This window comes from Vipera berus (assembly GCF_964194415.1).
Source record: "Vipera berus genome assembly, chromosome: 5".
Classification (NCBI taxonomy): domain Eukaryota; kingdom Metazoa; phylum Chordata; class Lepidosauria; order Squamata; family Viperidae; genus Vipera; species Vipera berus.
Genome location: NC_138207.1, coordinates 29,066,597 through 29,118,955, shown reverse-complemented (window position 1 = coordinate 29,118,955; position 52,359 = coordinate 29,066,597). Strand labels below are relative to the sequence as shown.

The following is a 52,359-nucleotide window of genomic DNA, read 5'->3' as shown; positions in this document are numbered from 1 at the left end:
ATATAGCAATACCATTCTCTGTTTCTCCTTTCAGTAAGAAGTGCCTTTTATAAGATCTTTCCATTATAACTTGTATCTTATTCCCATGTCTCTCGGGAATTCGCATGATATGTTTTATTAATGTACAGTATATTTATTTATTTATTTTATTTTAATCCCATTTATATCCCGCCCTTCTCCGAAGACTCAGGGCGGCTTACAATCTAAGCACAAATCAAATATGATGACTAAGACATGAATTTTATACTTTGTTCTTGTACATTTTCCAATCTTTGGGATTGCAATCTTCCACCTGTTTTACCTAGAAAGATGAGATATAATTGCAGGCCAGAAAGACGCTATGTACGCACATTAGCTTGAAGATAACTCACTAAATGATCTTGAAGTACATACGTATCCTCATGACACAGCTTCACTCCATAGCTTAGATCCTGTCTAGATCCTGCAATATGTGAGCAAGTAGCTACGTCATGTGAAGTAGGATAACTGAAATTGATTAATTGTTACCAAACATTCTCTAACTATATTGAGAAAGGAGAAGTGACTAATACTGATGAATATAACCATTGTGCTAGATTCTGTGCTTCCAAACTGTACTATGGAACACCCCCATGTCTATAGATGACCTTCATTGAAGATCTTAGTTGTAAGTCTTCAATGAACCCAAAGGACTAACTGTATAAAGAGGGAAACAAGCAGCAAAAGATCTAGACAGCATTCCTCCTTACTCTTTGAATAATGCAATCAGGGTGTATGGGACTGTTGCATTTTGAGATGAAGTAGACTTACAAACTTGGGAAGAACATTTCCTTGTCTTTGAAAATGAAACAATGGAACTCTGCTTTTTATCTGCTTCACCTTGTCAGAAGATTATAAACAAGTAGTTGGAAAGCTATGAGATGAACTTGGGGAATGAAGTGGTGATACAGAAGGCAAAGTCTGGGAGAAAAAAAAACTGTACCGGAACACCTGCAACTCCCAACAACCAATCACACCCATGAAGAATCAGCTGATATAGTTTCCAGGATGACGAATTATAGCAGGTTTTATATACATTGAATTGGATGGTTTTGAGCGATCCTTTGGACACAACATCTGCCCTAAAAGACTATCTCAGCGCAGTATGATTTATTATTACTCCGAAGCGGACTTGTATGCCCTTAGGGCAGTTCCTGCCTCATGGGCGCGACCTGTCGCCTGTTTCCATACTCCCCTTAATGACGATCCCAAGCTTTGGGATTCCGAGAGGTGGCTGGGCTTAGATAGGGGCCTCGAGTCAAGACATGCTAAGAGGCCCCTGATACAATTTTTAGCCGGTTATTTTAAGAGGTTAGGGAGGGGGAGGGAGGGGGGGGTAGGGAGGGAATCTTTAACCGGCACTCAGTCTGGTCCTGTTAGAGGTCCTGACGGGACGGGGTCGGGGGAGGTGGCTGCTGGTTCTGGGAATGTGGGGGTGGGGCTTCAAATCCCCACGGCGATAGGGAATGGCAGCAGGTGTTTGCGCGGAGGGCCATATCAACATCTGGGATCGCGCCCCCGCTATCTCCGAGCGGTGGCGTGCTCCGACCCTCCGGTTAGCACCCTCCTACCCGGGGATGAGGGTGATCAGGCCCCTGAGCTCAGGTTGGTCTATTTTAACGCTAGATCCGTAGTTAACAAAGCTCCCCTCATCCGTGATCTGATCGAGGAGGAATGTGCGGATCTGGCGTGCATCACGGAAACTTGGTTGGGTTCGGAGGGAGGGGTGCCTCTCACCGAGTTATGCCCGCCAGGTTTCCGGGTGCTGCACCAGCCACGGGCTCAGGGCAGGGGTGGTGGGGTGGCAGTGGTTATTCGGGAGACTTTGTGTCCCCGGGAGGCCACCATTGTCCAGATGGCCGGGAGTGAATCCCTCCTCTTGAGATGTGGTCCTCGGGTTCAGTTGGGCTTGTTGCTCACATACCTGGCGCCCAGCTGTGTGGCAACAGCCCTGCCTGAGCTGCTCGACACCCTCTCAGGGTTGGCGGTGGAGTTCCCCAGGCTTATAGTCCTGGGTGACTTCAACCTGCCATCACTGGGGGGGTCGTCGGAGTTAGCTCGGGAGTTCATGGCTTCCATGACAGCCATGGGCCTGACCCAGGTTATTGAGGGCCCTACTCACGAGGGGGATCATACTCTCGACCTGGTGTTCCTGTCTGGACAGTGGTTGGATGATCTGGGAGGGGGTTCTCCGTCCATCACCCCTCTGTCATGGTCAGATCATTACCTCCTGAGGCTGGTTTTCCGTCATGCCATCCCCCGCCGCTGGGCGGCGGAACCGACCAGGTGGTTCCGCCCCAGGCGCCTAATGGACCCGGACCGGTTCCAGAGGGCGCTTGGGCCGATACCTATCACCCTTACCCACAGCCCAGTCGAGGCTCTGGTGGAGGCCTGGGAAACGGCTGCCACCAGGGCACTCGACTGTGTTGTACCCATGCGACCTCTGACTCGGCGCAGATCCCGTTGGGCTCCATGGTTCTCGGTGGAGCTCCGGGAGATGAAGCGTCGGAGACGAGGTCTGGAGAGCGGTTGGAGATCCAGCCGATCTGAATCCGACCGATTGCAGTTAAGAACCTTTATAAGGTCTTATCTTGCGGCGATAAGGACGGCGAAGTCTAACTACTTTGCCGCCCTTGTCGCGTCCGCAGATAATTGCCCGGCCGCCCTGTTTAGGGTGACTCGCTCCCTCCTTAACCAGGAGGTGAGGGAGGATCCCTTGCAGGGACGAGCCGAGGAGTTCAGTCATCATCTGACGGACAAAATCGCTCGGATCCGGACCGGCTTGGACTCTGACTGGGCAGAGTCTGATGTGGAGGAATCAGGCGGTCTTGAGCATGTTATCTGGACTGAGTTCGACCCTGTTTCCCCTGATGATGTGGACAGGATCATGGGGAGACTGAGCTCCACCACCTGTTTGTTGGATCCGTGCCCCTCCTGGCTAGCTTATGCGGCTCGGGAGGGAACACGAGGCTGGTTCCATGCAGTAATAACTGCTTCTTTGAAGGAGGGTGTCTTCCCTGCCGCCTTGAAGGAGGCGGTGGTGAGACCCCTCCTCAAGAAGCCTGCTTTGGACCCGGCTGTTTTAAACAACTATCGTCCAGTCTCCAACCTTCGCTTTCTGGCGAAGGTTGTTGAGAGTGTGGTGGCGCATCAGCTCCCTCTGTTCCTGGAGGAAACTGATTATCTGGACCCGTACCAATCGGGCTTCAGGCCCGGACACAGCACGGAGACGGCATTGGTCGCGCTGGTGAATGATCTCTGGAGGGCTAGGGACAGGGGTTGCTCCTCTGTCCTGGTCCTATTAGATCTCTCAGCGGCTTTCGATACCATCGACCATGGTATCCTGCTGCGGCGTCTCAGGGGGTTGGGAGTGGGAGGCACCGTGCTACGGTGGTTCTCCTCCTACCTCCAGGGCCGCTCGCAGTCGGTGTTGACAGGAGGGCAGAGATCCGCCCCGAGGCCTCTCATTTGTGGAGTCCCTCAGGGGTCGGTTCTCTCGCCTCTCCTGTTCAACATCTATATGAAGCCGCTGGGCGAGATCATTCGTGGTTTTGGGGTGGGGTATCACCAGTACGCTGATGATACCCAACTTTTTCTTTCCACCCCGAACCAACCCAGTGATGCCCTCTCCGTGATGTCCCGGTGCCTGGAGGCGGTTCAGGTCTGGATGGGGAGAAACAGGCTTCGTCTCAATCCCGCCAAGACTGAGTGGCTGTGCATATCGGCGTCTCGGGTTAACCAAGTTATTCCACCTCTAATGATGGGGGGTGAGGTGTTACCCCCCGTTGATAGGGCTCGCAACTTGGGCGTCCTCCTGGATTCACGGCTCAATTTTGAAGATCACATAGGAGCCGTGACCAGGGGGGCTTTTGCACAGGTTCGCCTGGTGTGCCAGTTGCGTCCCTATCTGGACCGAGACGCCCTACGCACAGTCACTCATGCGCTTGTGACCTCCCGTTTGGACTACTGTAACGCTCTCTACATGGGGCTGCCCTTGAAGACCACTCGGAGGCTTCAACTGGTGCAGAATGCGGCCGCGCGAGTTGTAATGGGGGTTTCCCAATACTCCCATGTAACACCTCTACTCCGCGAGCTGCATTGGCTTCCGGTTGCCCTCCGGGTGAAATTCAAGGTACCTATAAAGCCCTACATGGCCTGGGTCCGGGTTATTTGAGGGAACACCTGCTGCCGGCATCAAACGCCCTTCGCCCAGTGCGCTCCCACAGGGAGGGTCTGCTCAGGGTTCCGCCGGTGAGAGATTGCCGGCGGGTGACACCCAGGGATAGGGCCTTCTCAGTGGGAGCGCCTGCCCTCTGGAACCAGCTGCCGGTGGAGCTGAGAACTGCCCCCGACCTCCGATCATTCCGCCGGGGCCTGAAGACCTGGCTCTTTGAGCTCTCGGGCCCAGGCTGAGGAGAAATTTTTAATTGGGGTTTTAATTGTGTACAGGGTCAATTTAATATTTTTTAATATGGTTTTAACTTTTGTATGTTGGATTTTTTTTTTTTTTAATTCCCTGTAAACCGCCCTGAGTCCTCAGGGAAAGGGCGGTATATAAATGCAACTAAATAAATAAATAAATAAATAAAAAAGTAATGATCCATTTATTTTTATACAGGTACAAGTAATGATGAAAGCCAGTTTGGTATAGCACTGGGCTAGAACTGAGAGACCATGAGTTCTAGTCCTGCCTTATGCACGAAGCTAGCTTGGTGACCTTTGACCAGTAACTTTCTCTCAGTCCTAAGAAGGAGAAAGTGGCAAACCACTTCCAAAATATTGCCAAGAGAACTTGTCCAGGCAATCACCAGGAATCAGTGTTGATTCAGAAGTGCACCCATACACAGACACACACATGCACATACACATACACAAACAGAACTAATGGCATCTTACCTCTGTTTCATTGAATGAAAATGAGATAAAGGCAATTGCATAGGAATAAGAGTGAATTCCAACTGTTGGTGTATGATCAGATTACTATTTTATACTGAATGGAAATTCTCTCAGCTTAATTTTGTTGACTGTTTTTGAAAATCAGAATACTTTGCTTATCTATATTGTGTTTCAGCCACAGTTACTAATACTGGTAATACTTTGTGTGATAATTTTATTAGTGTTATTTAATATCATGTACCCAGATGTGAAATATCAACATACTAGATTCCAAATATTATATACCCAAATATCAATCACATTCAAAGCATCAGGAGAGTCTTTCAGAATGGTACTTTTCTCCAAAAGCACAATATTCTTTACCTAGCTGTTTTTCAACAAACGATGAAGATTTTACAGATAAGAAGCTAAGAGGAGCAAAACCTAAATTTAGTAGTGTTGGTCCAGACAAAGACCTAAACTTCCTCTAATAGCTCTTTTTCCTTTTCTTTTCAGAGTGCCTGCCTATGTCACTCCTGATTTGTCAAGACACTCAAAGTACACTGTCTTTTATACTGATCCTGGTTTGTGATTAGTCAGTTTTGTTAGTCCCACTATCTGGTCCATCCAGATAAAACTTTAGCTCTACCTTTACTGTTAGGTCAAATCTGATGGAGGAGTCTAAGACTTTCTTTTGATTTCCATTGTTACAGTTCATAACTTCATCCATGTTTGTTCCATTAATGCAAAACAGTGAGCAATATAAGTTGATCAATAAGCAATGAAATATAAATATAATCTTTTAATATATTACAGGGACAATTTATGAAAGAAAAAGAAAGAAAGAAAGAAAGAAAGAAAGAAAGAAAGAAAGAAAGAAAGAAAGAAAGAAAGAAAGAAAGAAAGAAAGAAAGAAAGAAAGAAAGAAAGAAAGAAAGAAAGATTAAATCCATGTAATATATAACAAGGACAATTTATGGAAGAAAGAAAGAAAGAAAGAAAGAAAGAAAGAAAGAAAGAAAGAAAGAAAGAAAGAAAGAAAGAAAGAAAGAAAGAAAGAAAGAAAGAAAGAAAGAAAGAAAGAAAGAAAGAAAGATTAAATCCATGTAATATATAACAAGGACAATTTATGGAAGAAAGAAAGAAAGAAAGAAAGAAAGAAAGAAAGAAAGAAAGAAAGAAAGAAAGAAAGAAAGAAAGAAAGAAAGAAAGAAAGAGATTAAATCCACGTAATATATAACAAGGACAATTTATGGAAGAAAGGAGGAAAGGGTCCACTTTATTCTATTCTGCTGCAGTTCTGAGCATCATATTTTTAAAGAATTCTAAAAAATTGCATGAGATTCAGCAAAGGATAGTAAATACGATCAGGAGACTAAAAATTAATAGCTGTGAAAAGAGGGTGAAGGACATGGGTATATTTAGTCCTAAGAAAACACAGCTGAAGATGATGTGATAGCATTCTTCAAATATCTGAATGCATGCCATTCAGAAGAAGATCGTGACCTCTTCTTTCTCATTACAACATGCAGGACATGAAATAATCAATTTAAATTACAGAAAAATATATACTGATTGAATGTTAGAAATAACTTCATAACACAAAAAGCACTGCAACAGTGGAATCAATTAGTCAAAACTGTGATAGACTTCACTGAATTTGTTCAAGCATGGTCCTAGCTGAGGTCTGGTATGTTTTAATTTGCATTCCTGTATTAAGCAAGGGGTTGAAGTCAGGAACCTAAGTAACCCCTTGCAGCTCTGTGAAAAATAAATTGATTCTACCTAGTTTGTTTTGTAGTAAGGATAGATTTACAAAATAGATCTATTTAAAAAAGAATACATTTATTACAATCCTTTCTTATTCAGAAGAAGCCTGATTAAATGGGAAATCGTGTTTTTACCAATTGAGCACATATTGTTTTTTTCATCTAAGTATCCTGTGGGAGAGTATTCGAAAGGAACATATAGAATTCTGGTATATTTATGTTCAAAAATCTTTTTTAACTACTTTCAAACTTATCTGAAACACTAATAGGATCACATTTATTTCAACTGCTGTTCATTTAATTACTGTTTAAAAGTCCTAGTTTCTTTTTTTCCTTTCATTTCTTTCCGTACATATTAGCTCACAGCTATCCTTGTTTCCCTACGGTTTGGTTAGTAGAAAAGATACACAGAGCACAGTAACTCCTTGTCCACCCTGAAGAGCTAGTTACTATTTCTTTCTTCACCTTGGCCAGAAGCAGAAGGGAAATAAAATGACATTTATAAAACTACGTATACTAGGGCTTTATGCTGAAAGAATTATGATATGGTCAGTTCAAAAAAAATTACCTCCAAGCAACACTGTGTGTGCCTATTAATTGAATTTATATGCCGCTTATCTCACTACCCAAAGTGTCTCTGGGTGGCTTACAATGCAATAAAAACATAAATGTAAGAACAATTATAAAAATAATTTAAAAATCACAAGAATTAAATATGGACTAAAAACTCATGACTTGAGCAGAGCAGAGATGGTGCCTTCTATGTCACCGCACCAATGTCCAGCCCAGAGTGCCCCTATCAGGATCCTAGGCCAGCTGGCAGAGCCAAGTTTTAAGGCCCTTTTGGAAAGCCAGATGGGTGAGGGGAATCTCACTTCCTGAGGCAAGATGTTACAAAAGGAAGGGAGCACGACATTTTTTCCTAGATCCCAGCAGCTGAAATTCCTTGGCTGACAGGGTCCATAAATGGCCCTTTCTTCCAGAATAAGTGGGGTGGGCCAATCCCACTGAGGCAAGACATTTTTTCTCTCTTTTTTATATTGATGTTCATTCAGGAGTTGCAAATAATTTCTTCTTTTTAATTTTCTTAAATTTTTCCTGGGAGAAATCTGCAGAAGAAAAACTGATACAACAATAATAGTACAATAAGAAGATACTTAGTAGTCAACAAAACAAAATAACACTTAAGAGGGGGGGGGGAAACAAGAAAAGAATATCCATATTGTTATTGTAAATCTAAAGCTCAGTGTTTTAACTTAGTATGGAATTTCTTCAAAAATAGTTTGTATGGACTTGCAGTCTGATATAACGCATACATTATAATATTTAATGTCTGTGAAGAAATGGGTCTCCAATAAAGCAAATTCATTCCTTAGTTCTTGTTAAATCCTCAAAGAAGTTATTTCAAGGAATTCCTAGGAATCTTTTTAGATAGAAAGCAAAGATTAGACAGCCATTTAACACTTAAATTAGAGATTCTGCAAGGATCAGGAGATTTAACCGCAGGGGATAAATTGCTGCTTCTAATTATGATTATATTAGCCATGAAGAAGTTACCAAATGATAAAAAGTTGCAGAGAAATGACATTAACACTCTTCACTTTGTAAAAACAACTAGTTTAAAATATGAAATGCTAAAATAATCTGAAAATGAGACTTTTTTGAGAAGTGGAAAAAATGAGAAATTAGAAACAGATTTTGACAAAGTATCTGGTATTTTATTTCTTTGGACATATGTATACCTTTCTAGAAGCTGTAGAATATTTTTTATTGTATTTATACAGAACTATAATTAGAATATTAAATAGCATATGTATTTCTGGAAGTGAGGAAATGGAACTCCAAGAAAAAAATCAGAAATATTCATAAAACTATAACAGCACTGCCCCCTGCGGACCACTTGATGAATAGAAAGTCTAAGCAATATTTGAATGTATCTCAGTAGTAATAGGTAAGATAACAATATTATGTGGAGTTTCTTCTGTGTAATCTATTGTATATTTACAAGAATTTACAAGAATCCAAATTGCATAACTCCCTTTGTTTACACATTAATTGGCGGCTTCTTACAGAGAAAACTTCAAAATCATGTTTATTTTGTATGAATAACTTTAATTATTCAAGTTGTAATCAGCAATGACTCAAGAAGACATACAATAACATTTAAAATTATCCTTAATAGACAATACAGGGTAAGTGCATAATAAGCTCTCAGACTCCAGGATATGGGACAGCATCTGCCAAATTATCAAAATCATGCTTTCAAATTCTCAGATAGGTTCAGAGAAATACTATGGTCAATGGTATAAAAAATTGCCAAGAAATTAAGAAGAGCTACATGCTCCTTATCTCACCAGAGGTTCTCCACTAGAAAAATCAATGCTGCCTTACTATTATATCCAGGCCTGAAATTCAGCTAATCTGAGTCACCCTGGCCCAACCAAAAATGGAAAGGTTGAAGGCCCAGCCAGAAATTGTCTAACACCATTTAATCTAGTGTTGGCTTCCTGCTGGTGCATTGCACGTCCCTGTGCTCATTTCTTCCTTCCTTTTTCAGCCCTTCAAGACGGCTTAGCTACCAAAAAAGCACCAATAGTTGCACTTCTGTATCTGGAAGGGGAAAAAAAGTTGAATTTATTGGAACTCTGGAGCCACATGGTGATGAGCAAACCGAAGCAAAATGCCCAGCACTAATGTTGAAGAAACCTAGTGGGAAAAGCCAGAGTTTGCTGCAAAGGACACAACAGGAAAGGATGAAATAGCTTGGAAAACTGGGTGGGTAGTTGAGAATTATCCTTCTTTCATTAGATTGGGAGTGAAACACACACTCTTCTATGGAAGAAGAGAGAAAGCATTCCTTCTGCCATAGCAAAACACTGAAAACTTTGGCCTTTCAAGAAAAGGTAAAGGACAAAGGAAATTAGATAAAAGGCTAAATTTGATAGGAAAAAAGGATTAAGAGATTTGAATTAGGGATCTATTGAGTTTAGTGGGGGGGAAAGACCATCAGTGGTTAGAAAAAAATTGTAGAGAAATAGAGTAGATTAATGATAGATGGAAGTGGTTTTTAAACCTATAGTGATGATACAGAGGCTAAAGAAAATAGATAAGGCAAGTTTAGTACTAAAAACATTGATAGAAGTACTGTATGTAGTGAAATGTAGCCTGTATTCCCTCCATTCCAGAAGGTGCAGAGACAGTGAAGATAAAATGTTTGGTCAGGAGGAGGGAAAAGGAGGATAAAAATCCTCTCTAGTGATTCCCAGAGTCCATCTATAGTGATGCAAATTTTTGCTCTGATTTGGCAAGATTTCTTTCTATGGATAAGGAATAATAAAGAATACTATTCAGAAGTAACTGTGTTTTTCCTAGTTTGGGAGGGGGGGCTCACATGTAGGATATTAGGAGTACTAGATAAGAATAGGAATAAGGCATAGAAGTTAAGTAATATGCTAGGGGTGATATATTTAGATAATAACTCAAGGAATTTACAAGTTTATAATCCCCTTTTATAAAATAAATTTTCCTGCAGTCCCAGATTCTAGGGCTTTTGTGTCCATCTGGGTTAATCTGATGCACTGTGATTCCAAAAAACCCCCACAACAGAGCAATCTGATAGGGCCATCTTCACCTGCTCATTCCAGATGGTGACTAAGTCAATCTGCTCATTATAGCCTCAAGAATTTTTACAATTTCAAGAAACCAGAGAGTAATCTGAGCATGGATAGATATTTCCCCAACTTCTAATCATTTTGCAAGTGTTCTGGGACAAAGGACCTCAGTAACTCAGATTAGGTTCACGGTTGTCATGGAGGCCGAGGATTTCAGATTTATTTCAAATTCCATATCAAGCAAAGGCAGACTGAAATGTCCCAGGACAAGATATTGCTGCTTTAAAGTTTTTAAATAATCAAATGATATTTTTAGTTAAAAGAACTGTTTTAAAACAGTTATGGAATCCTTGCTGCTCCCTGAACATGCCTGAAATGTTTCATTATCCAAGTAGGTAGCATTATTAGTGCTAGCGAGTCTGTTTAGAGATTAAGGAGTTTTCATCATTTCTTCTGATTGATAGTTGGTGCTAATGAATGTGCTCTGCTAGTCTTTTGTCTGTCCTACTTAGTAGCTGTTACAGTCCTTATTCTGTATGCCGTAAATGACTCCTAGTTTTTTTTCCTCCTAGAACTAGTAGGTCTTTTGGTTTTGCTTTAAAACACTTATTGGACATAAATCTGACTCAAGCAATTAAGGTAATCTAATTATTCTTGCTCTCAAAAGAACTTGCACACTTACTACTCTTTGCCGCTTAAATCATAAATATAGTTGTGAGTTCAGGAAAGTAATATTATTCTATGATATTGGATAGGATTGCCAGTTGGAGGGCAGACTAAAGTTAGAGCTTCAGGAAGCAAGTGTATTAATGATTCCTTTAATAAATGACTCAAAGCGGAAAATATCAACTTTACTGAATTTGTCTGTTAATTGTCTGAATATTGAGATACCCACTCTGGTACATTTTAATACTGCTATACACAGTGTAATTACATAAAATAAAAAAGGAAAACATTACAGAAGGCAATTCTTAATATATAAGAGCAGTAAAAAATGGCAAATGGAATATATCTGTTTGCGGAGTGAAAATTAGCCAAATTTATATACTACATATCTTTATTAATATATATATATATGGATATCAACATACTGTATATCAATATTTGACAAAAATGTGAGTTATATGGAATATTTTAACATAAATGGTATAACAGTTAAAGGTAAGATTGTAAATATTGAAATAAGCAACTTTAATAAAATTCCTCCTGCAAGCTTAATTCAGTGTGATAAGATTCTTAATGTCCTGACTTGAACTAACGCCTACGTTGACGATTGTTCCTTCTGTTTCCACGTTCAAAAAACATGAAATCCTGAAATGTAAAAGAATAGGAAAAAATATTAGTCAAAAAACCTCAGACTAAAATCCTTGTTTATTCATATTTTACATCTGCTACTCCTGAATGTAGGTTACCTGAAGTAACCAAAAACTCCTGAAAGTATGAGAAGACTTTTGGAATATCTAATAACCTCTCCAAGGAAGCAGTGCAAACAGTGTCTCCTCTTATTACCAACCTCTGAAGATGATTGGTAGTGTAGAAGGTTACTGTCAAAGTAGAAGTAGAAATGCCTCACTCCTTATCACAATGTCACCACAGGTTATTCACAAGAGCAAAAAGTGAGGGTTAGTTGGTAATTCTCTAAGAGTTGAATCAAATGATGTATTTTTGAGGACAGGTGAACTACTACCTCTTGCAGTCTCCATCTTCACCCCACTTTCATCTTCCTGGAAACTTAATCAACCTAAAAGTATATGGATCTAACCTACATACTGTATACCCACCTAATAGATGGTGGAGCTGATGTCATAAAAACATATTTCATAAGACTAACAGGCTCTTATTGCCTCACAAGAGATTAAATCACACTGTTCTCTACATTCAGTGCATATTAAGGCAACTAGCTGCACAGCAAAATCTCAAATTAAATGGATGATCTGAGCTGCTACAGCTAAGGTTGCAGAGGGAAGATTTCTGTCTAAATTATAATCCTACACATACCAAGTTTCAATCCTATATCTCCTGTGTACTGCCAGTAAAGAAAGTGGATATGTTGTTTATGGGCCATGCTAAGAGCTAATTTGTCCAAAATTCTTTTTTACTAGCTTTGTGAACCCACTGTTTTCAGAATTGTAATGTTTTAGGCCTAGGACTTACCATAAGAAAGCAAGCCCCCGTTATGACTGCTTTCATATTAATATCAAGATCCATTGGAAAGCGGATCTGAAAAATGCTTGCATCAGTAGCAACCTCTCTTGCCAAACCAGTCCATTTTTTTACTATGTTTCCAATTGTAGATTTCCCATCTACAGTTTTCACCTGATTTTAAAAAGAACAAAAGAAAAAAGAACATATTTTATCCTTCCTAAACTGTATTAAACATTTTAATATAAAGATTACATTTAACAATTACATTATTACATCATACTGATGTCCCAGATTGCATGACAATATCTCAAACTAGCTGAATTAATATTTGTATATTGTCATCAATTAAATAAGAAATTTCAATATAAATAAATCCTACATTCATTGAAAAGCATCATGTTACTTTAAGATAATCAGCACAACTCCTTTAGATTTATAAGTATACTATACATACATTTTTATGGAAGATTTTAATTACACTAATAAAAACAAATACAAACTAAACTCAGAGAAAGGACAGTAAAAGAAAAAAAGAAAAAGAACAAAAAAGGAAAAGAAAGAAAAGAAAGAAAAGGAAAAGAGTGAAATAAAGAAACAGAAAAAAACATAAAGAAGTGACTTCTAATTTTCATCACAAGAATAAACAAGTTTGGTAGCTCTTCATCTTCTATAAGATTATAAACAGATATATCTTCTTCCTACAACCCATTTCTTATCTAGAAGCAAATCCATAAAGTATCAATTTTTCAACACTGGTATCAGCAAAAAAATCCAAAATGTGTTGCCAGAATTTCATAAAAATGCTCTATTTTACCTTTGATCAAATAAACCTATTTTATATTTTTTCCTTTTATTTCTGAAAAATCTTAATCTTTAATTCACTCAATTACTGATATAGGATTTATTTCTCTTGAATTCTTCTTCATCTTATCATATAAGCTTCTTCAAGGCTTTAACAAGTCTCTTTTGTAAATCCAGTGGAAAGACATTATCCAGGTCATTGTTTTGATTTATCAATTGCATTTCCCCTTTAATTTTTAAAACTTCTTTTACAACTTATTTTGTATAACAAATAAAAAATTCTTATAAGGATCATTCTCTTGGCATGGTCATTTGTATTCCACTTTAAAAACAACTTCTTTGTCTTTTTCAATATTTCCACTTCCACTATTGGATTACTGAGTCCACTCTGAATCAAGCAAAATTTGTTTCACATCTGTCATTTCTTCATCAACATCCTTAAAATATAGTCTATCCACAGAAATAGAATCATTACTGTTATTGTAGATATTACGGTTATTAATTTCTCTTCTGTTCCCCTTTAATTTTTTAAAATGTTATAGTGTTTTTGTAGTTTTGTAAATACCAATCCTAATCAGAACTAAAGGCAGGTTTTTTTTTCTTTTGGCCTGGAATATGTTTCAATTGAAATATATTACTTTATTCTTTCCTATTTGGGACTACAATTGACAAGTGATAACAAAATTATCTTTCAAAATAACTCACCCAATTAAAGAAAGAAATGATAAAAGATTGAGAAAGCTGGAGAAATTTAAACTCATCTTACCACATAAACTATGACTGTTAACATGAATATATTACTTAAAATAGTATTTGTTTCAAGTGGTTCCAGAATAACAGTTGCACAACTGACAAAGAATAGCTCACAAATTAGCTCTAAGTGTGAGAATGTTAATATTAGAGGGTGCAGGTTTAGCCAACATATTTCATAGTCCAGTCCCCTGCTCAAGCAGGAGAACCTATACTATCTCAGACAGATGAATATCCAGTCTCCTCTTGAAAATATCAAGAGATGGAGTGCCCATGATCTCTGGGGGTAAGCTGTTCCACTGGTTGATTGTCCTCACTGTCAGGAATTTTCTCCTTCATTCCAGGTTTGCTTCTTTCTTTGATCAATTTCCAACCATTGTTTCTCAACCTTCATCTGGTGCTTTGGTGAACAACCTGACCCCCTCTGCCTTGTGGCAACCCCTCAAACACTGGAACACTGCTATCATGTCTTCTCTATTTCTTCTTTTCTTTAGATTAGCCAGACCCAAATCCCGTAGCCGTTCTTCATATGTTTTAGTCTCCAGGCCTTTGATCCTCTTAGTAGTTCTTCTCTGAATTTTTCCCAAACTCTCAACATCTTTTTTGTGATATGGTGACCAAAATTGGCTGCAGTATTCCAGGTGTGGTCTTACTGGGGTTTTATAAAGCGATAATAATACTTTGCATGATCTTGATTCTATGCCTCTGTTTATACAACCCAGGATTGTATTAGCTTTTTTGGTTGCCGCTGCACACTGCTGGTTCATTTATAAGGATTATAAAAAAAGATAAAATCTTAGAAAAAACAGCTTGATAAGACCATGGAATTCCATCAAAAACAAAACTCAGTAATCTCATCTGTAACCTTCATTATTGTTAATTGTCTCCACAATAAAAATATTCTGGAATAATTATTATAAGAAAAAGCCACAATTACAATGATAAAAAATAAAAAAATATGAATTTATACAGCTATCCAGAATTGCTTTACAAAGTAAAATGGATGGCATATAAAATTAATAAATTAGTGTATATAGTTCAAGTCCACGGCCTTATTAATAAATAGTAAATGGAGGATGTGTTTACCTCAAAATTAACATCCTGATAGAATTGGCAGGGCACACAAGGCGCAGTAATTTTAAGAACATTTTCTCTGGCCTCATTCTGTATAGTAAATCTTGGAAGGCACGGATGCCACTTTTGTTTCACATATCCAATGACGTTACCTAGAGGTGCCTGTACTTCAAGCTAAAAGAGACAGAGGGGAAAATCTCAGTTAATACAAAAAGTAGACTTATAATTTTACCTAGCACAAAAGTAAACAAACAAGATTTCATTCAGTCAGTCAAAAGCAGTACACCCTAATACTGAAGGTTAAAATAAGAAGACTTGAGGATCTTATTTGACAAAATTAATAGATGATAGAGACAAAACAGAAGTATACCTGAGATGGTAAATCCCTTTCTTAGCCTTATGTATCTCCCCATCCTTCCCTTCTAACCCCCCAAAAGGTTCTTGAGGTCTTGCCTTCTTGTAGTAGGGATATGTCTTCCAGTGCAATATAAAGAAGAGAGATGCTGAAACAAATTCTCAATATACACATACCAAATGATCTAAACTTAGTTTTCAAAGTACTTAGAAATTGGGCTTGGATGATAATATGGAGCCATATGGCTACTTTAGAACTGTCTACTCTCAAATCCTCATTCATGTATTGCAACTGCCATGGTGGAAGGCTATTTTAATATGTTTTTCCATAAGGATGAATGTATCCATTTGGATGATGTGATATACATTTGGATACTTGACAACTGTCTCATATTTATGATGGCTGCTGAGTCCTATGGTCATGCAGTCCCCTTTTGCAACCTTCTGATAAGCGAAGTCAGTGGCAAAGTCAGAATCACTTAACAACTGTGTTATTAATTTAACAACTGCAGTGATTCACTTAACAAATGTGGCAAAAAAGTTGTAAAATGGGACAAAGCTCACTTTACACATTTCTCACTTATCAAGATAAATTTTGGGCTCAATTATGGTCTTAAAGTTAAGGACAGGACAAATAGTTGTCAAATATTTTCTTGAAAACCTCCAGTGATGGAGCACCCACAACTATGGAAAGCAAGTTGTTCCACCGATTAATCATGTTCGCTATCAAGAAATCCCTCTGTTTTTCCTTCCTCCATCCATTGCATCTTGCCCTGCCCTTGGGTGCTATGGAGAATAAATCAATGCTCTTTTCCTTGTGATAGCCCTTCAAGATTTAGAAAACTCCTCTAATGTCTCCCCTAAACCTTCTCTTCATTAGCTTAAACATATATAGTTTGCTTAGCCATTTATCATATAATTTAGCTTCCTGACCCTATCATCATCTTTGTTGCTCTTCTTTGCACTCTTTCTAAAGCCTTAGCATCTTTTTTGTATCATAGTGAACAGAACTGGATGAGTATTCCAAGTGTGGTCTCATTAGTGCAATATAAAGTAGATATCATTTCTTGTGATCTTGATGCTATTTCTCTGTTGAGGTAGCTTAGGACTCTGTTGGCTCTTTGGGGAGCAGAAGCATATTGCTGGCTGACTGACTGAAGGAATTTGATTATCTCACAAGTTTTATTTTAAAAATAGTTTTATTCTTTCTATGTTATGTTAATATTTGTATGTGTCATACGTAGTCTGGTATAACAGGTACCCTTTTACCTATCAGTTGATAGGAAGGTCATGCTTTAAGGCAGAGTTTTCCAACCTTTCCGGGCTCGCAGCCCAGAGGGAAGAAGAGAAGCTCCCAAATTGGTGCACATGCATGCATGCAAATGGGTCCACACGCACTGGTGGAGCACTAGTGGCCCCATTCGTGCATGCGGCATGTGCTGGTGCCATGCACAGGCGCAAATGGCCATGCTCCACACAGCAGCTAGCAGACCCGTTTGCGCCTGTGAGCACGCACAAACAAGGCCATGGGTGCTAGCACAAGTGGGAATACACACCCATACATGTGTGCACTGGCCAGCCATTTCTGCAGCCCGCTGACCAAGAGCCCACAGCCCGGTCCTGGGCCGCAGCCTATAGGTTGCAGATCCCTGCTTTAAGGCAAAAGGGTTGCTTGGAGCAAGATAAATCTGTGTTCATGTGGAAATAAACTGAAGAGTGTTGTAACTATCACTTGAAAAGGATAATGTAGCTCCAGAACAAAGAACAGTCCTGCCCTTACACAATGGAAGGATCTTTTTATTACAGATTCAATCATTAGTAGCTGAATTTAATTTTTCCACAAATGAAGGAGGGCACTAATTATTGCCTGGTAACAGAATACCATTTGTTTTCCTGATATTCTGCAATGTCCTTGCCTCACAATTATTCTCACATTTGATGAAAAAGTATGACATTAGCTACATCCCCATTCTGCAATGTCTTTCTTCCTGAAATTTTAACTATCTTCCCTGATGATAGGTTTCTGGTAACTGAAAAGCTTACAAATGCTTTTGTAAATATTTATTTGGTCTATCTAGTTGTTAGAAAGCTTCCCAATTGAAACAAAGCTGTAAAATCAATCCTTCGAAATACTCAAAACATATAACAAAAGACACGACTTGCCAAGTTGTTGGAAGTTGCACTAGAAGGAATTCACAACAACTGTTCTCTTGATGATAAGGAAACTGATTTAACAGAAAGAATCAAAAGTTGGGCACAGGAAAGAAAAAGCTATTTACCTCTTGCAGGCAACAAATACAAGGACAACAGCAAATGGAGCAATGGCACTCCCTGGACAATTGCATGACTGGTTGGTTTGTACTGTCAAAGAGTTTTATGGTAAATGATCTCAAAGGGCCATAACAGTTCAGGTTGAAGTCATCATTTTCTTCAGCTGCAAAGTATACCCAATGCCCCATGGCATTTTTTATCTCATACTTATTACAAGTTTCCAAGCCACTTATCACTGAAAAAGAAGTAAAAGCATAAGAATTAAGTGAATCTAAATGTTTATCATTAATTTGAGCTGAGGGAAAAAAGAGAAATCAGCTTCAGCCTCTAAAATGCAATTCTATAACACATGATACAGTATTGCTTCATCCAATTACGTCAGCCGGTTCTTCTATCTGGTCAGGCAGGAAAGGTATATGGTGGATCCCATCAGTCAAATAATTTTGACTGGCAGGGTCCTGGAAGAGCACCTTCTCTGCCATTGCCCTGTCCCCTGGGACATTTCCCCGCATCAAGGTGAGGCAGGGTCCCACTCTCCTGGCCTTTCAGAAAGGTGTGGAAAGAGGAACATGCAGCCATTGGGCTGGTTTGTGCCCTGAAAGTCTTCCCCCTGTCTTTTAATTAATGTTAATATTGAATTTTAATCATCCTTGCCTTTCCTTAAATTTTATATACCATTTTTATGTTTTAATGTTTTTATTTGTACACCGTTCAGAATCCCTTGGTGAGGGAGATGGGTGGTTTCAAAATTTGATAAAGAAAAATAAATAAATTAAATTGCCATCCTTACTGTTCTCCCCTAATACCTAACAAGTTTACATTCACACATTTATTTATTTATTTAGCACATACTTGCATTACTCTGGGCTATTTATAAATAAACTCTGTCTCCAATATAATCTTAAAAAGAACAAAGCCAGGCATGACCAAATAAAAACAATTTTGCCATACACCCTTCCCGAATTTTATCTCCAAATAATTGTAAGACCTCAAATAATTTAAAGACTAAGTATTATTGTGGATCGTGTAGAGAATGCACAGTCAATAAATATCAATGAATAAATATTTCAGATTTACAAAACTATATCTTTTCCTAATCTCCAGTAATTATTGAAATAATAAAGCAACATACATACTTTCCATGAGCTCAATCTGCTGTTCAATTATTATCTGATCAAGCTGTTGAAATAATAAAAAATAAATAAAACACAAAGAAATATTTACAAACATTAAATGACCAATTATCCTATGACTATAAATATTTTCAAAAGCATTAATAACTCTGCCATTTTATTAGTGTTATTTATTCAGATTACATAATACATGCTATAGCCAGGAAGAAATATTACCTATTTTGTTGGTGTTTTTTTTCTTTCCCCCAAAGGACAGAATGGCAGCACATGTCAAAACATATTTCTGTATTATCTATTCAGTCCCTAATTGCTGTTCCACATTCATTATATTTAAATAAATTCTTGAAGATACATATCAAAAATATTCAAAACTGCATGCATTCATGGAAGAAAAGTTAGCATTTGGTGTCAGAACCTGTTATCTCTGAGAAACGATAGGATTTCAGTATCCTGACTGGACCTACTTCCAGTGCTTGCCCTGAACATAATTTAACTTATCCTCTGAATTTTCTACAATGCATCATCAAAAGAATTCTGTGCACTCTGAGTGATTTCAAGAATAATTATTGTGCCAAGAGATAATCTTTGCTAAAAGACATTGTTTTTCCAGGTCTGCTGTCAATTGGAACAGCTCTTCCACTTGGACAAAGATTTAAATTGCTACTGTATTTCCCCGAAAGTAAGACACTGTTTTATATTATTTTTGCCTCCAAAAGAGGCATTAGGTCTTAATTTTGGGGATGTCTTATATTTTTCATGACACTTGCCTCGCATCGTGGCAGCAGCACCAACACCCCCTTCCAGCAACTCGCGTGACTGCTGGCCCACTTCTGCTATGGCCACTTGTGGCAGGAGGCCTTGTGGCACATCATGGGCCACTGCCCCACAACCTCCGCACCTGCTTACTGGTACTTCAGCCCTTCCACCAGACCATTGCTTGATTGGTGACCTTTCACTTCCCTCCTGAGCTGGACTGCCTTGCTACAGCAGAAGATTTCACGAGAAGTTGGAAGGTCTGACTGAACTTTTTTTTAGTCCCACAAACTCCATTTCCCTGGAGCAGAAGAGAAATGTGCCAGAGCTGGAAAGCAGGCTAGCAAAGAAATGCTTTCAGGAAGAGGGAGAAGCTGTGCTGGGAGGAGAAGTGGCAGGAAACGGGGCTGCCATTTCCAGAAGGGAGAAGGGAGACGCAGGGCAATGCAGGCAGCAAGCAATTGCTGTTCTCTGCTCTGCATCCCTATGCAGAGCCACTGCGTTCTCCATTTTCCATTCTCTGAGAGACAGGCAACAAAGGGCTGACGGAGGCAGCCGGCAGAGTTGATGGATGACAAAGAGGTGATGGCTGCACCAGGGCAGGTGATCTGCAGAACAAAGCTTAGAGAAAGCCCCTGTTGCAGCGCATAGAAGCAGCGGAGCCATTCACTGTCACTCCCCTCTGGCTCCAAAATGATAGAGGAGGACTGGGTCTACCCGCCAATCCCAGTCACCATAGCATGGCAGTCTGGCTCAGGGGGAAAATAAAAGTTTGCCGATCAAGGAATGGCCTGGTGGGGGGGCTGAAGTACCAATAAGTGGGTGTGGGTCAAGTGGGGCACCTCTACCCGGGACAGCTCCAACCCTCCCTCACCTGCCTCGCTGTGACGGCAATGGCGTGATATGCCGCATGGCCTCCTTCTCCATTGCGGCAGTGAGGTGGGACGGAGTGGGCAGGGTCCTAACTAGGGCTTATTTTTGGGTAGGGCTTATATTATCCCCCCCAAAAAAAAAATCAGGGTAGGTCTTAGTTTAGGGGAGGGGCTTATTTTCAGGGAAACATGGTAGTTGTTTATGTTGCAACTGCCTGTACAACTGAGTAGGCAAATCCTACATTGCCCATGTGTACATACTTAGCAATGTTAATGAATGAATAAATGAATATGAATGAATAAATAAATATTATTTATTTTTATTGCTCAGGGGTGCAAAACCAACAAATGGCAATATAAAAGCAATCCATCACTGATTTCTTTTAAAGTGAAGTGCCATGAACTGCCAAGCTCAAATGTGCTGTAGTCTGGAGAGACATGTTACTCACAAAATATTTCAGCATCTATAACATATTTTTGAACCTTAGAAGATTGGGATTAACTTAATGTTTTAAAGGAAGTAGTTGGCAATTTAATAAAAAAAATTATTCTAAAAAACTGAAAATAGCACAGCAAAAATACTTGGAGAGAATTCTTTCAGAATGAATATAGATATTCTTTGACTTATGAACAAAATTGAGCTCAAATTTTCTGTTGCTAAGTGAAACATTAGTTAAATGAGTTTTGCTCCATTTTACAACTTCTCTGGCCACTGTTAAGTGAATTCTTCCACTTATTAAGTTAGTGACATGAATCTAGCTTCCCCTTTGCTTTGCTTGTCAGAATTTCTCAAAAGGTGATCACATGATCCCTGGACACTGCAACTGTCATAAATGTGAGTCAGTTCAGCATCTGAATTTTGATCACGTGATCATGGGGATGCTGCGATGGTCGTAAGTGTGAAAAATGGTCATAAGTCACTTTTTCAGTGCCGTTGTAACTTCAAACAGTCACTAAACAAACTATAGTAAATTAGGGACTGCCTATATGCTCCCTAGTTCAAAAATTAATTTAACATTTCACTGGTGACTAAGGTATTTGTGGGATCCCATGCTTCTCTGTAAAGGAACAAGAAAATAAACTGAAAATAAGAGTGATATACCTGGCCGAAATATTCCAATCCACGAGGGCACTTGGGGATTTGAGGTGGTGGTGGCATCCAGATGATGGGTGGCGGTGCATTTGCTTGAACTAAGAAAATTAAGATAAGATAAGATGATAAGATAAGATAAGATAAGATAAGATAAGATAAGATAAGATAAGATAATCTTTATTGTCATTTTTTACTGTGGGCACAACGGAACACATCAAAAATGAAATTTAGTTGGGACAGACTTCCGGTGGTGGCGCGGCGCCGAAGATAGCCGTTTCGGGCTGTCCGCTTCGCAGCTGTGTTTTTCCACCGAAAACAGCGCCGATCAGCTGTTTAGGTGGATTTGAAGCCCCCTCCTCGGGAGAAGAGGAGGGGGTGAGGCCCCAGGTAGGGGTTGAGTTCTCCGGGGCCACCTGAGCTGAAAGCTTGGGCGGCTGAAGGATTGAGCTCCCCCGCAGCCTGGGTTGCTCCGAGCTGCTTAGCGTCTCTGTTCCGAGATTTTTGGAGCAGAGCCAGGCGTTTGCGACCACCCCTGCCAGAAGGAAAGACTTTGGAGTAAAAAGGAGCAGGCAGAGCGGTACAGGAGGTCAAGGTGAAGAGGATTTTTATTCTTACTCCCTAGCTCAATGGACTTTATAAACTTAAAGTGAAAGTACGCAACAAGTGAAAGTGGGGAAAGATGGCGGCTAAATCTTCCTCTAAAGTTCTTCGGAGTGCGGGAACTTCCCCGGTGCAACAGACATCGTTGCAAGCTTTGCTTCCTCCTACACCTCCTGTGGCATTGACGCTTAAGGACCTACAAGATGCCTTTGCAAAGCAATCCCAGGTAATGTCAGAAATGATGGGTGATAAGATGGCAAAGTTGGAGGAGAAACTGGAGAAATTGGAGGAGAGGATGGAAGAGAAGTTTAGTGCAATGAGGGTAGACATCTTGTCTACAGTGGAAAGCGTGGCTGAATGTGTGCAACGTTTGGATGAAAAAGTGGAGGATCTTAGTCAAAAGAACTCTATATTAGAAGTAAAGGTACTGGAGAATGAAAATTTAAGGGATAAAATGGACGGAGAATTGAGCCTTGTTCAGTATCATCAGATGCAGTATGCTATTAGAATCAGGGGCTTAAAAGAGAATCCTAAAGAAGACTTAAAGCAGCTGATTTCTGAGGCTTTGGAAGCAGTATTGGGCCAGCCAGCATCTGAAATAGAGGGATGCATGGATAAAATTTTTCGTGTAAATTCATGGATTGCAAGGCAGAGGAAGCTACCTAGAGATGTGGTGGTCTATTTTACAAAGAGAGCAACTAGAGATGAAGTTATTCAAGCTGCTTATGATACTAAAGTTGTGGTCACTGAGCAAGAAGTCCTGGTTCTAAAAGAGATTCCTCCAAAGATTTTAAGGAGAAGGAAAGATTTTGCATTTCTCGTACAGGAACTTAAGCAATGTGATATTAAGTTCAGATGGGAGATTCCAGTCGGATTGGTGGTGATGCACGAAGGTAAAAGATATCGTCTGGTTACTGTGACTCAGGCGCGTGATTTCTACAGCAATGTTTTAAAAGCAACCCCTCTATCACTCCTGGAAGCTGCAAAGGGATCTGGAGAGGGGAAACCTCAAGAGGCTGAAGGTGGACAGACAGAGGAGAATGGTGCTGGAGGGGATCAAATTATAGCTTCATCGGCTGCTGCTGGAGAGCAGAGGTTGACGCGTGCCGCTTTAAAACGAGCAAGACAAGTACAAGAGCAAGACCAGCAGAAGTTTATGGAACTCTCAAAGCGTACTTACAGTGAAGCTGTGGGAGGAGCACGGCCCAAAGAAAATACAGGGGCTATTGAAGATGTGCTCCAAAAGCTTCGGGGCGCCACGCATGGTGACTAAATTTCTAACCTGGAATGTTAATGGATTAAACTCACCACAGAAGAGAAAGAAAGTTTTTCAATATTTAAAACAATTTAAGATTGATGTTATATGTTTGCAAGAAACGCATATTAGGGTTATGGACCAAAAGTATTTATCGAACTCAAGGTTGGGCACGCAATTTGTTGCTTCTGCGATGAATAAGAAAAATGGAGTGGTTGTCTACGTTAAAAGTACTCTAACAGCGGAACTAATTGAAGCAGATAAGCAAGGAAGATATGTTATGATAGATTTGCTGTTAGAAGGTAAAAAAACGCTTCTAGTTGGACTGTATGCTCCTAATCAACAACAAGCTGATTTTTTTAGTTTACTTCATACAAAGCTTACTCAATTGGATTACAAATCGTTTATTTTTATGGGGGACTGGAATGGTGTTTTGGACGTACAGATGGATAAGGCTGGTTCTTTTAAGCGTGTTCCGAGTCATGCCAGATTGCCTAAATCTTTTTTTGAAATGAAGGACGATTTGGAACTGCAAGATATTTGGCGTGACACACACCTACATGAAAAGGATTATACTTTTTTTTCTGACAGACATCAATCTTTTTCCAGGATTGATTTTATTTTGCTGACTAATGATTTTTTTTCTAGGATTAAGAAGGTAAAGATCTGTGCAAGAACTATTTCGGACCATAGTCCAGTTTGGTTAGAGATCAATAAGGACAATAGGGATAGGCGCTCGTGGCGCGTAAATGAGAATTTGTTTAGAAATCAGAGAAATGTGGAAGAATGTAAACAGCAGATGGAGGATTTTTTTGAAATTAATATGAATAAGGATACCTCTATGGACATGGTTTGGGATGCTAGCAAGGCCTAGATGAGAGGGGTGTTGATATATATGAATAATAAATACAGACGTACTTTGGAAGCCAGAAGGAAAGAATTGGAGAATGAAATTAGGGAAAAAGAAAAGGCCTTAATTTTGAACCCATTGGATGTGAAGACTAAGGAGGTTATTAAGCTATTAAGAGGACAATTTGATAAATTGATGGCTGATCAAGTGGCAACCAATTTGCGGTTTGCCAGGCATAATACTTTTTGCAATGCTAATAAGCCAGGTAGATGGCTAGCTTACAGACTAAGGAAAAAGCAAAGGGCTTCTAATATAGATAAAATTGAACATAAGGGAAAGGTTGTGTTTCAACAGGATCTTATTAAGGAAGCCTTTGTGGATTTTTATTCTAAATTATATGCTAAGGAGAAGATTAATGAAAAAGATATTGATGTATATTTGGAGAATGCTAGCATCCCGGTTCTTACGCAAGCACAAAAAGAGGAGATTAACCAATTAATAACAGAAGAAGAAATTCTTATAGCAATTAAGGAATTGAAGATGGATAAAGTGCCAGGTACGGATGGTTTGACTGCGGTTTACTACAAAAATTTACAAATGGAGTTGATAAAGCCGTTAAAGGAACTGTTCCAGACAATTCAGAGAGGGGGAAAGGTGCCTCCGTCTTGGAGAACTGCTTTTATCTCTTTGATTCCGAAGGAAGATCAAGATGCTACTCAAGTAAAAAACTATAGACCGATATCACTTTTAAATACAGATTACAAGATATTTGCTAAGGTGTTGGCTAACAGATTGATGAGGGTTCTGCAACAGGTGATTCATGGGGATCAAACTGGGTTTATTAGTGGTAGGCAAATGAAAAATAATGTGAGGCATATAGTTGATGTGTTAAGAGTTTTTGGAAAGGAACAACCAGATCCCTGCGGCGCTAATTTTTTTAGATGCTGAAAAAGCTTTTGATCAATTGAATTGGCAATTTTTGATGAAAGTTTTAGATAAAATGAATTTTGGGGATAAATTTTTGCAACCAATTAGGGCATTATATCAAAAACAAACTGCCCGAATAATAGTTAACAATAGTTTGACTGAAGCATGTAATATTGAGAAGGGCACAAGGCAAGGGTGTCCGTTATCGCCTTTACTATTTGTGTTAACATTGGAGATATTACTGGTAAAAATACGGAATTCGGAAAGAATTAAGGGTATACAAATTAGAGATCAGGATTATAGATTGAGAGCGTTCGCAGATGATCTGGTTGTTACGGTGACCCAGCCGGAGAACTCTGTTGTGGACCTGATGGAGATAATAATGCAATATGGGAGGGTTTCTGGATTTAAAGTTAATGCACAAAAAACTAAAATTCTGGCCAAAAATATGACAGTATCGCAAAAGGCTCTTTTAGAAGGATTAACTGGATTTGAGATTGCTAAAAGGGTCAAATATTTGGGGGTGTTTTTGTCACCCTCTAATACAAAGTTATATAAAAATAACTATGAAAAATTATGGGGAAAAATTCAAAAAGAAATGGAGAGTTGGGGAAAATTGCAATTGTCTTTGTTGGGAAGAATCGCAGCAGTGAAAATGAATGTCCTGCCTAAATTTTTATTCTTATTTCAAATGATACCGGTTCTTAAGAAAGATTCTAATTTGGAAGAATGGCAACGGGGTATCAATAAATTTGTTTGGGCAGGGAAAAGGCCACGAGTTAAACTTAAGATTATGCAGGATACTCGTGAAAGAGGTGGTCTCAAAATGCCCAATCTTAAATTATATTATGAAGCTGCTGCGTTAGCAGGAATAAGTGATTGGATTAATTTGACACAAGAGAGATTATTAAATCTTGAGGGCCACGACTTGTTATTTGTCTGGCATGCATATTTGTTGTATGATAAGAAGGTAGATAATGTGTTTAAAGTGCATATTTTAAGACAGGCATTGTTGAGAGTTTGGAAGAAGTATAGACATAAGTTAGACTGTAAGATGCCATTGTGGGCAATTCCAAAACACGCAATAGAAAACATAAATGTTGGTTTCAAACATGATATGACTACATATAAGGAGATTTTAAGCTTGGAAAGAAATGTCTGGTGTTTAAAACCGTATAACCTCTTGCGAGATGATTGTTCAAACTTGGTTTCAATATACTCAGTTACGGGCCAGGTGGAAAGAAGATCAGAAAATTGGTTTTGCAATGACTGATGAAAATTTGATAAAGCAAATTAGAAATCAGGGTCCAGCACATATTAAACGGATATATCTTGCATTGATAGAAATTGACTCAGAAACAGAACTTGTTAAAGATTGTATGATAAAATGGGCCCAGAATATCCAAGAAGTTATTACAATGGACACGTGGGAAAAGATATGGGTGAGGAACGTAAAATTTACTCAAGCTCAAAATCTAAGAGAGAACTTTTATAAAATGTTTTATAGATGGTATTTAGATCCTAAAAAGCTTGCAAGTATGTATCCGAATTATCAGCCAAAATGCTGGAGGTGTGGTGGCGAAGATGCAACATATTTTCACATATGGTGGACCTGTAAAAAGGTTAAGGCTTTTTGGATAAAAATTTGGTGGAATATGCAGAAGATCTTCAAGCAAAGGATAAAGTTTTGTCCGCAATTCTTTTTGTTGGGTATAATTACAGATGCTACTGTTGTGGACACTAAGTTGATGTTGAATTTAATTACAGCAGCAAGACTTTTAATAGGTCAATATTGGAAGAAGGAGGAACTGCCGACTATAGAAGAATGGACTTTAAAGGTTTCTGACCTGGCAGAAATGGCAAAGATCTCGGCTTATTTGAAAGATCATTCGCAAGAACGTTATATTATGGAGTGGAAAAAATGGATTGAATATATCCAGAACAAATATGGGACTAAAAAGTTTCATTTAGCATTTGAATAAGTCTTCCTTTCTTTTTTCTTTTTTTTCTATATGAAATATTAGTATTGCTTGTAGTTATCTTATATGAGCTAGAGAGTGATAGATTTAAGAATTTATTGTTGGTAGCATATGGATGCTTATGATTGTTCTTTGTTTTTATACCCTGTACTTAGCTCTGGGAAGTCGGGGGGGGGAGGGGGGAAAGGGGGGGAGGCGTAGGGAGGGATAGGTAGGGGAGGGGGAGGGGGGATTGTTAAAGATAAAATGTATTTTTAAAACTTTTCAATAAAAAAAATGAAATTTAGTTGCCAGCTCTCAAAGTGAAACACATACATGACACACACCATACAACATATGTATAGACCCACACCCCTACATATACATAACAATAAAATATTAAATATTGTCCATCTTGAATATATAATGGAAGGAGGAAGCCTGAGAGTTCACAGGGTTAATGCTGTATGGAATGAAACTATGGCTGAATCTGGATGTTCTGCTATGGATACCACGAAGCCTCCTCCCAGAAGGTAACAAGGAAAACAGGTTGTGAAGAGGATGTGTAGTGTCCCAGATAATCTTACAGACCCTGTTCAAACAACGCTTCTGTGCTATGTCCTGGATGGGAGGGAGGGAACTGCCAATGATCTTTTTGCCATCCTCACCACTCTCTGCACCGCCTTCCTGTCTGAAGCAGTGATGCTTCCAAACCAGACTGTGATGCTGTATGGCAGGATGTTCTCAATCGTCCCCCTGTAGAAAGTGGTCAGAGCAGGGGAAGGAAGATGAGCTTTTCTCATGCGACACAGAAAGTGCAGGTGCTGCTGTGCCCGCTTCACCAGTTTCTCACTGTTGAGCGACCAAGCCAGCCTACTCGTTAGCTGCACACCCAGGAATTTGATGCTGGTAACCATCTCCACAGGTGAATCATTAATGCACGGAGAAGTGTGGCTGTGCCTATACCTTTTCTGAAATCGACAAAGATCTCTTTCGTTTTTCTGGTATTTAAAACTAAGCTGTTTTCCTTATACCAGTTCACCAACCCCTCAATCTCCTTGCGGTAAGCTTCCACACTGTCATCATGAATAAGGCCCACTACTGTTGTATCATCTGTGAACTTCACAATATGGTTGGTTAAAGAGGATTTTAAAAAAATAAACTTCAGACAATTCTTTTGAATTTCAGATTGCTGAAAGCCCTATTCTAAAAACCTGTAGTACCTGGATGTACTTTGGCAGGGGCACTTCATAAGTATCAATGAAGCACAGTATAATTCTACATTACATACTGTTGATTCCAAGTTAACAATAAAATTAAAGTAGCCGCACGTCTGGGAAAACATGTGCCTAGAATGAAGTGCTAACACTTTTATTTCAACAAAGGGCAAAATATCCACTAGAGGGTGCAAAGGACTTGGTTGATGAAATTTGAAAGGAACTGCAACAAATATTTTGACAAATGAGTGATACCTTATTGTTGTCATGTGTATTGGAGATCTCCAAAAGATTGAACACTTTAGGGTTTAAATTAAATATATAGGCCATTAAGTTGAGTTTGATTTCAAGGGACTTCACAGACATAACTGTGACATTTACTTTGCAGCAATATCAGCCCTTTGCAGCCCTGAGTCCTTCGGGAGAAGGGCGGTATAAAAATTTAATAAATAAATAAATAAAAGTGGTTTCCCATTGCTTTCTTCCATGTTGATTTTTCTTTTTCTGATTTCCCTTCCTTGTCTATAAGACAACTCTAATATTCCCATGTACAGTAGTGTCCCATTCACATACTAACTAGGCATGACTCTGCTTAGCTTCAAGTACAGATGAAATCAGCCAGGTAATGGCACCAGCTGGAACATTTGAAAATCACTCAGAGTTTAATTAATAGAGACGTGCAGTGCTTTGGCTTCAATTCCCAAAAGATGTTTTGGAGTGTGAACATAGCACCTGTCTGCAATGCCTTAAAGCAATTACGTCTTTTCCTGGGATCACAATTCAGCTATTTTATAGAGATGCAGACAAGTGTAGTCATCGTGCCCGGGAGCCTTTCAACACACCATTCTATGATCCAGTTCAAAGCATTGCATAGTCCTACTGTGTACCACATTCAAAATGCTGTCTTCCAGAAGCACCTCTAAAACAGCTGTGCCTTGTTATATAATTGTATTAAAAACTATTCCTGTGCACAACTGATCTGGTAGCCTCTGCATAAATACTATCTTCTAATGCACATAGAACAGCAAACAAGCAATTGCTTGAATGTTTCAAAAGGAGGTACTTTGTCAAATTAATACTTTAGATAGCTTCCAATAAATGATTTTTTTTCCTAAAATATATTTAGTAGAGAAAGGATTCTTTGAAGTGAAGATTGATAAACATGCACTCTTTTTATCACTTCCCTAAAGTAGCTATATTTTTTCTGGGCTCACACAGTAGCTCCCATTTCCAGGAAAAATGCACCTGAGATACCTGTTTTGAAGCATATTCTCATTCCCTGTTGGTGTCTCCTTATCTCAAACTTTCATTTTCCTAGGATCATATGGCTATTGCATGAATCCAGGAAAAGACTTGACTTCTTAAATGGGGCCCTACAGCTATAACATCTGTGCCTACCCCTGCACCAAAGATCTGAAACACAATCCACCTTTATTATTTGTTATAAATTTTCAGCAAGAAGGTTTATTACTTCCTGGGGTGGAGATCAGTCACTCTTTATGTTTAAAGCTGTAGCCTAACATGGATCTACAGGCAAAAAATATCTTTACATTTCTGAACAGATCACGGGTCTGGCTAGGGCTTCAAAATGTTAGAGGTTGGTGGAATATTTTGGAATATGTGATAGGTTTACTACCTTGTTGTTCTTTTTAATTTGGGGTAATTTGGTTTTGTTGTTTGTTACTTCTTATTATACTGTTCCTATATGGTGCCCATTATCAGACATATAAAATTGAATCAAATAAATAAAATCTCCAATGCTGCAATTATACTTGGAATCATAGCTAAGTAACAAAAGTCTCTTTAGAGCAAGAATTATCTCTCAGACATCCCAAGAATATTGCTACACTGAAACAGTTTTGTGCAGAGGAGTGGTCCAAAATTACTCCAGATTGTTGTGCAGGTCTGATCTGCAACTACAGGAAATGTTTGGTTGAGGTTATTGCTGCCAAAGGAGGGTCAACCAGTTATTAAGTCCAAAGATTCACATACTTTTTCCACCCTGCACTGTGAATGTTTCCATCTTATGTTCAATTAAAACATGACAACAGCTATTGTTTGTGTAGTATTATTTTAAGCAGACTGTGTTTTTCTATTGTTGTGACTTACATGACGTTTAGAACGCATTTTATGGCCAATTCATGCAAAACTCCACGTAATCCCAAAGGCTTCACATACTTTTTCTTGCAACTGTATACTGCTCCATAGTGTTTTACAGCACTCTCTGAGCAATTTACAATGTCAGCATATTGCCCCCAACAATCTGGGTCCTCATTTTACCAACCAAGAAAGGATGAAATCTGAGTCAACAAATTATAAAGTACAGGACAAATAACATACAACACCCCAATTCCTTCAATTATTTACAATTTTAAGGGTTTTTTTAAATATTTGAAATAGAAACTGTTCTGTTACTTTATTTTTGTTAACTCACAAAATTCTGATCGGTAACTATAATAAAGATTTCTATTACCTGGAAAGGCAGGCCCATACTGAGGATAGTGGGCTTGTGGAACTGAATAAGCTGGGCCTGAATATTCTGGAGGTGATGTGGGCTTAGTTTCATTTGCTGGAAGAGAAAGGAATGCAGATATGTAGTATTACATGTATGCCTTGCATAAATTACATAAATAAATTGCATTTTATGCCCTATTTTCCTACAAGTATAGGAAAGTGTATATACAGTAGACTGAATTTTGCCAGTGTTTTAAGGATTATTTTGAATGAATCCATTCATGTTTATATATATGAAATTAAAACATATACATTACATGACCAAACATGTAAAATAAAATGCAAATGTTTATCACTGAAATATCTTATATAAAAATAGTTCTTTTAAACATGCTAATCCATTGCATTATTCATACTACAGCTAGTCCTTGTTCAACTATGGCAGTTTGGACTGGCAACTCCATTCTTAAGTGTTACACACATAAAGTGCAATGTCACATGACTGTGCCAACTTACAATGGCAGTTCCAGTTGGAGTTGGATGAATCCTGCATGGTCACAGCACCCTGCAGTCATAAGATTGCCGTTTGCAACCCATCTGCTGCCTTTTCCATTGACTTTGCTTCTTGGAAGCTGTCACTGATGGTTAAAAATCGTGATCCTATGACTGGGGGATGCTGTGACATTGTAATTATGAGATGGCTGCCAAGCATGTAAATTGTGATCATATTACACTCATGCTAAAACTATCTCAGGGAATGTTTGTATGTATGGGATTCTCCCAGGGGGACAGCATTCTCTGTAGGCGCGCCTGCCCTCTGGAATCAGCTTCCGGTTGAGCTCCGGATGGCTCCCGACCTTCGCTCGTTTCGTCGCGACCTGAAGACTTGGTTGTTTGAACAGGCCGGCCTGGACTGAGGGATTGGATTTTAATCTTTAAATTTTTTTAAAAAATAAATTTTAGATTGTATTTATTACTTAGGGCTTTTGATTTAATCTTATTTTAATTTTTATACCTTGCGTGTTGTTAGCGTTTTAATTGCCCTGTACACCGCCCCGAGTCCTTGGAGAGGGGCGGTATATAAATCTAATAAAATAAAATAAAATAAATAAAATATGTGAACAACCGGTTCTCTGTGTGGATGCCACTTCCAGAGGTCCATTCTGGGCCTGGGCACCGGTTCTGCTGAACTGGTGCAAACCGGCTGAATCCTACCACTGGAGCAGTTACATATAAGTCAATAGTAGGATCTGGTTCGTTTTTCCTTTTATGGACCTTTTCTTAAGAAAAATGATTCAAAATCTGTTTGTTCACTGAGTAATTCATCACGTAACAAAGTTATTTTTCCAGTCTGGAAACTGTCTCTGCAGACATCCCTTGCTTTACTAAAGAAACAAAATTGTTGTTTATATTCATTTGTAAACTTGAGCACTTCCCATTCTCTCACACATATACAGACACACATATGTTACTTACACATTTCCATCATCTTCTATTTAGTCTTATCTGAAAAACAAGACATTCCTTTTATAATGTAAATAGATTTCTTCAGATTCTTCAATTTGCTTTTTAAGTTCATAGATAAAACTAAAGAAACCTGGTTGACCAAACTTAATGAAGAAATCAATATAGGCTTTCAAAAGACCCCAATAAGCTGTAAATAAAATTAAATATGATCTTTGAAAAACATTTCTAATTTGATATATTTTAGTAAATATGGACATTGTTTGAAGGCACATTCCATTTCCAGTACAATCTTCCGGGTTCCAAATTTTATACTTCCATGGAGAATTCAACAGTCTATTCCATGTTTCCTTGAATTTCACACATTGCTAGTGTATCAGAATTATATTTCTCGAAAAAGTGATATTTTTGTGTATGCATGTTCCAGCTCTAATTCCATTACAATACTGATTTTTCTAACAAAATCACATATCCTTATTTCATACTAAAACTGTATTTTTTTCTAGTTAGTTATCTTATAGCATAACAATAAACCCCAATAATGTACTATTGGTTCTTCCACGTAAAAGACCATTAAGCTCTGTTAATTTCAAAATATGTTTGAGATGCTCTGTGTTTCAATAAATTTTTCTAAATTGCATGGAAGTAGTTTTATTTTATTTTGCTCCAAATGATACATTTCCAAGACAAGATTTGGCTCATAATTTTAAAAAGGGCATATCTTTCACGTAGTATAATATGATGCAGAGAAACATTACTATCTGCAGAGTCACATTCTCTTTCAAAAAAAAAAAAAGAAAGCAAAATACATATTTAAGAACATAAGCATGAAAAAGGTACTATTTCCTGTGTATGCTTAAAAGTATAATTTAACTTAAAAGAGTTATGAAGAGTCACTTAACATTTATGTATTAAAGTCTCCTAAATTTGGATGACTTCTAGATGTGTATGCTTCAGTTCCAAAGAATTAGCTATAAGATTTGTGCAAAACATTCAAGAGGTGTTTTGCAGCCACACATCTGGAATACTCTGAACCATTGATTTGGGAAAGATACCTGAATCCAGATGGATTGCTCTAAAAAATTCTGTTTCTAAATTGTTCAGTTTTACAGTAAATAAATATTAGCAATAAATAAGATTAGCCAAACTAACTACATGGTTTGTTGTTGAGGTGGTGTTGTTGTTGTTGTTGTTTGAGATTCTGTTTCTTGCCATGTTCTTCCTGGATGGATGGATGGATGGATGGATGGTTAGATAGGTATTTTATTAATTGATTAAACTTCTGGAAAAGCCACAGCATATTCTGAAGACAGCAAAGGCTCAGTAGCCTAGCTTCATGCTGGAATCAGGTACCAACAGGTGCCCTTAGGAAATGAGCAAACATTCTAAATGTTAATATGTCTGGCCTAAGAATGAAGAATAGTATTGTTACAAATGAGAATTCTCTCTGGTAGAAAGAGGCCCTGATTACAAAAGCAGAACAGGAAGGCTGCAGTTGGAAGGCTGGGCTGTTCACCCATAGGTCTATCTCTGGAGCCGTTCACCTAATAGTGCTTATACTCAGTTTCAGAGTGCTGACTGAAAAGAATGTATCTGGATTGTTCTGGAAGCTTCTAGAAGTACAGTTTCCACCTTGATGTAGTGCGATGGTTCTCAACCTTTACTTCACCATGGTCCACCTTTTGGGGCCATGGACCATGGGCATGACCCCCAAAACATAACTCAACATTTAAATCATAACATTTATTCAAGCCTTTGTGGACCCCCTGTGATTACATCACAGTACCCCAGAGGTCCGCAGACCACAGGTTAAGAACCACTAATGTAAGGGTTTCAACATGTTGGTGAGAGAGATTAGCTTTCTCCCTTTGTCCTATTAATTAATTAATTATTAATTTCTATAGCTGTCTAACTCAACCAAGTAATTCAAGATGTTGGCTACATATCCAATATTTGTAAAAGTAGGGGGAAAATCTTCTGCTGTCTCTATGAGAATTTAGAGGATTTTTTTCTGTTAACAATTTTTAAATAACTGATTAAGTATTTAGTAACTATGCAGAACAGAGGTTCCCAACTTTTTGGGCACCAGGGACCGGTTCCGTGGAGAAAGGATTTTCCACGGACCGGAGAGTGAGTGGTTTTGTGTGGATTCTGCGGATGGGGCTTTGCTTGTTTATGTGGACCAGTTGCTGGCATGCCGCAGCCTGGTACCAGTCCATGGACCAGGGATTGGGGATCCCTGATGTAGAACACTTATTGTTTTTAAAAAAAAATGAATAACTTCTGTAAGTTGGTTCCACAGTAATAATCAGTTTAGTGTTCCAGCCCACTTCCCCTTGTGGTCACAGGCTACAATGCAGGGATCATGAGGTTGTTAACAGTTAACATATGTTTTGTTTTGAGAGAACACTGGTGGGTAATTTCATTCTTATCTATTATTATATTAGATACATTTTCTCTCTCCTTTTTAATCTTCTTATTAGGCTACTTTGTGGAAAGACATTGTGATTAAATGAGAGAACAAGTTATTTTCCTGTTCAGGGACTTTCAGACTGAATCTCTTATGTCTCTAGTTAATATGATCAGATAATGTACTGTATGGGACATAGCTGCCTGGTAGTTGACAGTGGATACTATAGCTTTGCACAGATCTAGATTTGAACAACTAAATTTAATTTGAAGTCTTGATGGGTATGCATTTTCACTTTTGATGGATATACATTTTCACTTTCAGCTAAGATGCTATGTCAGTCACAAAGGCTGCCCCTCAATCCTGGGATAAGATAAGACTGTTCAAAACATACAAACATTTAGCAACCATCTAAAGCTACAATGATATTGAAAAAAGTGACTTACCACCGGTCCTTTCACTTATGATCACTGCAGAATCCCCATGGTCACATGATCAAAATTTGGACATGTGGCAACCCACATGTAGTTACAATGATTGCATTATCCTGAGGTCATATGAGTGCCATTTGTGACTTTCTTAGCCAACGTCTGACAATCAAGTCAATGGGAAATCAAATTCACTTAATGACTGCATTATTTATTTAACAGCTGCAGTAATTCACTTAAAAACTATAGCAAAAGAAATCATAAAAGCAGATGTGGCTCACTTAACAATGACTTTGCTTAGCAATGGAAATTCTGGTCCCAGTTGAAGTGTAAATGAAGGACTACCTGTATTCCAAACAATGCTATATGGGTGCTTATTCATGCTTCAAGTCACATTTTACCCTTCAATTCTGAATCACTGAATAATTGCAATCTGCATTTCAAACACTGCTGAAATCACTGGGGATTGAGATTTATTTTTTGTCATTGAATTTAAATTATTAATTTATTGAACTGGATAGGGGCCAATGTAAAGAGCTTTGCCCTATGCCCCATATGTGTCCCATATGTTGGCTTGTAAGATATGTCTAGATGAGAAATAATTGATTGCATAGACAACATTAACATGCCTGACGTAAAACCGAGCTTCACTTGTACATGAGGAATACTGGATAACATGTGCAAAAAATTATTAGTTCTGAGCTTAACATTAATAGGGAACACTGTATATGCCACAAAGACTTCTAATATGGTTAATGTAATCTAATTGCCATCATATTAAAAAGCTTTATAAGAAATCAGATTTGATCAAAGCTCTAATAGTTATTTAGAAGTCTGCAACTAGAAACATAAGAAAAGTTAAGTGTTTTCAAGAAAAGGGTAATGAATAAAATGAATTAGTGTTAGAAAGCAGGTATGCTCTTTGCACCAGATGTAATGGATGTAATGCACCAGAATGAAGATGGCCTAAAGTTGTGGAGTAGAATTTGTTGATACAAATTGCATGGAAAAGGAACTGCAGGCTTAAATATGCGTGAAAGAGCTAAATATATATTACAAAAAAATGGACCAGTCTCATATAAGTTGATTTGCATGGTATGAAAGTAGCAGTGCACAATACATTTCAGTGAATTGTGATAATGGGAAGGAGCAGATATGAATTCAAGAAAAACTATGCAACATTCTGGATGAATGCAATGCTGGAGGAGGGAATATTCTGTCAGACAAGGGAAGTCTTTCATAAAACTCAAAGAACTTCTGTAGACAAATAACTGGTTCAAAGGAGATCAAGCAAAAATAGAAGGAATATAGTGAAATATCATACAATAGATGTGTCAATATCCAAGATACATTAGAAGATATTACCTACTTACAAGAACCTCTTCTAGTACTAGAAGATGAACTTAGATCAGCACTTTGATCACTACAGAGCTAGGTGAATACTGTAATAGGCTATAAGAATAATCTTGAGGAATAGGAAGAACAGTTTCATCTGAGATAGTCAGACAAAAGAAATTTGAATCCAAAGCACAAATGTAATTTGAGAAAATGGGTCAGACTTGACCCTCCCTAGTTTGTTAGGGGTCTTTTTTATTTGTTTTGTTCTATTCAGATAAGGCAGGAAGTGAGAAGACACAAAGTTATTAGCATTTATAACTTTGGTTCCCAGTCTGGTCTACCTCAAAAAATTGTAAAATACTTATTGACTTATGGTAACCAATTACATAAGAAACATTAGAAATTCTAACCAAGCTATACCAGAAAATCTGGAGAACAACACAGTAGCCAACAGTTTGGAAGACGGCACTCTATATTCTGAAAGCCAAAAAAGCAGACTTAACAGACTGCGCAAACTATCATGCAATATCTTTACTTTCACGTGCTATCAAAATAATGCTTAGGATCATCCAATGCAAAATACAGGCCTATTTAGAAAATGAGATGCCACATATTCAAGTTGGGTTTTGAAAAAAAACTAAGGAAAATTAGACATTATTGGTGATGCATGCTGGATAATTGAGAAAGTGAAAGAATATCAAGAATAAATCACTGCATACTTCATTGATTATAGAAAGTCCTTTGATTTGTGTCAATCACATTAAGCTGTAGAATATGCTCAGAAAAGAATGGGAATATAGCATTGTATAATCATTTAGAATTATTTTCAGCCTTTGAAGCAGCATTTAAAACCAAAGGATTTATCACAGAGATCCAAGAAAACACAAGACAGACAATCACACTTCACACCAGAAGAATCAAAACCAATGCAAAACAGAGGATAGAGCAGCTTTCAAAAAACTATGTGAATATGTAGTCTGAATATTTGTTGAAAGAATCTCTGCCCATTTTGTTACATGGAAATTAGAGTTGGGCATATCAGGGCAAAAACAATATTAAGCTGATCAGTTGGAATACAGTATATAAGAAATCTATGTTGCAAAAAAGAAAAAAAATACAGTTAGAATGAATATTATAGAAATGGATGGAATATAAGACTAAGTGACAAAAAAATAACCGCAACTATGTAACAAATGAAGTTGTAATAAACTACTTTCAGCTACGGTTTATTACCTTCAAAGTCCTTCATGGCACAGGGATGCACTACAAGCATGTTTTGCATGATTTGCTTTTGCTGTGGCATGGTATTTTTATATCTGATTTACAGCAGTCCTTGACTTATGATCACATAAGTGGTTGTGGCAGTTATTAAGCAAGGCACCCATTCCAGCTCTCTCCATTGTGATCAAGTGAAGGATGGTGACTCAGGGGATGGGGGAAGCCCCAGAAGGCTGCACTGCAGCACTTACCAGCTCACACATGGCTTGCACGAGGCCTCCCATGGCTTCCTCCCTCCCTACACAGAAGCCAGATGGCACCATCCCAGAAACGAGCACCATTATGGGAGGAGCCATAATTCTCAACCCATGACAATTATATTCACCCCAAAAATGGCACCTGCTCCAGGATGGTAGGAAGTGGCCTCTGTGTGAAAGTTAGTTTCCAAATATCACCTTTCAGAAAGAGAAGCTGTCAATGCACTGCACGGCCTTCCTATACAGAAACTGTGTGCTACTATTTCAGAAGTAGGCGCCATTGTGGAAGTGACCACAATTCTTGAGTTGCAAGAATTGTGATTGTTTCTGGGATCATTGTATAGGAAGGCTGTATGGCACATCAGCTGCCTGTCCTGGAAAAGCAAATTTCAGAAGAGATACATGGAGTGAGACATGATGGGGCATGGGAGGCCCAAAGGTGTGGGAGCAGGAAGCAGGTCCAAGGCCTGAGGGGACCCAGCTGGATGGGAAATACACCCAACTACAATATCCTTGATGTTTGTCATAAGGGCAGGCACATTGCCAAGTGGTCAAATTTTATTCATGTGAACCCAGGGGTGCTGCAGGAGCCATAACTTCATGTATAGATCATAAGTCCCTTTGTTCAGCCATTGTAATTTTGAATCAACTAATGAATGGTAGCAATTCAAGGATTATCTGTACTGATTAAATATTCATTTGTCTAAGCATTTTTGTGGAATTGCCTTATTTAGCTTATGTCGTAACTGGGCTCAGAGCAGCATATATTCCAAATTTGGTAAAATTAGAACATACAATACACATTATAATAAATAGCAGACCCACAATTCATAAAGTGCACAATGTACTGTACAGCTTACCTTCTTTAGGCCTTGGCTAGCTCAGGAAGTCCTGCTCTCTCCCTCCTGGTCTGAGACTGCAGGACAAACCACAGCTACAATTTTTCCCAGGTATGTGAATTCAGATTGTATAGAAGAGATATCCCAATAGTTTAGCTCTGAAAAAGCTTTCTTTTTTCAAGCCAGTGGAATATGTCAGCAAGTTTACACTTTAAATTTACTGAAATAGGATCCCTGTTAAAATAGCTGTAGTCATGTATAATAATAAATCTGGAAACAGCTTAGCATTTATCTTCTACACTGTTCTTTGTTTTAAAATTGTGTCCACATGCTTCACCTGTTGCACTATACAAAACAACCATAGTTTCCTAGGTCTGGAAAACAAAAGCTTTCAGCATGTTTAATTTGGAATTTTAAGGGGGGGGGGTCCTTGGTGCTCTCTGAGCTTCCTTGTTTTCTTGCAGACATTTCATTACCCTAAACTAGGTAACATCATCAATGCTAGTAAGGAGTGCTGTTTGCTGTCTGTTTATAGTCTGGTGTCTTGCCTGTCTGGGTGGGTGGGGACAATCTGGGATTCTTTGGTTAGGCTGTTTACTAATTGGAATTTGGATTCCTTTCAATCAGAAAACCTCTCCTATTCTTCAAACAGCACAGAGGGAGCTTCAAGGCACATTTTCACAGGAATAAATTTCATCATAGAAATGGAGCATAAAATAATAACGGTGACAATAAGAACAAAATATCTCTAATAAGGCCACCCAACCAGAACAGTGCCTTATCATTTTGATTCTACAAGAGATAGAATTCTGGCTTCAGGGCTTCCCTCTGGTTTTTGAAAAAGAAACAGGGCGGTGCTGGACAAACTGGGTGGAGGAAAAGAAATCGGCAGGTGACAAGATCAACTTTTCCAGGGGTGGAAATTCAAGAATAGGACAACTCCCTCGCAAGGAGGGAGCGGAATCAAATCGTCCCTCGTCCCGCTTAATAGACCTGAAGAACTCCGTTTATAGCTTGGAAGACCGCAACGAATCCGTGGCCGTTTCTTGTTTACTATTTTTTTGCAAGAGTGTTGCCAATCAAAGCAAATAGTGGAGCAAACCCTGCGCCTGGCAAACCCCTCTATCCCTGAGTTTCGAGAGGAAAGGAAAACTTACATTTTACGTCCTTGCCAGGGAGTTACTCTAGAGTAAACGCGTCGGAATCGCCTTTGCAGAAAGGTACTTCCAGCCCCGTTACCGTTCGCTGATCGGTATGTGTGTTTTGCTTGTGAGAAAAACGGGAGCTTTGCGACTGTCTCTGCCTCTTCCCGCCCTGCTCCGGGGGCCCTGCTAGGGAACAGGATAGGGCGGGGAAGGCGGCAAAGAGCAAATGGAGCTAGATATGGGAGTCGCATACGCCTGAGACTGTGGTAGTTAATGGCACATCTGAAGAACTCGCTGCTTAATTGCCAGCATTCAAATGACGGAAAGATAAGGCAGAGAGAGTTGCGGGCTGTGCCTACGTCACAGGACCAAGCCCGTTGTGTTCATCGCTATGAGATCAACAACCGAAATCCGTAGGCTTGGTCCATAGGTCTTTGCCACGGATTAAGGGTATAACAAAGCATGCATTGTGCGTTTCCTCCATCCTGCTTGCTCCACCACCCCAAGTGTTTCGGTTTTTTTGGTCGATGGTGAATCTTGGAATAAGAAATGAAGAATTGCCTGAAATTCAGTCCGAGGCAGGTGCATTCTGGTAGCACAAGCTCTTCCCATTTTTTCCCTTCCATTATAAATGAATTTGCAAAGTCGCGTGGTCGCACAGAGAGACGGACACTTGAGCTGGGTAGTATTTCTTTTATTCGGATCAGGAATGAATCTGGGACAAAGGGGTTTACCTGGTGTTTCTTATACCTGCCCAGGTGAATGATGGCCAATAGAATTGAACCTGGGCTTCCCGCCAGTGCATGTGGCCAATAGGTTTAAACCCTGGCTTCCCGCCAGAGCTGACCATGCCGGGGGCTGTCAAACTTGCTCCGTCAGGCTTTTCCCGCCTCAGCGGTTATCGCCTGGAGTTGACCAGCCCCTTGCTGCGCTGGCATTTCCTGTGTATGCTAGCAGCATACACTACAGAATTTGTTTAGTTTATTCAATTTATTTTGACTTAAGACGTCAGGTGTGCCTGGGAAACTTGTTGGGTACTCAAAAAGGTATTGACTGACGCTCCTAATAAGCCATGGGCATGGCGCCAGTCTAATTCGCGTCATGGTTGTTGTGACAGGAAATGGGGAAATGGAATAAGAACTTTTCTTGGCAGCACTGAATTGTTTAATGTAGAAAGAGCAAAGTAATCTAATGAAACAATTAAAATGATCAGTGGTTGTTGGAAGTGTCGGGCAGCTAATTTTTATGCTTGTTTATTAGCTATGAAATAGAAACATCATTACTGAAGTTGTAACAGTGTCAGAAAATTATAACGTAGAGTAGAATGTTTAGAAATAGGTAGATGGCTTTTTTCAGCTGTCAGAAAGACATTTGTAGATGTTTTCTTTTTTACTTTTCCTGGCACATCTGGGTTTGTTATCTCAGAAGATCTGGACAATACAAACTGGATGGGTCAAGATAGATCATTTTATTCCTGAATATTAATATTCCAAATTTAAATTTGGATGAAAAACAGTCTACTTTTAAAATGAATTTAAGATTATAAACACAGAAGCATGCTATTGAAATATAACCACTTATTCTAGAGGAACATAAAGTTTAAAAGACTGTAGTTTTAGTTTGCTGAATTGTCAAAGTACAATTGTATTTATTTAAATTTATTTTTCCTATTAAACTAATCAGAGGTTAGAAATAAATTCACGGAGAAAAAGAGGAATACCAACAACAGTGCCAGATTTAGACATAAGCAAACCACAGCTTAGGGCCTCACAATGCACAGAAACTCACAAAATTTCCCTTTGTTTTCTTGCTTTTACAATTCCGTGTGGCTTTTTAGGTGTGCTGCAAAGTACAGGTAGTCCTCCTTTGACATTGTAACAAGTCATTTAGTGACTTTTGTTACAATGACACTGAAAAAAGTAACTTATGACTGTTTTTCATACTTATGATCTTTGCAGCATTCTCATGATCATATGATCAAAATTCAGATACCTGGCAACTGACTCATATTTATGACCATGGCAGCATCCCTGGGTCATATGATCACCTGCAACCTTCTGACAAGCAATATTAATGGAGAAACTAGATTTATTTAACAACCATGTTACTAATTTAACAGCTGGAATGATTCAATTAACAACTATGGCAAGAAAGGTCTAAAATGGGGCAAAATCACTTAGAAAATGTCTCATTTAGCAACAGAAATTTTGGTCTTAATTGTGATCATAAGTCAAGAGAAAAAAGAACCATCTAAATTATAAATATATAATCAGTAAAAACATTCATTTGAAAATTATTTCTATTTTCACCTCAAATAATTTGCTATTAAATAATTAAAAGTCATACACATGTTTTCAGGTTTTTTTGTGGCAACCCAAGTTCCTATTTTGTACAGACCGTTTGGTGTAACTTTTTAATAGGGGGGGGGTGTCTCTAAACTTATAAAGCTTAGGGCCTCATCAAGTCTAGATCTGGCATTGCAGCAATTAGCTGCTTCAGACAACAGAATAAAATGAAAGTAACCTGTCCCACCACCCACCTTGAATTTTAAGCAATATCTGTTTACCAAACACCTATTCACACTATTTTTCAAAATTAATTTGCCCCTAGTATGTAGCAAAAGAAATCTCTTTTTGTTTTGACTCAGATAATTACCATTCCGAAAATTGAATATCACAGGAGTAGATGGGAAGACAATTCTGGAGAATTCAATTCACATCAAAAATCTCTTAACATTTTGTCATACTCTGTTCCGTCATAGAATGTATTTTACTTTTCTGTTTTTTCTTTTTGTTACGTAAAGTAATACTAATAGTAGTGTTGTAGCCAGGGAAATTGAATCATGTCCACTCGTGTTTTTAAATGTACATTTAATAAAAAAAATTCAATAAAAAAGTTCTATTTAAAAACACGGCACCACCCCTAAAATGACCCTCATTTTATCAGTAAGGTAAGAATGTTTGAAGTACAACACCGGAATGTGATGCCTACAGAAACATGGGTCTTCCGGTGTTCAAAGCAAGGGAATAAAATGTGACTAAATGAACTCTTGTAAGTCAAGGGCTACCCGTAACCGTGAGCCACCCAAAGTGATTGGCAGGCCAGCGCCGTATCAATTGCATTTCTGTATAAACAGCTCCACCAACTGTGCAACACCATAAAAAGAAAAGAGAATCTGTGAGGAAAAAGTAAGAGAAACACAAATTTCTATATTTTAGATATCTTGTGGGCTGGATTCTATAGTCAAAACAACTATGAAAATGAGGAAAATTTAATTATATGCTACTCCTGGAAAACGGAAGTGTTTTTTTTTCCTCTTCATTTTTCCTGAATTGGGATTATTTGCAAAGAAAACTATGGAAGTATATAGGATTCAGATTCTGCTTTTAATTAATATTATATTATCCACAGGATCTTGTTGTATGTTGTTGCTTCTCCTGGCAACTGTATGGAGATTCATATTCAGTTCCAGCACAATAAATATTCTTCTCTAAATAACATTAATGAAAAAGGTTTTACTATTTGTTTCTTTTCTTTTTTTTTGGTAAGGTCATTTCTATTCTGTGTTCTTGTTGCTTCACAGTGTTTATGCAGCAGCTGTTTTGTTTCCTAAATTATCATCCCGAGAAATTCTTTTGTTCCTTTCCTCTTTCTTAAAAGAACTAAGAAATTTCTAAAAATATCTCTTACATTATTCCACCTTAATCGTCCTTTTGGCTATGCTCATTTTAATTCACATGTTTAGCAGTTAATTGATTTTTTAAAAAGTAAATTGATGTTCTGAGAAAAGGATATCAAAAAGTTTCACTTCAACAACAAATGAAACTCCATTCCTTCCCCCCTCAAAAAAATATATCAAAGCTATATATTTAGTATATTTTAATTCTTTCCATTGTTTTAAGATGCTTTTAATATGTTTAACTGTAATGTATTTTAATATACTGTTTTTTAAATATTTTACTGTTTTATATTTTAATAAGTTTAAAAACTGTAATATATTTTTTGAATTGTAAGCTGCCCAGGGTGGCTACGGAAATTGAAGAAATAAATAAATAAAAATAAAAGATAAAGCAAACAAACAAACAAAGAAGCTCATCTTTCCCACAGATATGACAAATAAATGAAAATTAATGTTACCAGAAGGATGCAAGTAAAACTATCAGCCAGGTTCATGACAATATGCTTTGGTGCAAAGATGTTAGGTGAAGCCATTTTGGTGTTCCTTCCTATTTTGCCTACAGATCAGCATCATTTGTCATAAATAAGAATTGCAAATTTTGCCTTATCAGAAAAGTTTGTGCGGCTGCACTGATTGACTTAACTCACTCACTGACTTAAATACAATATTTCCACTTATTATTATTTTCGTCTCTTTGGATCAGTACTGGAATGTGAGATACTTTTGTAATAGTTATGACATCATTCTAAAAAATACTTTTAAGAGCATCCTGGTCAAAAATGGAAAATACACATCAGCTTAAACCATAACAATGAAGCTATGAGTAAAGGTAAAGGTAAAGGTTCCCCCGCACATGCGTGCTAGTCGTTTCCGACTCTAGGGGCCGGTGCTCATCTCCGTTTCAAAGCTGAAGAGCCAGCGCTTGTCCGAGGATGTCTCTGTGGTCATGTGGCCGGCATGACTAGACGCCAAAGGCGCACGGAACGCTGTTACCTTCCCACTGGAGCATATTTTTCTACTTGCATTTTTACGTGCTTTCGAACTGCTAGGTTGGCAGAAGCTGGGACGAGTAACAGGCGCTCACTCTGCTATGTGGCACTCGGGATTTGACCCGCCAAACTGCTGACCTTCTGATCGACAAGCTCAGCGTCCTAACCCACTGAGCCACCAATATGTCTTCCAAATTATTATCATGTTTTTCTCCAAGACTTCACACTGGGCATATAAAGTTCCTTGGTTGCAAAGAAGAAAAAGGGATACAACAGACAGAACCGTAGGCAGCAATCCTACTTCTGCTCTTATGAACTGGAAAAATCATAAGCTTATCAATACTTAATATATTCCAATACTGAAGGATAGATGAAGACTGAGCTTAGAGTGTCATTTTACCTCAAAATGAAAATCCCTATAACTATTGCATGATAAACAAGGTCAGTGCAATTTCAAAATGGTTTCTCTGGCCTCATTCTGGATAACAAATCTGGGCAGGCAGATGTGGTTCTTCTGCTTAACATATCCAATGACTGTGCCTAGTGGTGCTTGAACCTCAAGCCTTAAGGGGGAAAAAACATTAATTAGAATTAGAATAAAGAACAGCATTTGTGTTAACAGGATCTTTAACAGTTAGAGTTGAAAACACATGGAAAATCAAGGCAATAAGTAATCAAAAGGGAGTTAACTGCTGATGGGGAACAGAAGATTTTTAATATGTTGTTTTTGGATTTTATGCCCTGCTTTTTGCTTTCTTTTTGTGTTAGTATTAAATCAGGAGCAACAGGAGATTGACTTGCTCAAAATCACTGAATGAATATCCATATGTACACTAGCATATTTGGGTTGTAAAAATCTGAATGACCACTATATGACAGCAAAGAGTTTGCATTTTCTCAATCTCTTTGCTTTCCCCTAATGGTCATAAGGATTTTGTAGCTTATATTTGGTACCTGTCAGACCAATATGAACCTGAGTCTCCTTAATCAATCCAGCATTTAACAGCTATACCATAGTAGCCCTTATAGTGACGTTCTAGAGGGAGACGATGACTTGGGGAAAGCTATTGTACATTAAAATGGACAGGGGGGAGTTGAGTTTATCTTTTGTAGGCAGCAAATACAAGGACAGCAGCAACAGACACAATGGAACTCCCTTGACAATTGAATGACTGGTTGATTTGTATTATCAAAAAGTTTTATGGTAAATTATCTGAAAGGCCCATAACGGTGCAGATTATAGTCATCATTTTCTTCAGCTGCAAAGTATACCCACTGCCCTGTGGCATTTTTTATTTCATACCTATTACAAGTTTCATAGCCACTTATCACTGAAAAAAACCCAAACACTGATAAGTTAAACAACTGTGTCAAAGTCATCCACATATTACTAAAACTTGCATAACAGTGCACATAGGCAACAGTTTTGAACCAAGATACTTCAAATGGCCTATCTTATGGAATGCGTCCAAACTTGAAAAAATTCGTTTTGGTGTTAATGTATGCATACAGTAGCCCAAGAAGAAAAAACAGAAGTCATCTATAACATACAGCGTAAAGAGTGTAACAACCACAAGGTATGACAAACAGGACGAAGACTATCAGATCACATCCATGAACACACCTAGTAGTCAGAAGACTAATGAAAAATCATTAATTTCACAACAAATGAACAGACTTAACCTAGTTTCAATTGGGAAATTGTAAGCATCCTAAATCAACCTAAATCCAAAAAATGCTGGGGAATTCCTGGAAGCTTGGCACTCAGACAAATCAACTAGCAACAGGATCATAGAGATAAATAACATTTATACAACATGCAAAAGATAAATAAAAAATCTAAAAAGAAAATTAAAAAAACTAAAACTACTGGATCTTTTTAAAAAAAATCAGTAATTTTAATTAAAAATCAGTAAATAGGAAGTTCAAGGCTGTATACTGTCACCCTGCCTATTTAACTTATATGCAGAGCACATCATGAGAAAGGCAGGGCTAGATGAATCAAAAGTTGGAATTAAGATTGCCGGGAGAAATATTAACAACCTAAGAGATGCAGATGATACCACTCTAATGGCAGAAAGTGAAGAAGAACTAAAAAGCCTCTTGTTGCAGGTGAAGAAGGAAAGTGCAAAAGTTGGCTTGAAACTTAACATTAAGAAAACCAAGATCATGGCATCCGGCCCTCTCAATTCCTGGCAAATAGATGGGGAAGAAATGGAGGTAGTGACAGATTTTATTTTCCTGGCCTCCAAGATCAGTACAGATGGGGACTGTAGCCAAGAAATTAAAAGATGCTTGTTCCTGGGGAGGAAAGCAATGGGAAATCTAGACAGCATACTAAAAAGCACAGACATCACCCTGTCAACAAAAGTGTGTATAGTCAATTGCAATGCATGGCAGTGAAAGTTGGACCATAAGAAAGGCTGAGCGCAAAGAATTGAGGCATTTGAACTATGATGCTGGATAAAACTCCTGCGAGTCCCTTGGACTGCAAGGCGATCAAACTGGTCAGTCCTAGAGGAGATCAACCCTGACTGCTCTTTAGAAGGCCAGATCCTGAAGTTGAAACTCAAATACTTTGGCCACCTAATGACAAGGAAGGACTCACTGGAGAAGAGCCTAATGCTGGGAAAGATTGAGGGCAATAGAAGGAGACGACAGAGAATGAGGTGGCTGGATGGAGTCACTGAAGCAATAGGCGTGAGCTTAAATGGACTCCAGAAGATGGTAGAGGACAGGAAGGCCTGGAGGAACATTGTCCATGGGGTCTCGATGGGTCGGACACGACTTCGCAGCTAACAACAACAACAACAACAAAATAGGAAGTTGACATTCTTCAGCTCCTAGTATCAACTTTCATTACAAGAAGACCTTTCAGAACACAAAATAAAAATGCTATGTGATAGCAGTCCATACTTGTGTCCTAGGAAGAAAAAAGGTGAAGATAAAATTGGGTGATAAATACATCTTGAACAGTGAAAACAATATCTAGACTGAAAATGACAGCCGCTCTCAAAACTTTCATTTACCACAAAATAAACTAGCGGCTGTCATTTTCAGTCTAGATATCAAGAAGGGGAGCTATTTTTGTTCATAAAAGACAGTCAGATAAATCAGAGATTTCTGTGAAGAAAATATTATTTTCATTTCTTTCCCTTTAAAGCAGAGGTCCCCAACATTTTGGACATGAGGGACTGGTTCTGTGGAGAGAGGTTTTTCTGCGCACGAAGGGGGAGTGGTTTTGTGTCCTGCCTGCATCCCGCAGATGTGGCTTTGCTTGTTTGGCATGGACCAGTTTCTGGCATGCCGCAGCCCAGTACCAGTCCATGGACCAGGGGTTGGGGACCCCTGCTTTAGAGTTCCTCAACAACCCACGGAAATAATATAAGAGGTAAGTCAACTCATGATTACTCTTGATTAAATTATATATCTAGAGCACCTTCTGCAGACTTTTTCTTTGTAAATAATATAAATCTAAATAATCTAAATAATGTTCTGTATTCTCTTATGTCTGCATAAGAGGTTGGTTTTAAGCCAACATCAAAGTTGTGGGGTTCTAGTTTAACAATACCTGGAAGCTTTGTTTCCTTTATAACAGGAAGCTGAATTTCCAGATATTGTTGAAGTACAATACCATCATTTTGGTGATGATGTTGTCACTCTAGAATACGCTTACATTTGAACCAAATTTATCTATTTAACTGAATGCAGCTTTATACATGGCTACTTGACTCTCTCCCAAAGGGCTTTTTGTAATGGTTGAACAGAACTGGACTTGAAATTTAATTCTGATGACTTTTAAATTTTAATCAAACAGCTACATTTTACAAGCTACAAATTTCATTTTTTAAGAGTTGTGAAAATGTAGTTTATTACTTTTCTAACCTTTACGATAAAACCCATCATGAATACTGGTGAAGCAGTGGGTTGCATGTAATTCACATTAATCATGTTCCAGTAGGAAAAATTATGTGTACGAAGTATGTACGGTACCTTAATATCAGATGTAAACAACAAATCTTATAGCTCATGTATAGGGTGGAAAATGAATAAAGTATTGTGGAATTTTCTTGCTGTAAATTTGTCAGTACTAAACACATATTTAGTATTTTAAATTACACAGCATCTAAAATTTATAAAGTGGAAATGCAAGATTTAAAAATCTCCAAACACCCAGTAATATTTCTTGAAAGCTAACAAAATACATACTTTCCATGAGCTCAAGCTGCTGGTCAACTATCACCTGATCCATCTGTTACAATGGTTAAAAAAATACAATATTAAAATGAAATGAGTGTAATTATTTTATTTTCAACAGTCACTGTTTTATCATAGCATACATGAAAAGATACCTTTCTATTTTTTCTGTATAGAATACATTGTCATTAAAATGTAAAATGAGGACCCAGATTGTTGGGGGCAATTAAGCTGACTTTGTAATAATGCCGCTTGGGGGGTTTATGAAAGCCCTAATAAGCAGGCATATACATAGAATGAAGGCTACTGCTAAGCTTGTAAGCCGCCCTGAGTCTTCGGAGAAGGGCGGGATATAAATGGAATTTTAAAAAAATGTAAAACATTGACTGGAATCAATAATAAGTTATTAATATAAATAAATATAAATTATAATTGATTATTAATAGAATTATTAATACTGACAAGGATGAGCAGAGCAACTCTTGAGCGAAAGAGAGCTTGCACAAAAAAAGAGGATACTGAGAGTAGTTAAGTTTACACAGCAACCACACAGATATACTGAGGTGTGTACAAAAGTTTTACTTGTGGGATAAGACAATAGCACAGTCCAGGAAAAAACAGTCCAGGTCATACACGAGTAATGAAAAGATAGCAGATAACAACAGTCCAAGGATTATCCGATACAGAGTCTTCTTACCAGTCCGTAAGTCAAAACACAGTTCTACAGGTTTAGCAAAACAGTAGCAAACCCACAAACCATGATAAACAGCAAGTAACAGTGAGAGTGAACGTAACAGAGAGAGAGAAGCTATGTCTCTAGCTCCCTCTTATGGCCGTAGAAAACAGCGCTGGCCAATCATTAGAAGGTATGATGCAATGCATTACACAGTTAAAGTGATACATTACAGTACTATAACAATGATACAATTGTCATTTATATATATTGCTAACTCAACCAGTTTGGCCACAGACATATACCTAACATTCTCCCCTTTGGGTAGGACAATATATTACTTTTTTACAACCTTAGGCCATAATTTTCACAACAAGCTTTGTGCTTAACTGCACCCTGAGCTTTAGTAAAATGATCTGCAATGTTATTGTTGGTTGCACAGTATTCCAACTGTATTAGTTTATCTTTTATACACTGTCTGACATTTAAGTATCGTAGGTCAGTATGCTTAGACCATGTTCTGATGGCTGCATTCGTTGCCATCTTAATTGCAGATTGATTATCTTCATAAATGAGAAATGGATTTTCTATAGTTAGTCCCATATCCATTAATACTTATTTATAACATAGTAGTTTGGTACACAAAACAGACAAACAGGAAAATTCAGCTTCCATTGTGGACAGACTGATATGTTTCTGCCTAATGAATTTCCATCCTATTAGCGAATTACCTAACATTATCACCAAACCTGATGTAGATTTCCGAGTAGTTACATCAGTAACAAAACTTGCATCCGCATAAGCAGTTAAAACCAGATCACAGTTAGGTTCTAAATATAACGAGTAATGTATTGTTTGTTTTAGATATCTTAATACCTGCTTCGCTGCCTGCCAGTGCCTAACAGTAGGTTCGGCATTATATATAGCTAATTGGTTAACAATATACGAAATATCTGGCCTAGACCAATTACCTAGATATGAAAGACTACCAATCAAAGTCTGATACACTGTTTTGTCAACATTGCATTTGCATTTGCATTTTAAAAAATCCTGTGCCATTGGAGTCTATGCAGGCTTACAGAGTTCCATGTTGTATCGCTTCAGCAGTTGGCTTATCTTTCCAGCTTGTGATATCTTGTAACCTTTATCGGTCTTCACAATATCCAGACCCAAATAGTGATTGATTTCACCTAGATTTCTAATCCTGAACTTCTTTTGCAGTTGAGAAATGATGTTAGTTGCATCCTATTCAGTCTTAGTAATAATTGCTATGTCATCAGTAAACAGCAACAACAAAGAAATTTCACCATTATCTTCCTTCTTAAACAAACATGGATCTGCGATGCTGGCAACAAAGCCCATTGCAGCTAATTCGTTTACAATACACTTGTTCCATTCATATCCTGATTGTTTCAAGCCATAAATACTCTTCTTTATTTCCCACAATCAGTTTTCCGGTCTGTTTTTACACCTAGTGGTTTTGTTATATAGTGTGTTGTAAAGGCGCATGCAGATATGCTGTTTCTACATCTACATGGTTTATTTTGTACTGATTCTTAGCTGCCCAAACTAATGCTGCTCTCAACGTAGTAGGTCTCAGACTAGGTGCAAACACTTCATCATAGTCCTTGTCTGACTGAGCAAATCCTTGAGCAACTAAACGTGCCTTATGGGTAACAGTCCCTGTCACTGCATTGACAGTCCCATCTATACCCCTCTTCAGTTTGTAGATCCACTTGCAACCAATTGCACACTCTCCTGGTGGAAGTCTAACGTTTTCATATACATCTAGATCCTGCAAGGATTTCAACTCTTTATCCATTGCTACCTTCCATGCACTCTGATCCTTTGTAGGATACAGTTTAATCTCATTAAAGTTAGAAGGCTCTATATTCACCTGACACACAATACTAGCCTCGTATCTATCAGGTGGACGTCTATCATGAGTCGAGCGTCTAGGCAGTACAGGACTTGGTGTTGGACTCTCCTCTTCTACCTCCTCTACCTCCCCTATCGAGTCCTCCTCTTTTACCATTACAGAAGGTTTATCCTCACTTCTGTTTTCAGTATCAGGGTTATTACTAAAAACGATAGGATCACCAACACTTTCCTGCTCCAGTTTGCTCCAACCAACGTGTTCTAGAAACCTAGCACTAGCACTACAGTACACGCTAGTGGTACCTAGCTCCCAAAACCTAAATGACCTATGGTTGGACTCATAGCCAACAAAAAACATTTTCTTTGCTCTATGTTGTCCCTTTCGCCTCAGTGGCGATGGAGTATGAACCCATGCTCGGACTCCAAATGTGTGTAAGTAACCCAAATCAGGTTTCCTACCATGCCAGCATGTATATGGTAATTCACCAGTTGTGGAATTAACCACAATGTTTAAGATGTGGTTAGCACACATTGTCACCTCTCCCCAAAGTTTTTCGGGTAACCCAGAATCAGACAACATTGTTCTAGCCATAGCCCGCAGCGTTCGCCCTCATCCCTCAATAAACGTGTTGTGTTGTGGTCTGTAAGGGGCTGAACGCTTATGTTCAATGCCAGCCTTCTGTAACAGAGCTACAAAATGCTTATTGATAACTCAGTACCATTATCCGTTAGAAGGCAAAGAACTTTACATTTCACTTTCCTTTCAGCAAACTTCAGCCAGTTTGCAAAATACTGGAATGTTTCTGCTTTGGTTTTCATTAAGTAACAGAAACCATAATGTTGAATAATGATCCATGATGCTCAAGATATAGCAGGCTCCACCAAAACTTGGTTTCATAGGGCCGATGATTCAGTAAGACTATAAGGATCCAAGAGAAATAAATACTTTATTATGTGGGCTTGTTGAAAATTTCAAATTTTGTCCTGGTTAATGACTATAATAAAAACTGATGATAATAAACGTCTCAGACTATTCATGAACCTTGTCAAAAAAAATCTTTTAA

General features: G+C 38.4%; 1 protein-coding gene across 8 annotated transcripts; it reads right to left on the bottom strand.

Annotated features, from left to right (window-relative positions):
• Nucleotides 1-11,110: 11,110 nt before the first annotated feature.
• On the bottom strand, nt 11,111-48,776 carry LOC308668920 (phospholipid scramblase 1-like). 8 transcript variants are annotated; one of them, XM_081329210.1, is made up of 10 exons: nt 39,892-40,024; nt 38,756-38,811; nt 32,257-32,304; nt 30,800-30,895; nt 21,529-21,617; nt 18,805-18,847; nt 17,677-17,903; nt 15,056-15,217; nt 12,428-12,589; nt 11,111-11,584 (listed from the first exon to the last, which is right to left on the bottom strand). In XM_081329210.1, the coding sequence occupies exons 3-10, from the start codon at nt 32,267-32,269 to the stop codon at nt 11,528-11,530; spliced, it is 849 nt and encodes a 282-aa protein (XP_081185336.1). In that variant the 5' UTR covers nt 32,270-32,304; nt 38,756-38,811; nt 39,892-40,024; the 3' UTR covers nt 11,111-11,527. The 8 variants fall into 8 exon arrangements, with proteins under 8 accessions (XP_081185336.1, XP_081185334.1, XP_081185335.1 ...); XM_081329208.1 differs by having other exon boundaries at nt 32,257-32,286; XM_081329209.1 differs by having other exon boundaries at nt 32,257-32,286; nt 38,756-38,829; nt 39,892-40,022.
• Nucleotides 48,777-52,359: the final 3,583 nt, after the last annotated feature.

What these genes read in the sequence shown, in the direction of transcription:
- LOC308668920 (XM_081329212.1), bottom strand. An exon ending in GTATTTGTTGCCTGCAAGAG is followed by an intron (nt 15,218 to 17,676) that starts GTAAATAGCTTT and finishes TGTCTCTTTTAG; the next exon opens with CTTGAAGTACAGGCACCTCT. An exon ending in CGGGGGCTTGCTTTCTTATG is followed by an intron (nt 11,585 to 12,427) that starts GTAAGTCCTAGG and finishes TTTACATTTCAG; the next exon opens with GATTTCATGTTTTTTGAACG.